Here is a 72,089-nt window from a genome sequence, read left to right as displayed (position 1 = left end):
ACCAATTGATTTTACTAAGAACTTGTTTTGTTTTTGCCAAAATTGATTTAAAACAAAGGAAAGTATATGTAAAACCCCGAGTTCTCGATTCGTATCTCCAGAAAAAATAAATAGTTAAATTTTAAGAAAATCTTGAAAGTGGGACTTAGGGGTAAAATTTTAGAATATTTTTGATCATTTTTAATAGAATCTAACCTTACCATTGGATTTAAAATGATCGAAAAACATACTTTAGCTTGTAAGCATGATCAAATGCGAGTCCGAATATAAAAGTTGCAAAACCTTGATTATCGAGTCGAACCAGGCTAAAATAGTGACATTTTGCTAGAGAAAGAATTATTAAAATTTTATTATACCATTGGGTTCGTAACGAAAAATTATTGATCATGGACTATTTATTTGTCATTTTTGGCGATCAGGAAGTCGAATTATCGTCAAAAACGAAAAACGACATCAATTTTAGGGGTCACCTCAGGCCAAAAATGTAAATTTTGTTAGACACAGAATTTGTAGAAATTGACTACACCATTAGATCTGGAACGAAAAATTAAGCGTAATAGAGTATTCATTCGTTATTTTTGGAGTCTGGACGGTTAAGTTATCGTCGATCGAAACAATACGCGAAATACCGATTTCGTCCCAAATTTTATATAAATAAAATTTTAAATTTTTTTTATATGAACTTTGTCCTCCTCAACCCATCAAAATATAGCCAACACAAATTAATCGAAAAATTCATTTTTTCTTCGAATTTCAACCGTAGATCTACGACAAATGGCTAACCGTCAACGACCGCGATAGAAAGGAAAAAGATCTGCAGCTTCGACATCTATAAAACCCACCCAAGATCCCTTCATTTCATCTTCTCTTTCACTCCATATCGTCAAAAATCAGTCGTATACATATACGGGGATTTCGAAACTTCGACCTTAGATTTCGTTTGTTTCCGGGTCAAACCGTCCTCCGTCGCAGAAGGGAGAAATGATGACGGCATCGAAATCTTCAAAATCACCGAGTCAAATTTAAAAATTAGCTGCTTTGAAGTTTGGTTCGTCTCGATTTCCCCGCTGATCGCCTCAATTTCCGTGCACGCGCTTCGATCCTTTCTCTTAGAGATTGTAAAGAACTTTCAATTTCTATTAGTAATCATAGATTGTGAAAATTGCATTTAGGATTTTATCGGAAAAATTTTGATGTATTTTCAAAATATAGAATTCTTTTGATATTTAAAAATTCACGCCAGAAATTTCATGTTTGATATGTTTAATTGTATTTTTTAATAAATTATACGTGGGTAGGATATTTTAACGGGTTATTTCCATCAATTAGGTCTTGTGCACTGCTCGGATCCCGTTTTGATATAAAATTTGTATTTTTTCAATATTATTGATAAAAATAAATTCTATAGTTGGAAAATGTGATTTAATATTCAATGAACTCATATTGAGTTGATGAATATCAAAAAATAGATATTTTATTAAAAAGATTGAAAACTGGAAAAAAATAAAAAAAAAGGGAAAAAGGGTATGAAAACAGTAAAATGTCAAAATCACACTCGACGGGTGATGTTTGCATTTCACATTGTTGTGTTGTGTGTAGGTTGGTGAACGGGTATCCAGGGATAATATTATTGGTTGCATATTTATTTACTTTCTGTTAGCGCGAGGCGCTGTTTACGTTTCCGTTTTGTTATTTATTTTAGACCGGGTAGCCATACTTGTATGGTAGGAAACTGGATATCCATTCTCAATCTTGTATTGTTAATTTCTCTTTTATTTTCAAATGAAAGTAATATATATATATATATGTAGCTATTATGTATCTGTTGCTTATTTTGATATATAAAATGAAATGCATGTTTAATGTTTCCATTTGATCAATTAGATTTGTATAAAAAGAGAATGTTACAGTGAGTAATGCTGATTGATGAAATGTCAGTTTTAAAATGTTTAGTTGCTCATCCCTGACTATATGTACCAGTTAATCGTAGTTTACTCTGTAAAACTTTGCATATGTTAAAATGATTCAGTATGCTTATTCGTTCATGCTAGAAGAGGTTATTGGCAGAAATTGTTTGTTTCTTTACTGGATAACCATTGTTACTCACCCGTTCCTTCCTATTTTTTTTAGCTTCAGAGCCTGCAGTTGGCGAGGCGGGCATAGAATCAACGAGTGAGGACCATCTGATGGGTTAGATAGATGACCAGAGTCTATTACCTGGTTAGTAGTGGGGTGTTACCCCTAGTGGTATCGATTTGTCTGAGAGTAATATAGATTTTGATTTTGAGTGTTAGGAATTTTGTTAGAGTGAGGAATTCTTGTATAATCATGTATATAAACTTCTTCTTTCACACTCTGATATATCTATGTTATTAGATGTATATAGGCTTCCGCTAATATTATATTTTGAATGTATATATGCAGGAATGTATGTCGTTTATCAGGTGCTGGTTGAACGCCTTGGAATGCTAACATAAACAGAGGAGACCTTGCCGAAATTTCGACGTGCCACCTAGTACCTCGAGTTTTGACATGGGGTTTTGTGTTGGTATTTGGCGGGGCGCCACAGATGGTATCAAAACATAGCATTAGATCCGTATGGGATACAGATCTACTGTGTTTTGGAGAATTGGCTGATACCACAGATATTAGATCAGTAATCATAAAGTATCTCTTGGAATTCGGTATCCGAGGTCATTAGTAATTCCGTATTGGAATTACGAGTTTTTCCGTAACTAGAAGTCTATAGAGCCTAGTAAGCCTAGGATAGGATTCTAGGTCTGTTCTGTTAGTAATGGAAATGGAGTCCATTACTAAGTTCCAAGCTATGGTAGCAATTCATAATTACGTAAAAGCGATTTTGGCCTTATGCTGATAAGTTTGTTATTACGGATAAACACAAGCGAGAGGAATGGACGAGGTAGAGGCCAAAATGCAACAGAGACGAGACATATTCTAGATCAGACCACTGACCCGATAACACAACTAATATCATTCATGGGACATATTGATGATTCTCATGTCAAGTTCAGAGAGGAAATATGAATAATACAACCACCACCACCTCGAAGCCAAATGGAAGAAAGACAATTAGTTTCTAATAAGAGACAAACAATTATGAAACTAGCTAGCAAATTCATATGAAAAATAATCATACGTGAATAATGAGATTATAAACATACCAACTTAATGGATGGAAGAGTTTTATAAGAAACAACAACATATACTACTAAATCAATTGAAAAAAAAAAGTTGTGATATAGTACGAATGTGGCAAATTGGGACATAAAGGAGAGCAATGATCGGATCGATGTCAACCTATTAAGGATGTGTAGCTCAAAAAGATGCTAGACGAACTAATTTAGGGAATAATAAGGCCACCAGATTTTAATAAAACTGATAACGTAGTCATGCCATCCCAAACAGATAAGATTAGCGATCGGAAGTGAGAAATGGTACAAGACTTACCACGATTGCAAGGCGCACCACTAAATCCAAGAAATGATGGAGCGTTAGACTTCTTCACAAGAGGCAAATACTATTCAACCTTAAGGACCACTATCACAGGTCGTGCCTTTGAAGAATGAGAGAATTTTCCAGCCCAAAGGACAGATAAATCTAGGGATGCAGTTGTAGAATTTACAATGATTACATTCACTGAGATTTGGGGATTTTTTCAATCTGGTTGAGGTCAATGAGTGGGTTTTGAAGACCTGAAAGATTTTGAGTGCCATGTAATGCCCAAGAGATCACTGAGTGACGGTGATTACATTCCAGTTGGACGAGGACGGCAATCATTAGTAATTATAACACCCCGAATTTTCAACTCATATCTCGAGAAAATTAAATGGTAAGATTTGGAGGAAAATATCGAAGGAGAGACTTAGAGTAAAATACTCGAATATTGTTATGATTAATTTCAAGAAAAATTGACTTCGCCATTAAATTCAAAAGGATCAAAATATATACATTAGCCTGTAAGCAAGTTCGAATTCGAGTTCGGATGAAAAAGTTATAAAATCCTCGAATTTCGTGTTAAATGGGATAAAAAGTAGGAGAATTTTGTTAGAGCGAGAATCGAAAAGATTTGATGACACCGTTAGGTCAGCAATGAAAAATTATTTGAAATGGTATACTCACTTGTCAAATTTCGATTCCAAATAGTTAAGTTACGATCGAAACTAGAACTGATGGGAAAATTACAAGTATGCCCTCAGCTTTGTTATAAAAGAAATTTGATTTTCTCTTATTTCATTCATTTCTCTTCTTCTCCAAAGAACCAAACGGTAGTCACTTCCCAACCAAAGGGTTTCAACCTATTTCCATCAAGTTCTAGCGCGATCGAGGCCGAGTTGAACCTCGACGAAGAACGTAAAGTTATCGGTCACGACGAGGGCTACAACTTCACCTTCTTGGGTTGTCCGTTCTCATTCGTTTTCCCTACCCTCCATCAATAACCAGCTGTATAGTGCGAATAAAACTCTACACCTTCTATCCAAAGGCTCCATCGAGTAGGAGTTAGAGTTACCCTTTATTGTAGAAGCGAAGAAGAGCATCGTCGTCAAATGCTTTACAAACCCTAGTCTATTTTGCATCCAAGTCAGCCCAACCTCGACTCTCGAGCCATCCAACCTTGATTTGTAGTACTAGCGTATATCCTTGGCGTCCACAACTGTAGGAGACTTTCAATTCCTATTGGTAACTTTAGATTTCTGAAAATTGCATTTAGGGATTTTGTTAAAAATGTGTTGTTTGTTTTAAATCGTAGAAATCTTTGTTTGAATCGAAATTCATGCTAGAAATAAGGATTTGATGTGTTTTATCTATGTTTTAAGTGTTGAATTCGTAGGTGGGTTGAAGGGTTTGAAGAACGGAACAAAGATCCAAAGAAGGGATCGAAAAACCCAAAAATCGTGAGAAAGTTCAGTGCTATCGGCAGGACCGTCGGTCCCATCGACACCCACCGATGACCATTCTGTCAGTTCCACCGACAGAATGAAGCTTCTATCGTCGATAATTTTCTTCTGTCGGCAGGAACCGTTGGTTCCACTGACAGAACAAGCTTCTGCCGCCGACAGTACCTTTCTGAGTCAGAAACAGACTCTGACTTTTGTTTTGCCCTCCTCATTGCCTATACTTGATTTCCCACCCTTCATTCCATTTTGTTGCTGCAGAATAAACCAATTTAAAAATGGGATAACATGCTCGATAAGGCATCAGTTCTAGTATCATAAGTGTTTCTTCGTAGGAACGCCCACGAATCTGATCAATTACTCTTCGCGCTTTGTGAGCAGACATACGTATATGCTGACCTAAAGCGTATACTTCTACATCCGGGTCCCTCTTTATCATAAGGTTCACCTCCCACCAATGAACGATGAGCACCTAGATTTACTTTAATTAAATTCACATTAACGACGAGATCTATTATCGATTTCTTCACCAATTTCTGATCTCTAGTGGACCTCTCAGTAGGATTCGAACCCAGATGAAGTTCTGACCATTTGTCAGAGAAAAAATGACGAATTGATCTTGTAGGATTCCCAAGAAATTCTTCGATTTCTTTCGGAAGAAGATGATTATTCATCTGCTTCTCACGTTCCGTGAATAGCCGGGACATTGAGGAATATCAGGAAAGGCATTTTGGGAATCGGTCTGATTCTATCTCTATTCGTTCCATTTGAAGAAAGGAAGGATGTCTTCTTTAATTTTTACTTTCCATTTAATTTAAGTTCTTTAATGAAATTAAGATTTTACCCCCCATTTCGGAACAATGAGAATAGTTTCAAGATCGAAATCTCAAAGGATCAAAATCTGAATTTTGGTTTCAAGAACAAAACGTAAATTTTGGCGTTTTCGGTAGCTTTTCAAAATGTAATAACTTTCGCGTTATTTTGAATTAGGTTATAAAATTTATATGATGTCAAATCTTGTGCTTGAGACTTTCATTTTCAAAAACCCGTTTTCAATTTCGAGAACTTTGAAATATTGAGTTTCCAATACTTAGTCAAATTTTCACCAGCTTTTACCATTTTGGACAGCTTAGGTACCGTGCATCATGGGACCTCGTTTTGAAGAAATCTTGATGATTTTCAATTGAAAACTCAAAAATGACTTTGAAAGATTGAAAATAAATGATTTGATTCGAAAAGATGAAAAGTGAAAGTGCTGAAAGAATGGGGAAAAGGATGAAATGGTAAAATGTCAGAATCATTCCCGATGGGTGATGTCTGCCTTTTACATTGTATGTTGTGTGTAGGTTGGTGAAAGGATATCCAGGTTATTAATGAAAGGATTGCATGTTTATTTAATATTATGTTAGGGCATGCGCTGAGTACTGTTATTTATTTTTAGGCCGGGTGGCCACAGTTGCATGGTAGGAACTGGATATCCATTCTCAACCCTGTTATGTTAATTTCTCTTTTGTTTTAAATGAAAAGCAAAATATATAAATAGCTACTTTGTGAGATGTTAAAGGGTTTGTGAATACCTGAAGGGATAGTGCATCACATCATTCAGAGGGGTGCACTATCCTGGGATGTACGGTAGGGACCACCAAGCTCATACGTGGTATGGGACGCGTATGAGAGTGGAGTCACAATTGGAATCCGGGTCCATTCCTTTCTTATCTTTACCAGTGAACGTGTATTGTAAAGGTGATCGTATACGAGTGGAGTGCTATTTTGGGAATCACATGCACGCCTGATAGGCATAGACGATGATGATTGGTCAGTGATCACTAACACTCTAGTAGTAGTCGAACATTCTGACATATCGAAAAGAGACCCATTGCTTACGGTCAAGTCAAATGGCCAGCCTGAACCGAATAAATGGTCTCGCAAGCGTGGTAGACACGACCAGCCACAAAATCAGGAACTAAAAGACAGATTTACGCTGTAACATCATGTCCTGACTGGGAGCGATCCAGTCGTGAATCCCAACGCTCAAATTTCATTACTTCATCACTTGTATTATGTATCTGTTGTTATATTTTGAATTATAAACTGCAAAGCATGTCTATTATTTCAATGTTGTCAACTGTATTTTCATAAAAGGACAAATGTATAATGAGTATGAATGATTGATGTTATATGTAACTTTTAAATTGTTTAGTTGCTTATCCCTAGTCGTATGTACCAGTTAATCGTAGTTTCAATTGTAAAACTTGCATGTTTCGAAACGATGCAGTATGATTATTTGATCACATTAGGTGAGGTTATTAGTAGGAATTATTTGTGGATCTACTGCGTAACCATTATTACTCACCCTTTCTTTCCATTTTTTTTAGTTGCAGAGCCGGTGCTTGGGGAGGCGAGTGTTGAGCCATCAGCCGAGGAACATCTGGTTGGTCAGATCGACGACCAGTATCTACTACCTGGTGAGCATTGGGATTACTTCCCTTAGGAGTTTGTTCGTTTGAGGAAGTGTACGTAGTGTTTTGGGTCGAGTACTAGGACTATGTTAGAGTGAGGTTAAATTTTTGTAATCATGTATATCGTTAAACTTCCGCATTCTGATCTATTTACATGTTAGATGTAATTGGTCTTCTGTTATTATTTTTTCGGTATCTACATTTTTATATACATGTTTTGTTATAAATTGGTTTATCAGGTTTGAGTTCCGTGAAACGCTAACATAAACAGAGGAGACCATGCCAAAATTCAAGGCGCCACTTAGTGCCTCGAGGTGGCCTTGAGATTTGTGTTAGCGTTTAGCGATGCGTCACAGTAATGTTTTGAGATGAATGTATTGAGAAATGGATCATTTGAGTGGGTAGACTTCGAGACGATGTTTCTCGATAGATTTATATTCGGGATTGCTCGAGAAATCAAACACTAGGAGTTTTTGAGATTAGTGCATGGTAATCTATCAATTATAAAGACTAAGATATGATGTTCATTAGGTTGTCACGATATGCGCCCGAGCTTATCCTGGCAGATTTGCAGAAGGCCCGTAGATTCTTTAGAAGACTATAACTCTACTTAAGGGCCAAGAGGTTGATGATTGAAACTACTAATTATAAAGATACGGTAAATCGAGCATAAAGGATAAAACGAGAGGAGATAGGGTTACAGACCTCCAGGGGGCAAATGAGTTGACCTTAGATTTCTTTTCTTCGCAGATCAGATTCGGACAAGAGACTGATTTATTCGAGGCCAATCTCCCTCGGATCAGTGTATCCACAATATAGAACTCCTCCATACCAAGTTGTAGAGTTTCCCAATCATTGAGTTATAGAGTAGTTGGAGTTCCAATGATGCCAACAGGGCCAAAGGAATCAACAAGGTAGGTTCAGAGCCTACAGACCCCAGTCTACCAACTACGAAGGCAAAATCGTTGATATGTTACGCATGTGATCAGGTGGGACATATCAAGAAAGAATGTTCTCTATCATAGGCGCGAGCAAGGGTTATGACCCAATAGAAAGTACCTATCTCCGACAAAATTTTGGAAAGTACGATTTCTAATTATAATGTTAGAAATTGGAGTTCTATTCAATACTGGTTCCTCTAGATCATATAGTTCTACTAAGATTTTGCACACTTACTAGAGTTGTTCTTCCCACTATTCATTATTCTAGTAAAATATTTGGAGCGGACTAAACAACCAACCTTTCTCCTACCGCTTTCCACTTTCTATGCTATCATCCCATCCTCATATTTAATCTCACCATTTTTCTAGCGATTTGATATTTATTATAATTTGAAATTGCGAAGCTTCTGGAAGTGGGCGAAGTAGAAACTACTCAACTAATAGTAAGGGGGTGAAGGAATGAAACTAATTCGAAACTAGAATGAAAAGGTGCAAGCTTATAAAAATAAATAAAAATAAAAAGCTAACTGTGAACCAATTAGACTACGTTTTGATAATTGATACGTATGTTTTAGGTGTAAGGATGGTTGTAAAGTGTGAGAAGGCGAATGCGATTTATAAGATTAGTAATGTGACTATATAGCAATTGAAGGTATGGGTAATAACTAATACTATATATGGTTGAGTTGAGGAACTAGTGAAATTTGAAAAAGGTATCGTACAATTTTGAAAGAGTATGTGGCATGTAAAATAAAAGAGATTTAGTAGAGTATAAGTTAGGAGGTGGGTCGATTTAAACGTGAGAAAGAATAATCTTGTGACAATGTTGCATTAATGATGACTTAATGGAATTGTAAGAAAATAGATGTAGGATTTATCCCCTCGAGTAAGATTTTAAATTATAAAGGTTATGATAGAGGTTTTGAGGAAATATCACATTAAGTAGAAAATGAAATATTGAATTGAATATAAAGATAGTGATGTGTTTGCGGTAAGACTATGCATTAAGGAGTAAAATTCATGCAAGTATGGGTAAAACATAATAGACGGTGTAATTGATGAGAGAAATAAAGATAAAGAATAGAGAAGATATGAAAGATTGTTGTTGATAGACATTGGTGGGGAAGTGATACAATGTGAATTGATTGTTATCTTAGGGTTATACAAATAATGGATTAGTTGGAGTATGAGTTTGAATTAGAGTGATTAGTTGATGAATGTATTGGGTTGACGGAATATGGGAGACATAAGTCTATGAGGTATAAATGAGATTTGTTTGGGACTAAGAATAGATGGTAATCGTAAATAGGTGTTGTTTGTTATACATGTCGTGTTAGTGGAATCGTGACAAAGCTCGATAAGAAATGATTTTAATTTTGAGGATGAAATTTTTATTAAGGGTGGGGGGAGAATGTAAAATCCCGAGTTCTCGATTCGTATCTCGAGGAAAAATAAATAGTTGAATTTTAAGAAAATCTTGAAAGTGGGACTTAGAGGTAAAATTTTAAAATATTTCTGATCATTTTAATAGAATCTAACCTCACCATTGGATTCAAAATGATTGAAAAACATACTTTAGTCTGTAAGCACGCTCAAATACGAGTCCGAATATAAAAGTTGCAAAATCCTTGATTATCGAGTCGGACCAGACTAAAATAGTGACGTTTTGCTAGAGAAAGAATTATTAAAATTTGATTATACCATTGGGTTCGTAATGAAAAATTATTGATCATGGACTATTTATTTGTCATTTTTGAAGATCAGGAAGTCGAATTATCGTTAAAAAAAAAAACGACATCAATTTTAGGGGTCACCTCAGGTCAAAAATGTAAATTTTTATTAGAAATAGAATTTGTATAAATTGACTACACCATTAGATCTGGTATGAAAAATTAGGCGAAATAGAGTATTCATTCGTCTTTTTGGAGTCTGGACGGTTAAGTTATTGTCGATCGAAACAATAAGCGAAATATCGATTTCGTCCCAAATTTTATATAAATAAAATTTTAAATTGTTTTTTATATACACTTTTTCTTCCTCAACCCATCAATATACAGTCAACGAAAATTAAACGAAAAATTCATTTTTTCTTCGAATTTCAACCGCAGATCTATGACAAACGGCTCACCGTCGACGACCGCCCAGAAGGGAAAAAGATCCGCAGCTTCGGCATCTATAAAACCCACCCGAGATCCCTTCGTTTCATCTTCTCTTTTACCCCATCTCGTCAAAAATCAATCGTATACATATACAGGGGTTTTGAAACTTCGACCTCAGATTTCGTCTGTTTCGAGGTCAAACCGTCCTCCGTCGCAGAAGGGAGAAAAGATGACGGCATCGAAATCTTCAAAATCACCGGGTCAAATTAAAAAATCAGTCGTTTTGAAGTTCGATCCATCTTGATTTTTGTACCGATTGCCTCGATTTCTGTGCACGCGCTTCAATCCTTTCGCCTAGAGATTGTAAGGAACTTTCAATTTCTATTAGTAATCGTAGATTGTGAAAATTATATTTAGGATTTTATCAGAAAAAATTTGATGTATTTCAAAAATATAGAATTCTTTTGTTATTTAAAAATTCACGTCAAAAGTTGCATGTTTGATATGTTTAATTGTATTTTTTAACAAATTGTACATGGGTAGAATATTTTTACGGGTTATTTCCATCAATTGGGTCTTGTGCACTACTAGGACCCCGTTTTGATATAAAAATTGTATTTTTTCAATATTATTGATAAAAATAAATTATATAGTTGGAAAATGTGATTTAATATTCAATGAACTCATATTGAGTTGATGAATATCAAAAATGGATATTTTATTGAAGAGATTGAAAACTATAAAAAATCGAAAAAGGGAAAAAAGGGTATGAAAATGGTAAAATATCAGAATCACACCCGAGGGGTGATGTTTGCATTTTACATTGTTGTGTTATGTGTAGCTTGGTGAACGGGTATCCGGGGATAATATTACTGGTTGCATGTTTATTTACTTTCTGTTAGCGCGAGGTGATGTTTACGTTTCCGTTTTGTTATTTATTTTAGGTTGGGTGGCCACACTTGCATGGTAGGAAACTGGATATCCATTCTCAACCTGTATTGTTAATTTCTCTTTTGTTTTCAAATGAAAGTAATATATATATGTAGCTATTTTGTGAGCTGTTAAAGAGTCTGTGAATACTTGAAGGGATAATGCGTCATATCATCTGGAGTGGTGTACTATCCTGGGATATACGGTAGGGACTACCAAGCTCATACGTGGTATGGGACGCATATGAGAGTGGAGTCACAACTGGAATCCGAGATATTTCTTTCTATCTTTACTAGTGAACTTATAATGTAAAGGTGGTCGTATACGAATGATTTGTATATTTGAGAATCACATGTACGCCTGATAGGCATAGACGAAGATGATTAGTTAGTGATTACTAACAATCTATAGTAATTGAACGTTCTGACACATCGAAAAAAGATCCATTACTTACAGTCATGTCAAACGGTCAGCCTAAACTGGTTAAATGGTCAACCATACGTGATAAATGCAGCGATCGGCTACAAAATCAGGAACTAAAAGTCAAAGAAGAATTGTAACATCATGTCCCTGAAATTACCGGCTTTGACAATATATAGACCTAGAGGGGGGGTGAATAGGACTATTTAAAAATTCTTCTAAATGTGAACACTTAAGTGTGATTGAATTTTTAATGAGTTTGTTCTATTGATACATTCACCAAATCATTCATGGAACAAGAGATTTATGCAAGCTATGATCAATCATGATAAACATTCAGATTTGCATGAAGATAAAGAAATTAGAGAAAAATACGAGACACGCAATTTATAGTGGTTCAGCAACTGTGCCTTCGTCCACTCCCAAGAGAACCCCAATTGATGGTTCTTTGGTGTTTACTAAAACTGAGATTTTTGATTCACCTTAAACGGCACATAGAATTTTCCGGGGTTGATTCTGCAACCTAAGATTAAGTGAATCACATCCACTCAAAATGTCTGAGTTTTGTACTTCGGGAACTCAGTAATCTTTATCACTCAACGTGAGTCTGCAACTCAATTAAGTGCTTGATTTTGAAGGAGAATTCAAGTAAACTATTACAAGAGTATTTTTGAAATTAAAACAAAACAATCAAACTCATAATTATGATGAATGAGGTGAGTTTGTAATTCTTTGGTTCTTTACTACTTCCTTCATCTTTGGCTCCTTGACTAGCTCAATGTTAGAATGTAAATGCTTGAAGGATGAAGTAAGTGAAGCTTGATCAACTCAGATGAAGTAGCTTGATGTGCATGGTTTCGACTTTACCTAACGATTTTTCTTACTTTGTTAAGCTTTTTGAAATGTACTTATTTGTTTGGGCCTAACTCAGAAGTTGTTGATAAAAGGAAAATGAAGCCTAGAGCTTTTCTTTTATAGAACCTGTTCTTAACGGTTTCATGTCGGTGGCACCTGAATCCTATCGGTGGCATCGACCACACATAACGGTTGAAAATCTTATTGTTGAACACTATTGGAAGCACTGTCGGTGGAACCTCCAAGAGTCATCGATGGGACCGATGAGCATTATAACGGTGGAACCGATAGAACTATGCTTCTGCCACCAAAGGATGATTTCTCAATTAGTTCTGGCAGTGGATGGCGGTGGGATCGACAAGTTGTTCATCAGGTGGAACCGATGGATATTCCGTCGGTGGGACCGACAAGTTAGAGCTTCTTCCACCGATTGAAAATTTTTCATTTTGATCTGTCGGTGGATGACGGTAGATCCGGTAGGGTATTCATCGGTGGAACCGACAGGTTAGAGCTTCTGCCACCGATAGAATTTTTCTCATTTTGTTCTGTTGGTGACGATGGATCCTTCACTCCTGCCGACAGCTTCTGTTTCCCTTGAGAAAGAGCTGATTTTCGGATGACCTTAGAACACTCGTAAGATGTTTCGATAATAACATGTTCTGATGCTCCATGGGTGAAGATGTCCCTTGTCCTTGATTGGTTTTGATACACTATGGATTTGTCGTTGATGTAATGCATACGAACAATGTCTTCTAGTAGTTACAACATGACAACATACGACTAATCTTGGAATTGACAAAACATGGTACTAACAGTCTCGACTGGGAGCGATCCAGTCGTGAATCCCAACTCTTTAATTCTAATACTCCACCATCGTGTATTATGTATCTATTGCTTATTTTGATATATAAAATGAAATGCATGTTTAATGTTTCTATTTGATCAATTAGATTTGTATAAAAAGAGAATGTTATAGTGAGTAATGTTGATTGATGAAATATCAGTTTTAAAATGTTTAGTTGCACATCCCTGGCTATATGTACCAGTTAATCGTAGTTTACTCTGTAAAACTTTGCATATGTTAAAATGATTCAGTATGTTTATTCGTTAATGCTAGAAGAGGTTATTGGCAGAAATTGTTTATTTCTTTACTGGGTAACCATTGTTACTCACCCGTTTCTTCCTATTTTTTTTAGCTTCAGAGCTTGCAGTTGGTGAGGCGGGCATAGAACCAACGAGTAAGGACCATCTGGTGGGTCAGATAGATGACCAGAGTCCATTACCTGGTGAGTATTGGGGTTATTACCCCTAGTGGTGTCGATTTGTCTGAAAATAATATAGATTTTGATTTTGAGCGTTAGGAATTTTGTTAGAATGAGGAATTCCTGTATAATCATGTATATAAACTTCTTCTTTCGCACTCTGATTTTTGTATGTTATTAGATGTATATAGGCTTCCGCTAGTATTATATTTTGAATGTATATATGCAGGAATGTATGTCGTTTATCAGGTGCTTGTTGAACACCTTGGAATGCTAACATAAACAGAGGAGACCTTGCCGAAATTTCGAGATGCCTCCTAGTATCTCGAGTTTTGACATGGGGTTTTGTGTTAGTGTTTGACGGGGCGCCACAGTATATGTATATATATATATTTTTAAAAAAATAACAATTTAAAATAGCCAAAAATCCAGCCTAAAAACCATTATTTTATTATACCAATAATCCAAGAAAGAAAAAAAAATGTTAAAACACCCAAATCGACTTTTGCGTGGAACTTCCTTAATTAAAATCAACAAAAGGTGTCGAAGATTCAATTCTAAACTTTGGCTGCAAAAATCTTTTTTTTTTCTTTTTTGTTCTAATTTTTGGTCGAATACGCATTCTAACCAACACCAATGATGGAACAGAGATTTCACGTGTTCAATGGGATTCGAAGTCTGCATATCAAGAACTCAGCGAAACACGCTCTTGATAATTTTATTGGACTCGATCTTGAGTTAAAAAAAAAAAACAAAAAAGAAGAATACACTAATGGGGGACTACAGAGGCATCCCAAAATTTAAATCCTGTCATTTAGAGTTGCATCTTGATTGGATGGTTCAAGTTTCGCAAACAGCACCTTTGGAATTCAAACCACACAATCAATGAAGTCTAGATCCTATAAACTTAAAAAGTATCAATGATCATTCAAAGATGTATAAAAATTCCAACAAGTTCAGTTTAGGGAAGAAAAATTCGTAGAAAACTCAAACTGAAACATCGATCACTGATTTAAATCAAACGCTGTTGTGATTCGGTCGAACAAACCAGATACAAACGAACACAGTGACTGGATCAACGCTCGAACTCCTCTAAGGCATGAAAAGGGACCAATCCGAAAAATCTTTATGTTCGATTTTTCGTTCTCTCTTCCTCTTCAACTCCCAAACACATAAAAATCGGCATTTCACTATTTTTATTTTATTTTAAAAATGTTATAAACCAAAATAGAAATCTTTAGTTGAAGCATCAACTGGTTTTAGAAAAAACAAAGATCTATTTCTTTTTCGATTTGAAACAACTCGCCGTTTTCTTCGACAGACAAGAACCGATTAAACTTGAATAGATATCCGAATGGGCTATCGATTAGAAGCTCCGTACCTCCTTATCGAAAGAAACTGGTAATTTCCTTAAGGCATAAATCGATCCAATGGAAATATCAACACTGATCGGATGGAGAGACCAAAGCCGATCGTTCTCCGTTGAGGACAATGATGTTGGGAAGAAGACAATGTGAACATTGAAACAAATGGGGGTTTTAAAGAAGAAATACCATTTCTATTACAGCCACACCACCCATTACATTAAACACCTTAAGGGTTTGATGATTAAAATTGACTTTTTACTAGGGGCACACCAATGCTTAACAGAACCTTAAAAACCAATTTGTTGGGTTTTCTTCTTGCTGCCAATGGACAACACGTTTTAAAAGTTTTTTTTTTTAATATAAATAATAAAAAAAATATCATCACACGTAAAAAATAAAATACAAAAAAAAAAAAAAATCCGTGGTCCAACCATCATTATCCCATCCTCAATTCAAATGTCAATTTAGATATTTTATTATTTAGGGTCATCCCAAATGACCCTAGATTGAATCATAAAAAATAAAAAAAAAATACCAGATCAAAGTATCAAAATCGAATCAAAGGATATCAATAGAGGATAATACAAATCAAAAAATAACCCAAAAAACGGGTCAACATCCATTTTTTCACTTCATTACCTTTTTGATGTCCTGCATTATTTAGGGCCATTCCGAATGACCCTTGATTGAATCATAGCAAATAATATTCCACAATAATACACTCAAAATTGATCCAAATAATGCCGAGAGAATATAATATAATCCCAAAAATAAATGAATCAAATAAACTAAAAAATAAATAAAAATAAAAACTAGGTATAAATGGCAATGTTCCCATACTTGGGACTTTTCAAGTTTAATCATCAATTGTCCCCAGCAGAGTCGCCATTGAAAGCGCCCTCGATTCGTAGGGTGTGCGGATCCACTTTTCACCTTTGAGGTTTGGGAGTCGCCACCTAGTTATTATGGTCTAGGAGCCGAATATTGACTCTAAAAAGCAAATAACACTAATCTACGAAAGAAAATACGGGTCTAGGGATCACGTTACGGGGTTGGAAGGTATTAGGCACCAACCCCACCCGGCAAACGCCGGTCTCTACTAATTCTCCAAATAAAACTACATTGCTAAAAGACCTAAATAAATAATAAAAAAAAAGAATGAAAAAATACCTAGATGATCACAACGATAGTTCCCTCAGAGTTGGCGGAGAGATTCCTTGCTTCGTCTCCGTTACTGGATCCGCTTCGGATCTCCAAAATAAAGTATCTTCTCCTTAGATCTAAGTGCGTCCTAATTTTTGATGGTTTTTTAAATTTTTTGAAAGGTTTTTAGGTGTTTTTTAAGCAAAAATTGGGGATTGGATGATAGATAAGGGGTTAGGACTTCAAAATTAGGATTTTGGGAAGGTTGGGGAGCCTCCTTGATCTACTTTTTCTAGGATTTTCTCTTGGATACGAAAATAGGTTGTAGAGACCCCTATTTATAGATTTTTTTAAGAACTTTTTAGAAAGTGTTAGAGTTAGATTATGTTCTTTTAGATAGTTTTAGAATTTAATTAGAATTCTATTAGATAGTTTTAGAGTTTAATTAGAATTTTATTAGGGTTAGGGTTTGACTTTGATCTTATTAGATTGATTAGGGTTTTGACTTAAGTCTTGCTTGATTGACTTGATTTTAGGATTTTGACTTAAGTCTTACTTAATTTACTAGATTTTAGGATTTTGACTTAAGTTTTACTTGATTGACTTGATTTTAGGATTTTGACTTAAGTCTTACTTGATTGACTTGACTTTAGGATTTTGACTTAAGTCTTACTTGATTGACTTTAATTTTAATTAGGATTTCATTTTACATTAATTAATATTTTAATTATTAAAATTATAAAATTATCGCTTTGTCCTCGGAGAGGAATTTTTACGTTTTAAGTCATTTTTCAATGTTCCAAGATGTTTTGGAATCGATTTTTCGTAAGGAATTCAATGAGAATATTGGTTTGTGCCATTTATGAAATTTTTTGTGTGAAATGGTCGTGAACTTTATGAGGGGTATTTTCGTAATTTTGTCAAATTTTGTGAAAATTGGTAAAATGGTTTATTTGGTTTCGATTTGTTGTTTTATGTGTTTGAAATGATTTTCTTAAGCGTAATGTAGGCTCTAGGGATGTTTTGAGGTTATGGGTATTTTGGTAATTAGGTCATTTTTTAGTGATTTTTATCGTGAAGCTTTTTTTTATCTGAAAAATGATGATTTTTAGGCTTTTGGGATTATATTTTCCTAACGTAGCACGGTTTTCGTAGTTTTGTTAGTTTGAGATACCTCATCCGAATTTCTGAAACACATCTGGTAACCAAATAGAGCATTGGAATGAACATCCATCATTAGGAACAATCGCGATCAGGTTGACGAGTTGATTAATCAGGCGAATTAAAAAATGGGGTGTCTACACTGACATCCTGGCCTTCAGGTAAGGTCGTAGTCTTCTAAAAACTCTACGGGCCTTCTACAAATCAGTCGGAATGAGCTCGGGTGCATATCGTGACAATCTGGTAAATCTCAGCTCGTAATTCGTAACGGATAGATTTCCTTGCACCAAACCTGAAAACTCCTGATGCTTAATTTCTCGGACCGTCTCAGATATGAATCGGTATAGGAACATCCTCTCAAAATTGATCCACTCGAAAGGTCCATCCCCTAAAACATTCCTCTCGAAACGTCACCAATGGCTAGCATCCTTGTCAAACTGAAATGCAGCTACATGTACCCATTGGTCTCTCAGGCACTGCATGGTACTCAGAATCTCTCGGGTCCTCAAAACCCACTCCTCGACCTCCGTCAGGTCAGAAGAACTTGCAAATCTCAATGGAAGTCGTCATTGGAAGTTCTGTAGCCACATCCCCAGATCTATCTATGTGTAGGGTGGGGGAGTTCCCCGCGCCCTCAATGGTACAACCAGTGGCTGTGGTTCCCGTGGTGGCTCTTAGGGTGGAATAGGGTCGACCTCTTGTGAAGAAGCCTGGTGCTCCCTCAACTCAGCTATCTCCTCTCTAAACTTTTTCTAGTACTCAGCTATTTGTCCCATAAACGACATTAGCTGTGCTATCGGATCATGAGTCTGATCCGATGCTTGTCCCATCTCTACTGTATCCCGGCCTCTCCCTCAGCGTCTGCCTCTACCTCTGCCTCCTCTGCTCATCTCGTTTCTGTTCATTAACAACAAGGCATTTATTATCATAAGGCTAGTTCATTCTCACGAAAGCATCAGTTACTATCCTTGGTAAGAGTTTAATAACAAACACCAATTTCATTACTAACAAAACGAACCTATAATCATATCTTAGACTTACTAGGCTCTATGGACTCTAGACATGGAAGAGCTCGTAATACCATCTGTGGTACCCCGCCAAACGCTAACACAAATCCCGAGGTCGAACCTCAAAGTTTGAATAGCTTCCTCTTCTTATGTTAGCATTTCACGGAACTCAAAAGCAAAGAAAAACTAATAAGCCAATAACTAATAAATACTGTACATAACAAGGTACCAAAATATATAAGATGCGGAAGATGGTAAACTGCGAATATCGTAGACTTTGATTAGAGTTGTGAAAAAAGATGAAAATGTATAGGATTACAAAAATTTCCTCACTTTAACATAGACCTAGCACTCAGCCCCCCAAGAAAACATATACCTTTCCTAGGACGAACAGAATCTTAGTAGAAGTAGTCATGATGCTCACCGGGTAACGAACTCTGGTCGTCGGTATGACCCACATAATAGTCTCCACTAGATGGCTGTACGAATGCCTCTCCAATTGTAGGCTCTGAAACTAAAAAAATATGAAGTAAAGGGTAACTAACAATAGTTACCCAGTAGGTCCACAAATAGGCCCTACTAATAACCTCACCTAACATGTACAAATAAACATACTGAAACATTTTAATATATACGAGGCATTATCAAGTAAAATATGATTAACTGGTACATATAGCTAGGGATGAGCAACTAAACAGTTTTAAAGATTCACATGACATCAATCATCAATACGCAATATACATTTTCATTTTTATACAAATAATTTGACAACACTGAAATGACAAGCATGTTTTTCAGTTTATAATTCAAAATATGAAAATAGATACATATTACACGATAATGGAGTAGTGGAATTAGAGAGTTGGGATTCACAACTAAATCGTTCCCAATCAGGACATGATGTTACAAATATAAATCTGACTTTTAGTTCCTGATTTTGTCGCCAGTCGCTGTTCTTACCACACTGGGGACCATTTAACCGGCTAAGGCTGGCAATTTGACGTGACCATAAGCAATGAGTCTCTTTTTCATGTGTCAGAACGTTCGACTACTACTAGATTGTTAGCGGTCACTGACCAATCATCTTCGTCTAAATCTATTAGGCATGCATGTGATTCCCAAAGTAAACAACTCCTTTCATATACGACCACGTTTTTATTTTCGACGAAATCCTGACCATTCGAACTCGGAAAATGACACATGAGTATTCCATTTTGAATAATTTTTCGTTGTGAACCTCATGGTACTATCAAATTTTTTTAATTCTTTTTTTATCAAAAATTTATTATTTTGGGTCCCACTCACCCCGAAATTCGAGGATTTTATAGTTTTCTCATCCGAACTCGAATTTGAATGTGCTTACAGGCTAAAGTATATATTTCGATCATTTTGAACCTAATGATGAAGTTGAAATTCATTAAAAGTAAATAATCTAAAATTCGAATATACTACCCTAAGTCTTTCTTTTAGAATTTTATCGAAATTCACAATTAGATTTTCTCAAGATACAAATTAAAAATTCAAGGTGTTACAGGTACAACGCTGATTCAAAAATTTTTTTGAAAAATTTTGATTTATAGTATTTTGTTGATCCCAAATAATCAAATCTCATTCTCTAAAGATTTCTCAAGGTTGAAGAAGAAAAAATGAGGGTTTTAGTTCAAACCCCAAATCTGTCGAGAGTTGGAACATGTAATTTTTATTTTTTTCCCTTTTCTCTGTATCAATTGGTTTTGAATGATTTTTTATTTTTATTTATCATTAAGGTACAATGCTAATTCGAATTTATTTTTTTTTTCAAAAAATTGGATTTACAGTATTTTGTTGATCCCAGATAACCAAATCTCTTAAAATTTCGTTGTATTACTCACTCTCTATATAATGTATGTAGTCACCCCTATTCTCAAACTCTTTCTTGTTCTATTTTTCATTTTTAATTTTTATATAATTATTTTTATTTTCTTCTGTTTGATCGCCTACTGTGAAAATGTACGAATTTTTGAGTTTTGAGTTTCCCTTTTCGTGTTGTTTTTGGCATAATTTGTATGGTAATTTGTGTTGTTTTTTTTTAAAAAATCGGAGGTGTTTGAATATAAAATATTATAGATGATATTTATATATGTAATGTACATTAAATATTGAATATATTTTTATCAAATCAAATAAATATCAAATTGGGACTGATAAAAAAATACTATTTTTTTATTGGATCAGATCTAAAAAGAATACATTATTTTGGAAATCTGTTTTTTTTTTTCATTTTTTGTTCTTGGGTATAATATTTTTCATTGCCACTATTAGAAATATGAAGTTGGAACAACAGATTTTTTTGTAGCTTTTTTGACTTAGATAAGAGAAAGGATTTCCAGTTTTTTCGTCCCATTGAATGCCTTTTTGTTCCCTATGTACTCAACCATCTCTTATACAGTGTTTGTGTAGTCATGCTAATTTTGGAAAGATCAACATATTTAATTTTTTCATCATTTAGCAGTTTAATAGAATGCCAATTTATACTGTTGTGGATCTGCCCTGTTGCTTTGAAAACTAATTAACATTACTAATCAAATCTCTTTTGCTTCAAATGTCCATGATCGTTGTCATGTGTGTATGATCTCTTATGTGCTCATTTCTCATCTCTTAGGTGTGTATATTAAAGATTAATTCTAGAGATTTTCAAGTAAAACATGTACATAAGGTAAGGTATATTAAAAGAACAATATATGAAAGCAATAACATTAACACAACAAAAATTCAATACAACATATAACATAACATGAACTTTTTCTACAATGAAAAACCCACATAAATCTTAAAATTTGAATTTAAAATTTTCTTATTTATGTTCTTGATTGAATCCAGCATAAATATTTCTTTCTTTCTTTATTTATTTGTTTTTTCCTTTTTCCTAATTAAGCGATCTCATATGTGACTGTCAAATTGCAAATTTGATCTGCTTAAAGATACTTTCCTTGTCGAGTATGATACCAATGATATATTATTGCTGTTGTTTGATATATCACTGCCTTTCTAGTAGCTATCACTAGTGTGTTGGCACCACTAGTAGAAGAAACTATGTTTCGAGGCTTTCTGATGGCGTCCTTTACTAAATGGTAAAATTCCTTACATGCCCCTCACCCTCCCAAAAAAAAAAAAACATTTGTGTCCATTAGAAATGATACCACCTTGACAAAAATGGCATTTACCTCTCGGCTTTGTTTTATCATGTTTATTCCATTATTTCAGTAGGTTCCCTACTCCGATTGTTGTTCTTTTAAGTGTTGCAGTATTTGCACTTGCCCATCTCACTCATGGAGAGTTTCCCCAACTCTTTGTATTAGGTAATGCCTTTTCATTTGTTTTGTACTCAATCTTAAACAACCGTCCCAACGGATGCGACATATTTTTTCTCATATAGTTAATTGATAGAGTTTAACATTCCCATGTAAAGACTACTTGTTGTTCATAGATGAGGTGGCCCGCCAAACTCTAACACAAATCTCGAGGTGAAACCTCAAAGTTTAAATAGTTTCCTCTTCTTATGTTAGCGTTTTACGGAACTCAAAAGCAAAGAAAACTGATAAGCCAATAACCAATAAATCGTGTATATAACAATGTTTCAAAATACACAAGATGTGGAAGACAATAAATTACGAATATCGTAGAATTTGATCAGAGTTGCACAAAAAAGTGGAAATACACAAGATTACAAAAATTTCCTCACTCTAACATAAACCTAGCACTCGGCCCCCAAAAAGAACATCCACCTCTCTTAGGACGAACAGACTCCTAATAGAAGTAGTCATGATGCTCACTGGATAACGGACTCTAGTTGTCGGTATGACCCACCAGATAATCCTCACTAAACGGCTCTACGACTGTCTCTTCCACTGTAGGCTCTGAAGCTAAAAAGAAAACAGGAAGCAAAGGGTGAGTAACTAGTAGGTCCACAAACAGCCCCTACTAATAACCTCACCTAACATGTACAAATAAGCATATTGAAACATTTTAATACATGCAAGTTTTACTATTAAAATTACTGTTAACTGGTACGTATAGCCAGGGATGAGCAACTAAACAGTTTTAAAAATTCACATGGCCTCAGTCATCAGTACTCACTATACATTTTCATTTTGTTGTACCACTATGATTTATCACATTGAAATAACAAGCATGCTTTGTAGTTTATAATTCAAAATATAGCAACAGATACATAATACAAAGTAGTGGAGTAGTGGAATTAGAGAGTTGGGATTCATGACTGGATCGCTCCCATTCGGGACATGATGTTACAACATAAATCTGACTTTTAGTTCCTGATTTTGTGGTCGGTCGCTACTCTTACCACACTGATGACCATTTATCCGGCTCAGGCGGGCCGTTTGACGTAACCATAAGCAAAGGGTCTCTTTTCGATGTGTCAGAACGTTCGACTACTACTAGATTGTTAGTGATCACTAACTAATCATCTTCGTCTATGCCTATCAGGCGTGCATGTGATTCCCAAAGTAAACACTCCATTCATATACGACCACCTTTACAATACACGTTCACTGGTAAAGATAGAAGGGAATGGACTCGGATTCCAGTTGTGACTCCACTCTCATACGCGTCCTATATCACGTATGAGCTTGGTGGTCCCTATCGTACATCCCAAGATAATACACTACTCCGGATGACATGATGCACTATCTCTTCAGGCATTCACAGACTCTTTAATAACTCACAAAATAGCTACGTATATATATCATTTTTATTTAAAAATAAAAGAGAAATTAACAGAACAGGATTGGGAGTGGATATCCAGTTTCCTACCATGCAACTGTGGTCGCCTAGCTTAAAATAAACAACAGTACTTAGAGCCTCTACGTCAACATAAATTTAAATAAACATGCAACACTTTCATTTATCCCTGGATATCCCTTCACCAACCTACACACAACATACAACGTAAAATGCAGACATCGCCCCTCGGTGTGATTATGACATTTTACCGATTCATCCCTTTTCCATTCTACCGTATTTTTACTTCTCTACTTTTCAAACCAAATATTTACTTTTCAAGCTTTCAAATTCACTTTGATCATTCGGTCGAAAAACTATCCAATTTTCATTAAAACGGGGTCCCAATAGGCATGCGAAGGCAAATTGCCAAAACTGGAAAAGTTGATGAAAGTTTGGTTAAGTGTCGGAAACTCGATTTTTCAAAATTGTCGAAATTGAAAACGAATTTTTGTAAATGAAGGCCCTTGAAAACATGAGAAGGGTCATGTAATTTTGTAACATAATTCAAAGTAATGCAAAGGATATCACGCGAATACTTGAAACATTCCCGTCGTGACGAAATTTTATTTATTTTTTTCCCGCTTCTTTTGTAGGAGTTACGTGGGCCATAAATAGTCATTTTGGCATGTTAAAGGCATGAGGAATCCAAAAACAATGTCAGAAATTTTTTGGGTGCTTTTTGGTTTTCACAGTGGCACAATGATTGGTGCACGGTGGCTCATGGTGGCACCGTGACTGGAGAACGGTGGCACAGTGACTGGAGTACGGTGGCACCATCAAAACACAGGAAATTCACGAATTTTTCCATTTTTTTCATCGTTTCTTCGAGTTTTTCACTCGTTTTCGATTCTAATAACTTACCCATGAATTAAATATTCAGACTACGATAAAACACATCAAACATAACAATTTCTATCATGATTTTAAAGTAATTTAAACGACATTCTATAAATTTAAAACATACACAAGTTTCGAAACATCCCTAAATGTAATTTTTCTAAATCTACGACTACTAATAAGAGTTGAGAGTCCCCTACTTGGTTCGTGGTTGTCAATGGTGATGAACCAACACCAAGGATCAATGTTTGGGGGCTCAAAGTTCCAAAAGTGATTGAACTCGGGTGCCAACGGTGTAGTTGGTCGTGAAACCCTCTTTGAAGGTGTTCTTCCCCTTTCTAATGACGATGGATGACTCTTATTTGATTTGGATGAGATTCTATAGTGGGTATAGATGAACCTACTTGCTGATTTTTGTGAGAGAACACGAGAAAGAAAGGAAAATGAAGGTTAAATGGGTTGAAGGTGTGAAGTTTGTCGATACCGACAATTTTCTCTCCTTCGCCGATGATCAACTCGGACTCGCTTGTGATAGATCTTGATGGGAAGCGTTGAAACCCTACGTTTGTAGAATGGGCTGATTCTTAGTGAGTTGGAGAGGAGAAAGTGAATAAAACAATGAGTTGGTTCTTTTTATAATAAAAGCTGGGGGCATTTTTGTATTTTTCCTTCGTTTCTATTTTCGATCAAATCTTGACCATTTGAACTCAAAAAATGACATATGAGTATTCAATTTCGAATAATTTTTCGTTGCTGACCTCATGGTGTGGTTAAATTTTTCTGATTCTTCTTCTATCAAAAATTCAATGTTTTGGGTACCACTTAAGACAAAATTCGAGGATTTTATAACTTTCTCATCCGAACTCGAATTTGAACACTCTTACAGGCTAAAGTATATATTTCAATCATTTTAAACCTAATGGCGAAGTCAAAATTCGTTAAAAATGAAAGGACTAAAATTCGAGTATTCTACCCTAAGTCTTTCTTTTAAGATTGTATCGAAATTCACAATTTGATTTCCTCGAGATATAAATTAAAAACTCGGGGTGTTACATTCACCCCCATAAAAAAAATTTCTTCCTCGAAATTGAAATCATAACTTATTCTCAAAATAGTTCTGGATACTTAGCCTGCATCTCAACCTCTTTTTCCCACGTGGCTTCTTCTACATTATGGTGCCTTCACAATACCTTGAATAGAGGGATAGATTTTGATTTGAGTTATTTTACTTTCTTGTCTAGTATCTATTCTGCACTTTCTTCGTAGGATACGTCTTCATCTACCTCTAAATTCTGCAAGTCGACTATGCGTGAAGGGTCTAGTAAGTACTTCTTCAGCATGGACACGTGGAACACATTGTGAACTTGTTCAAGCTGTGGGGGTAGAATCAATCGGTATACCACTGGACCTATCCGTTCAACTATCTCGAATGGTCCTACAAATTGTGGTTTTAATTTGCCCTTCACGCCAAATCTGGAGATCCCTCTTCGAGGCAATACGTTCAAGAACACTTGATCCCCAACTTGAAATTCTAAAGGTATGCGCCACTTGTCCGCATAGCTTTTCTATCTACTCTGAGCAGTTTTTAGTATGTCTCGAATAATGCATACTGTCTCAGTAGTTTTCTCAACAATCTCGGGCCCCAATAACGTAGCATCTCTAGTTTCTGCACAACCTATTGGTGATTGACACAGCCTACCGTATAAAGCCTCGAATGGTGCTACGCTGATACTAGCTTGGAAGTTGTTATTATAGGAGAATTCTACCAACGGTAAGTGACACTTCCAACTCCCTCTGAAATCCAAAACACATGCCCGCAACATGTCTGCTAAAATTTGAATTACTCGTTCGGACTGTCCATCAGACTGTGGGTGAAATGCTGTGCTGAAGTTCAGTTGAGTACCCATTGCTTTGTGCAGACTCTCCCAGAATCGGGAAGTAAATCTGGGATCCCTGTTTGACACGATAAAAACTAGCAATCCATGTAGTTGTACTATCGCAACTATGTATATCTGACTCAGTTTGGGATGAAATGCGTTGATTTCGTCAGTTGATCCATAATCACCCATATGGCATCCGACCCGTCACTAGTTCTCGGTAACCCTACTACAAAGTCCATGGTCACGTGTTCCCATTTTCATTCCGCTATGGGTAATGGTTGGAGCAAGCCTGCTGGGTTACGATGTTCTGCCTTGACTTGTTGGCAAGTTAGGCATCTACCTACATATTCTGCAATTACCTTTTTCATACCCGGAAACCAAAAATTCCTTTTCAGGTCTCTATACATCTTCGTACCTCTTGGGTGAATCGAATATAGGGAACGATGTGCCTCGCCTAATATGTCGGACCTCAATTGCAAGTCCTACGGTACCCACATCCTACCTCGAAACCTGATAACCTCATCTGATCCTTTCGACCAATCTAAGTCAATCAGGTCCCTAACTCTCAGCTCATATTTCCCCACATCTTCATCTACTTTCTGGGCTTTTTTAATTCGTGCTATCAACTCATTTTCAATTCTTAATGTACCAAGGTACATGTGCGGTCTAAAATTTTCCCTTAGAGTCTCAAATACTGTTTCTGCGACTTGTTCAAGTAATTGCCATTCTTTCAACATCATATGAGCCATGGTGTTTCTACTTAACGCGTCGACAACCACATTGGCTTTCCCCGGGCGGTACTTGAGGGTATAGTCATAGTCCTTGAGGTACTCCATCCAACATTGTTGTCACATATTTAATTCTCACTGCGAAAATATATACTTGAGGCTCTTATGATCAGAGAACACTTCAAACTTCTCCCCGTATAGATAGTGTCTCCAAATGCGTAGTGCGAACACTATAGCAGCTAACTCAAGATCATGTACTCGATAATTCTTCTCGTGATTCTTCAACTTCCTAAATGCGTATGCCACTACTTTCCCAAATTGCATCAATACGGCTCCCAAACCAATCCCAAAGCATCAATGAAGATCGTCAAGCCTTCACCAGGAATCGGAGATACTAAAATTGGAGCGGTCGTCAATCTTTTCTTCAATTCTTGAAATGCAATCTCGTACTTGTCATCCCACTCAAACCGGACATTTTTCTGCGTCAATCTTGTCAACGGTGCTGCAAGAGTGGAGAATCCCTTAATAAACCTTCTAAAGTAGCCGGCCATCCCAAGAAAACTTCTAATATCTGTCACTATCTTAGGCTGTTTCCACATTAATACGGCTTCAACCTTGGAGGGGTCTACTGCTATCCCTTCATTGGACACCACGTGTCCTAGGAATTTCACCCTCTGGAGCCAGAATTCACATTTGCTGAACTTGGCATATAACTTATACTCACGTAAAATTTGTAATGTGACTCTAAGGTTTCTCTCGTGATCCTCCCTCGACTTAGAGTAAATTAGGATGTCATCTATGAACACAATGACAAACTTGTCGAGGTACTCCCAAAATAACCGATGCATCAGATCCATGAATGCTATCGGTGCATTCGTCAGACCGAAAGGCATCACTAGATACTCAAAGTGTCCTAGCCTAGTCTGAAATGTAGTCTTCGAAATGTTCGCCTCCCGGATCCTCAACTGGTGGTATCCAGATTGCAAGTCGATTTTAGAGAAGTATTGGGCACCTTGCAGTTGGTCAAATAAATCATCGATGCGTGGAAGGGGGTATTTACTCTTGATAGTCACTTGATTTAACCTCTGATAGTTGATATATAATCCTTCTTCTTGATAAACAAAACTAGTGCTCCCCAGGGTGTGGAAATCGGTCGAATAAACCCCAAGTTAGTAAGCTCATCAATATGCGCTTTCAACTCTCGGGTTTCTACAGGGGCCATTCGGTATGGTGCGATGGAAATAGGCCCTGTGCTTCGTACAAAATTGATAGAAAACTCTATCTCATGACTTGGAGGCAAACCTGGTAATTCGTCTGGAAAAACATCCCCAAATTCCCTGACTACCTCTACCATATCCGGTGATGTCTCTAGCTCCACTGCACTCAAAGTTCCCAACTGGTTGTAGGGCCGTCTCTTCTATACCTGGATCCTCGAACCTTGACTTTCAGATATCCTGGCCTTCTAAAGACTACTGACCTAACGAAACAATCTACGTGGGCATGGTTCTGCACTTGCCAATCCATCCCCAATATCACATCAAAGTCACAATTATCTAATGTCATAAGGTCGGTACTCATCTCCTGGTCCTCTATCCTAGTTATACAACTTCAACACAATTTATGGGCTATCTGTCGATCTCCCAACGGTATGGATAGTTTTTGTAGACACCCCAATTTGAATGGGCCCCTACTCGAAAGGACCCAAAAATATAGATTTTTCAATAAAAATTGCCAACGGGGCCTCAAAAGTTCAAATCAATCGAAATATAGCATTTTGATCGAATCGAGCCCCCTGAGACCTTCTAATGGTTTAGCGGGCCCATCAAAGGGATTTAACCTACCCTACACCTTCCCAACCTTCACCGCTCTGCTCTTATATCCCGAAATACCCGATTTTCAATAAAATTCTCCGACGGGCCTAAAAAGCCCGATTTACCAACACGTGGCATTTTGATCAAACTAATGATCTCAAAAATCTTAAAAAATAAATAAAATTAAAAAACAAGACTTTGGACGCCTACCACCTCCTATACCCTCCACCTCTCCAATTCCAAATCCGAAAAAACCCATACCAATTCATATCTAACCCACAACCCTAACTCATAAACCACAATCCACATCAACCAATCACTCTTTTATTTTCAAAAGGTGACATATATCATCACCCCCTCTTACCTCCCTCATCAAACCACCCATCCTATCACTTTTCTCTAAAAAATTAACTACCCACATCACCTTTTCTCTAAAAAATCACATCAACCCACACCCTCCCCTAACCTACCCACATTATTCCCTATAAACATCTATTCTCTCAAATCAAACACCATCAACCCATACCCCCCTAACCTACCCTCATAATTCCCTAATCCCTATTCTCTCAATCAAACACCTCCAACCCACACCTCCCCCTAACCTACCATCGTCATACCTCTCCCTAATCTACTATCATCATTTCCTATAAATCCATCTTTATAACCTAAACCTATACCCATCATCTCAAATCAAACACTCAATCTCTTCCATCAATTAAATCTAAACCCCTAACCTCCACACATCTTGCCACATGTCACCATCTCCTTCACCCATCAACCACCCTCTTATATCCTCCATTCTCTTAAACCAAATACCACTCAATCAATAAATCACCCTCTTAAACACCCATCATCTCATCTCACCAAACACTTCACCTAAATGGTTTGGGTAAGATCCAAACCATTTGGATCAAAGCATAACCCATTTATCTCCATTACATAAAAACCCCTCTCCCAACTCCTAATTTCATACCCCCACCTTTAAAACATATGCCATTCTCTACTCTCCCATTCTTCACCCCATTATACCCTTAAAATACCCTCCCAACATCTATAAAAACCCCCCTCCTCTTCCCAAGAATGGTTACCAACTCTTACTAAAAAAATCTTACCAAGTCTCACATAAAAAATCACTCTACTCTCTACTCATCACTTCACTTCTCTCTAACACTAATCTCAAAAAAGTTATATTTTCATAACTCATTAAGGACTCAACTCAAGAAGACATAGAAGAATAAGAAGGAAGGAAAGAAAAGAAAAGAAAACCTTGAAGCTTCAAGGTAGGTCAAAAGAACACCCCCCTCTCTCTCTCGACCTTCTCCATATCCCTTTTCTACTACTCTCCTTTCACCTCTCTTTAATTTTTATTTTAGATATCCCTTAAGATGTAATGTTTCCCCTCCCTTATCTTCGGTAGATCAAACTTCGATTTGGTCGAAAGTATAAGGGTTGTAACTATCTTCATAAAAAAACATAACCGATTTAACCCATCAAATCGATTTGAGGCAACCGATTTTTGGGTCCTTCTCAACTCATGAGAATGGGTCCATAACCATTGCCAACACTTTTAAAAATGTGTTATTTCCAAGTCTAAGGATCTATAAGGATCATCTGCTTCAATGGGATGATCCTATAATCAAGCCAAAAATAAATCCCGACTTAGGGTACACATTATCAACACGTGGCCCTTTATTTTTATTTTTGTATTTTTAATCAAAATGATTGAGTTAAGTTGAGGTTACCGCCACTTAGCGGGGAGAAAATGGTGCTTCACACCTTTTCTTTTCTCCAACCGAGCCGCTTACTCCAAATCTTAAGGATTGATTTGTACCTTATCCATCGCGTGTCACTACATGCGAAAAATGTGCATCGGATGACCATTCACACCCACTTACTAGTACTACGTTGGCATCCCATGAGGGGACTGACCACGTACTAGTACTACGTTGGCAATCGGGACATGTGACTGTGTGGCTCACAATAGGTCAAAGGCTCAGGTCGCTCCAGCCTGGGTGCATCAATATACCTCTCAGAATCACCTGATCAGATGGTGTTGATGCCCCCAGTTTGATATACCCTAAGGTACGTGACTGGAGTTGTGGGTTTCATGAATGACGTCGCATCTCCGAAGAGACCGGGCCACGCACTAGTGCCACGTTGGCTTAAATAGGACGTGTAAGTGCTCAAAACAGTAAACGTGCATGTGGTGTGTGCGAAGCAGGGTGGGGTGTGCCCGGGGCTTTTTTCAAACAAATGGGCCCACGGGTCCAATCAAATCACTATAACATTGATATCACATTGAATATTAAATACCAATCCAATCACATTGCATCATATCAACATTATGATCAATCATCAAACACGAATCTCAAGCAAGATTGTGGCATGTTAGATAGGCAATTATCATAAAGACTAATAATACAGTCCAATCAAGGCTATCTTGGGGTGACCCTAACCAAATCCAATATTGAGACATGCACACAGCAAAACACTTTATTTCTTTATCAAATGGATTTGCTCCCTTTTTTTTTTATATACGGTCCAATCGGAATTATTTTGGGTGATCCTAAAATAATTCAAGATTTCAAGAGATATCAAATTGAGGATATAACAATCATTGATGAGATAAAGAAATTTTTTTTTTTAAAAACCTCTTTTTTTTTTTATTAAAATAAATAAAAAGAGGGAAAGAAGAAAAGAGAGAGAGAGAGAAGAAAAAAAAAACCATTAAAAAAAACCAAGATTACAACCTTTAAATAAATCCTATTGGCACACCCAACCAAGTCTATAGAAATTAGGCAATTAATTTCTCATAACTTGGTGCATTCTGACTCTGGATAAAAACACAGGCTTATGTGGAAATAAAAGTGAAGGTGGGGGACGAGTTAACTGTTGCGTGAGTCAGACCTGGTCAAAGCTTGTAGCCCAAGCTTTTAGATTAAACAACAAAATCAGAAACATTAGGCTTGGCCCCCCATAGTTTCTAGATTTTAAATCACAGACGCGATAATGCTGTAGCGCATGCATGCATGCCTCAGATACGTATCATCGACTTACTCGTTACCCATCACACGTGAGACTTTCATGACATGGTAATAAATTAATCCCTCTCATTCACTGTAAAAACCAGCGAAGACCCATCTCGAAGATCTGGTCTGACAGGACCTAATTTTCAAGGACGATAATCGAACTACTATTTGTGGGGCAGTCCAGATTGCAAACGTCATGGGAGACAAATGCTCAAACAGCAATCTTTGACCTGGAGATCTCTTCACTGGCGTTGCTAATGGACCATGACAAACTAAACAAAAAAAACAGCCAGGAATGCTGAACTCAAAGTCCTTGTCAGCCCAATTGAAAGTTCGGTAATCATCCTTCTCTTCACCTCAAGACTTACCAACACTCGGCAACTGTAGTATGGAATTTTAGATGAATGTCGTTGTAAAGCACAGACTCAGAAAATAACCAGTTGATTAATGTATTTCAGACACCATGGATGCTTAAAAGAAAGCTTATACAACTCTTCATCACCAAAAGACTGCTTGTATATCGTGTTTGCCCTCCAAAAGGGTAGTCTAATGGGAAACTTAGTGTATAATAGAAGCAGAAACTACATTTATGCACCAAATCTGAGATCAAAGACAGAAATTTTGGAAACCATAACATCAAAAATCAGATTGACGAACCAAAGGGTTACAACATTGTCATCAGTCGTTAGAGAAGAAGGAGGATTGATCTCAAAGAGGGCTGATTTAATGATCAAAAGGAAACTAGATCAATATCAGATCAATTGGAAATCAGGGAGAAAGACGAAAAGAGAAGATGAGGGCGTGGGTGAAGAGAGAAGATGGAAGTGTGAAAAAAAAATTCCTTGAAAACACACTCTTTATAAAATTTGATTTTAACACCCACGTACACTGCTAACAGCACCCCAAAGTTTTGTTTTTTTTTCACTCTTTTTGCTTGCTGTCATATGACCACAGAACGTTTGAATTTTTTTTTTTTTTTAATAAGTAAAAATACACTACTATTAAAGGACAGATCCATACATGTTTTTCTTTTTTTTTTCTTTAAATCTTTTATTAGCCAAAACGGATACACTTAAAAACATAAAAAACAATGATTATAATAGCTTAGTGAAAAAAAAATCCTTTGTTCTTTTTTTTTTTTTAATTCCCCAGGTTCAATAATTATTATTCCATCCCCAATAAAATTATTCCTTTGAAATTTAACGTTTATTTAGAATCACCCAAAGTGACTCACGATTGAACCAAAAAATTAAAAAAATAATAATAATAGTAATATGCAAAAGTAGAATATCTACGATCCAAACACGCGATCAGTAATTGAACAAAGAGATTGACACAAACAAAAACAAAATTAAAAGAAACAAAAAATAATAATAATAATAAAAACAATCTAGATCGTTTTAGCAATACTCCCATACTTGGGATTTTTCAAGTTTGATCCTCAATGTCCCCAGTGGAGTCGCCACTGAAAGAGCTCTTGATCCGCAGGGTGCGCGGATCCGCTTTTGACCCTTGAGGTTTGGGAGTCGCCACCTAGTTATTACGATCTAGGAACCAAATTGACCCTACAATGGATAAAAAGAACTAATCTACTATAGAAATCTTAATCCGGGGATCATGTTACGAGGTTGGAAGGTGTTAGGCACCAATCCCGCCCGGCCAATGCCGGTCTCTACTTATCCCAAATAGATCTTCATTGCTAATGATAAACCTAGATTAAAAAAAAAAAAATTTACCTTTGATCTGCAAAAGTGTTATTCCCTCAGATCTGGTTAGAATGGCTCCTTGTACCGTATTCCTTACTTCGTTCTATCTTCGGATCTGATTCCTGATCTCCGAGGTAAGGTATCTCCTTCTTGGATCTGAGTGTTTCAAATTTGTTGTGGATTTTTGTGATGTTTTTGAGAGGTTTTTGGGTGTTTTTGAGGCTAAAATCGGAGTAGGGGTGTTAGGGAAGGAGTTGGGGCTCCAAAATTAGGGTTTTGGGGAGGCTATGGAGGCTTCTTTACCTACTTTTCCTAGGGTTTTTTCTTTGATACGAAAATAGGGTGTGGAGGTTCCTATTTATAAAGTTTTTAGAAGCATTAGGGTTTGATTAGGGTTTCTTTTAGGGTTTCAATTAGGGTTTTGACTTAGTCTTTAGGGTTTTAAGGTTTTGACTTTAGTCTTATGAGATTGACTTGATTAGTTTAGATTAGGGTTTTGATTTAGGGTTTTGACCTTAGTCTTATGAGATTGACTTGATTAGTTTAGATTAGGGTTTTGATTTAGGGTTTTGACTTTAGTCTTATGAGATTGACTCGATTAGTTTAGATTAGGGTTTTGATTTAGGATTTTGACTTTAGTCTTATGAGATTGACTTTAATACTTGACTCTAGTCTTACTTAATTGACTTTAATTTTGACTTTAGTCTTATTTGATTGACTTAATATCTTGACCTTAGTTTTGCTTGATTGACTTTAAATTTTGGAGAAACCCCCTCTATTATATCTTTAATTCTTTGAACCCCCAAATGGAGGGGTCCTAAAGAAATATCTTGCGAACCCTTAACAATTTTGCTTGAAAACCTGATTAATAAATTTTTTGGTTTAAATTTTAATAATTAATTTCATTAATGTTTCACTTTACATTATTTAATGATTTATTTATCAATTTCAAAATTTTTAATTATTAAAATTGTGAAATTACCATTTTGCCCTCGGAGAGGATTTTTTACGTTTTAAGTCGTTTTTCAATGTTCCAGGATGTTTTGAAATCAATTTTTCGTAAGGAATTCAATGGGAATGTTGGTTTTTGTCATTTATGAAATTTTTTGCGTGAAATGATCATGAATTTTATGAGGGGTATTTTCGTAATTTTGTCAAATTTTGTGAAAATTGGCGAAATGATTTATTTGGTTTCGATTTGTCGTTTTATGTATTTGAACAGATTTTCCTAAGCGTAATGTAGGCTCTAAGGTTATTTTGATGTTAGGGGTATTTTGGTAATTTGGTCATTTTTAGTGATTTTTATCGTGAAGCTTCTTTTTTGGCTTGCAGGATGATGATTTCTATGTTTCTGGGGTAGTATTTTCCTAGCGTAGCGTGGTTTCTAAGTTTTGTTAGCTCGAGATACCTCATCCGTATTTCTAAAACATATCTGGTAACAAAATAAAGCATTGGAATAGACATCCATCATTGGGAACCTTTGCGATCGGGTTGACGACTTGATTAATCAGGCGGATGCAAAAATGGGGTGTCTACACCATGGTACTCGGACATCAAAGCATATCTTTAAGTTCGAATCCTCCCATTAGATGCAACGTCAAACGATCGAAGGACTATTCAGAAATTGGCAGGATAATTTTTATCAGTAATGGCATTCTGTACAAGAAATCACACCACGAGGTCATACTTCGATGTGTAGTAAAAGTAGAAGCAAAACGACTAATTGAGACTGTACATAGTGGAGTCTGTGGACCCCACATGAATTGTCACATGCTGACCAAGAAGATCATGAGGATGGGATACTATTGGTCGACAATGGAGAGTGACTACTATCAGCATGTTCGCAAATGCCATCTATGTCAGATTTATGCCAACAAGATCAATGCTCCACCATCAGAATTGCATAATATGACTACTTCTTGGCCTTTCTCGCTCTGGGGCATGGACGTCATCGGGCAAATCTCACCAAAAGCAGCAAATAGGCATTGTTTCATCCTAGTTGCCATCGACTACTTCACTAAATGGGTAGAAGAAGCATCTTATGCCAATGTCACCAAAAGCAACGTCCTGAAGTTTGTCAAAAACAACATTATCTACAGATACGGATTTCTCAACGGACTAGTGACTGACAATGCCAAGAACTTCAAGAACAAGGATATGATTAAGATGTGCGAAGAATTCTAGATCACTCATCACAACTCTGTACCGTACAGACCCAAGATGAATGGAGCAGTCGAGGAAGCCAACAAGAATATCAAGAAAATAATCGAGAAGATGGCAGTTACATACAAAGATTGGCACGACATGTTGCCTTTTGCACTCCATGCCTATCGAACCTCGACTGGGGCAACTCCATACTCACTGGTATATGGAATGGAAGCAGTCTTATCCATAGAGGTTGCGATTTCCTCCCTCCAGATCTTAAAAGAAGCAAAGTTGGATGAAGCTGAATGGATTCAAGCTTAGTTTGACCAGTTAAATCTAATCGAAGAGAAGCGCCTCGCAGCCATTTGCCATAGACAGATCTATCAGCGACAGATAACTCGTGCCTACAATAAGAAAGTCAAACTTAGGGTTTTCTCACCAGGAGACCTTGTTTTGAAGAAGATTTTGCCAATTCAAGAAGACACCAAGGGAAAGTTTCGAACAAACTATGAGGGACCATTCATCGTACAAAAGGTAATGATAGGAGGAGCTTTGATACTTACGGAGATGGACGGACAAGTCTTCTCGCAACCGATCAATGCTGACACTATTAAGAAATACTACGCCTAAGAACTAATCCTGAAATGACGAAAGGCCATCCTTGATATCCTGAACAAACTATCTACCTTAGTCAATCCTTTTGAGCCATCACGTTCATTTCTTAACCTAAGATTGGGGCAAGTCAACAACTACAAAACGATACAAAAAAAATAAAAAGAAAAAAAAAGAAAAAAAGAAGAGACAATCAGAAAATCAAATCAAAAGCATCAAAAGTACTCCTGGCCCCCATGAGGTTAAACTGTGAACGGCTAAAAATATAAAAAAATCAAAACAGTCAAAACTCGAACACTTGATCTAAGCTCGACCCAAATCTCTAGCCTAAACAAGTTCGAGAGACGTTGGGATGAGACATAGATCACTTTTTTCGAAATAAAAATAGACGAGCCCCATGTCTAAACCACTCTAAATACATCCAAACCTTAACTTTTTTTGTATCCTTCCACTACCATAAGCCTAAGCCAACGTTTCGTCCCACTAAAAGTCATTTCTGATCAGAGAATGTTCGAGGGCAACACAATGACAATGACAGCACCAATGATCTCGCAACTTGGTCCGGACCTCAAAGTCTTGTTAGTCGTTGGAAGACTCGAGAGGGGAATCCAGGTCGGATATTAAAAAAAAAAGAGTACTCGAAGTGTAGAGTAGCCAATGCCGTGGCTCAACTTGAGTTGCCGAACCACGAATAGTCATTCGCAAACTTGAGAGGGGAATCTAGATCTATTACTCAAGAAAGAGTGCCACTACAAGAGTAGAGTCGCCGATTTCGCAGCTCAACTTGGGTCACCAAGCCACAAAGACACAAAGACTCCGAGCAAGAACCACAATGTAAAAATCCAAAAATACAACCATAATCTGAAAGGGCACAGTGAAAATCCGAAAGGGCGCTATGAGTAAAAAAATCAAACTATGGCAAGATCAAAGCCACCGACACGATGAAAATCTCAAAAAGGACATCGATGCGTAAAAACGTGGAAACCGGGTCTGGTGAAAATCGTAATTGGCACCAGGGGCAATAAGGGTAAAAAAAAAACAACTCTTGGCCTGCAAGAGTATAAACTGTGAACGGTGAAATCTTTCCAAAATTCCAAGACCCAAACAGATAATAGTTTTCCAATACCAGGGCACTGGGGATGACTCTAAAGGAACCAAAAGAGCAATTGATGTTTATATCCTCTATATTTGGCAAAAATATTAAACACAACCAAAGATTTTAGAAACTCTGAATTTATCGTACGCATTTGATAAAGACATTTCCTTAAATTTTAAAAAACTACTATTTTGGTCAATGACGACAAATCTAGGTCTCATTCAACAAAACTTCATGTTTCCAAGAATAATAGATATACCTGAGGCCAAGTAAGTACAAAACCTATTTTCTTTGCATTAATCTTTCAATATTTTGCATACATTCAGATAATGACAAGAAAATACAAAAAGTGGTAAACAACGCAATCGATCAAGCATCAGTGTAAAAAATGAAAAATGAGTCAAGACGTTCCTTCAAAGCACGGATCTGGGTAACCTGGCTCATCACCACCTCAGTGTCCAAAGCATCACGACTCAGTAGGCATCACAGATGGAGCCCTTCAAGTGATGACAACAGAATTTCAAGTCCTTTTACCTCTGGTTCTGACTTGAAAGAGTTTCTTTGTTAGGTATTGTAAACAACATGCCGAGGGGATTTGGGTGGTGGTCGATATTTTCTTACATCATTTGTGTCCTAGCCCGATATTGAGATATCGAAGGAGGCCATTAAGCTGTTTAATCCAAGAAAAGCCAAATGGTTACTCCAAGTTTATATGGATCGAACATGTAGAAGTGGATGACAAAGCAGTTCACAGTATATATAGAACACTGGTTAACTTTAACCTTGGATTTGGAACAAAGTGATGGGTTGCTACCTTAGATCGATAATGCGAACGCCTTGCAAGTGTTATGGCTAGTGACATGCCAACTGGAAATATTGGTGTGATGATGAATCAAGAAGTGCGAAAAAGTATGTTGATATTGCAAAAGAGTAGTACCGATGCAACAGGCTTGTTCGTAGTCTATGCTCCTGTTGATATTGTTGCAATGAATGTGACTCTAAATGGGGGTAACTCAGACTATGTAACCCTCCTGCCTTCAGATCTTGGTTGATTCGACTCCAACAGCAAAATTCTCTCTTGGATCTGTGGCAACTGTTAACAACCATATTGCTTGCACCATTGAAAAGATCAAAGACACCACTACAAGGGACAATACATGAATTGAGAAGAGTAACTTGTGGCCCAACAACAAAACTCTCTCTTGGATCTGTGGCAACTATTAACAACCATATTACTTGCACCGTTGCAAAGATCAAAGACATCATTACAAGGGACAATGCATGAATTGAGAGGGTTAACTTATGGTAGAAATAGACTAAGATAAAAAAAAGGGCAATGAAGAGTGGATTAAAATAATAATAATAATAAAAAAATTCAAAAGAATTTAAAAAATCCTTTCGAGTTGTACTCAATTCCGATTTGTTAAAACGTGACTGAAGAAATATTTGAATTTCTAAGCTCATCAAAATTTCATCAAATCCAAGATCTCACACGAGCTCCGCGCCATCGAGATCAAGGAATTAATAAGGTAAAACTCTATCAGACCTCGTGCTTGAGTAACCATTTTCTACAAAAATCTTCAATACAATCGATAATTCAAAATCGCACTTTTACATAATTTTTCTGGCCTGTACAAATAGGGGTTTAGTCTATTCTTTGCAGTTCTTTGCACGCAATTCCTACAAAGAAAGACAGCTATAAACACCCTAATTTGAACGGGCCCCTACTCTAAAGGGCCCAAAAATACAGATTTTTCAATAAAAATTGCCAACGGGCCTCAAAAGCCCAAATCAATCGAAATATGGCATTTTGATCGAATCGAGGCCCTTGAGACCTTCTAATGCTTTAGTGGGCCCATCAAAGGGATTTAACCTACTTTACACCTTCCCAATCTTCACCGCTCCTCTCTTATATCCTAAAATACTCGATTTTCAATAAAATTCTCCGACGGACTTAAAAGCCCGATTTGCCAACATGTGGCATTTTGATCAAACCAATGATCTCAAAAAATAAAAAAAATTAAAAAACAAGACTTGGGATGCCTACCACCTCCTATACCCTCCTCCACCTCTCCACTTCCAAATCTGAAAAACCCAAGCCCAATGCCCCTAAGCCCAAACCCATATCCAATTCATATCGAACCCACAACCCTAACTCATAAACCACAATCCACATCAACCAATTACTCTTTTATCTTCAAAATGTGACAGATGTCATCACCCCCTCTCACCTCCCTCATCAAACCACCCACCCTATCACTTTTCTCTAAAAGATTAACTACCCACATCACCTTTTCTCTAAAAAATCACATCAACCCACACCTTCCCCTAACTTACCCTCATTACTCCCTATAAACCTTCATTCTCTCAAATCAAACACCATCAACCCATACCCCCCTACCCTATCCTCATAATTTCCTAATCCCTATTCTCTCAATCAAATACCTCCAACCTACACCTCCCCCTAACCTACCATCATCATACCTCTCCCTAATCTACCATCATCATTTTCTATAAACTCATCTCTACAACTTAAACCAACACCCATCCTTTCAAATTAAACACTCAATCTCTCCCATTAATTAAATCTAAACCCCTAACATCCACACATCTTGCCACATGTCACCATCTCCCTCACCCACCAATCACCCTCTTACACCCTCCATTCTCTTAATCCAAACACCACTCAATTAATCAACCACTCTCTTAAACACCATCATCTCACCTCACCAAACATTTCACTCAAATGGTTTGGGTAAGATCCAAACCATTTGGATTAAAACATAACCCATTTACCTCCATTACATAACTACCCCTCTCCCAACTCCTAATTTCATACCCCCACTTTTAAAACATATGTCATTTTCTACTCTCCCACACTTCACCCCATTATACCCCTAAAATACCTTCCCAACATCTATAGAAACCCCCCTCCTCTTCCCAAAAATGGTTACCAATTCTCACTAAAAAAATCTTACAAAGTCTCACATAAAAAATCACTCTACTCTCTACTCTCAACTCTCTACTCATCACTTCACTACTCTCTCACACTAATCTCAAAAGAGTTATATTCTCATAACTCATTAAGGACTCAACTCAAGAAGACATAGAAGAAGAAGAAGGAAGGAAAGAAAAGAAAAGAAAACCTTGAAGCTTCAAGGTGGGTCAAAAGAACACCCCCTCTCTCTCTCTCTACCTTCTCCATATCCCTCTTCTACTGCTCCCTTTCACTTCTCTTTAATTTTTATTTTAGATAGCCCCTAAGATGTAATGTTTCCCCTCCCTTATCTCTGGTAGATCAAACTTTGATTTGGTCGAAAGTATAAGGGTTGTAACCACCGTCATAAAAAAATAAAACCGATTTAACCCATCAAATCGTTTTGAGGCAACCGATTTTTAGGTCCTTCTCAACACTTTTAAAAATGTATTATTCCCAAGGCTAAGGATCTATAAGGATCATTTCCTTCAATGAGATGATCCTATAATCAAGCCAAAAATAAATCCTGACTTAGGATACACATTATCAACACGTGGCACTTTTTTTTTATTTTTGTATTTTTAATCAAAATGATCGAGTTGAGTTGAGGTTATCGCAACTTGGCAGGGAGAAAAGGGTGTCTAAAACCTTCTCTTTTCTCCAACCGAGCCGCTTATTTTGAATCTCAAGGATTGATTAGTACCTTATCCATCGTGAGTCACTACGTGCCAAAAATGTCATTTTTTCGAAAAATGTGCATCGGGTGACCATTCACACCCACTTACAAAGTGAATGGTGGCGACTCCAAACCTTGGTAGATGTGGCCATCGTAATCGTGAAACCACCTATCTATAGTTTCATTACTCGACCCGTGTCAAAAATCTTAAAGTCTAACAACCGTGCAATCTCGGTAGAAATATATGATCAAGAAGAACCGGTATCAAACAATACCGAATCTTAACATTGGAAATCAAAATTGTACCTTCTAGCACCTCATCTGAAATTGGTATCTCCTCCTGAGTCAGATGATACACCCTGTCCTAGGGTCTAGGAATCACCCCTAACTGTGGTTGTGATGAAGGACAGTTCCTCCTGATATGTTCCGCCTGCCCGCACCCAAAGCATGTTAAAGGTCCCTTCTGTATAGGTCTATGTGGAGCAGGTGGTTTCAGAATCTGTTTGGTTGGTCCCCTTGGCCCTACTGGCCTTATTGGAACTCCAACTGATCCATAACTTGACGGCGTAGGAGCCCGATACTGCGAATATGTAGGTCTAGAAGCACTCGGTCTCGAAAGCATTGGCCTCTTAGTCAGAACGGCTCTAGGAAGAAAATAAGTATGGGGTCAACTGGCCTGCCCCCTTGAAATCTATAGCTCCATCTCCTCTTGCTCAACCCTCTAAGCTCGGCTCACTGTGTCTCGATAGCTAGTGGTCTTAATCACTGACATCCTGGCCCTTAAGTAGGGTCGTAGTCCTCTGAAAAATCTACGAGCCTTCTGTAGATCGGTAGAAATGAGCTCGGGTGCATATTGTGATAATCTAGTAAATCTCAACTCGTAATCCGTAACGGATAGATTTCCTTGCACCAAACCTAAAAATTCCTGATGTTTGATCTCTCGGGCCATCTCAGATATGAATCTATCCAGGAACATCCTTTCAAAATTGGCCCACTCGAAGGGTCCCTCTCGTAAAACATTCATCTCGGAACACCACCGATAGCTGGCATCCCCGTCAAGCTGAAAGGCAGCCACCGGTACCCACTGGTCTCTCGGGCACTGCATGGTGCTCAAAATCTCTCGGGTCCTCAAAACCCACTCATCGACCTCAGCTTAGTCGGAAGAACCTCCAAACCTGGGTGGGCATAGTCGCTGGAAGTTCTGTAGCCACATCGTCAGATCTGTCTGAGTTTGGGGTGGGATAGTCCTCGTGGCTCTCAGCGGCACAACCTGTGGCCGTGGCTCTTATGGTGACTCTTGAGGTGGAATAGGGTCGGCTTCTTGTGAAGAAACCTAGCGTTCCCTCAACTCAGCCACCTCATCGACTAGTTTAGCTTAAGACTCAAGCATCTCCTCCCTAAACTTGTTCTGTGACTCAACCATCTGTCTCATAAAAGATATTAGTTGTGCTATCGGATCGGGGTCTGATCCGATGCCTATTCCATCTCTACTGTGTCTTGGCCTCTCCCTCGGCCTCTACCTCTACCTCTGTCTCGCCCACTCATCTCGTTTCTATTCATCAATAACAAGGCATTTATTATCATCAGGCTAAAGTCGTTCTTATGAAAGAATTAATGAATATCTTGAATAGGAATTTAGTAATGAACACCATTTTCATTACTAATAGAACGAACCTAGAATCCTATCTTGGTCTTACTAGGCTCTATGGACTCTAGACACGGAAGAGCTTGTAATCCCAATACGGAACTACTAATGAGCTCTGATACCATTTGAGGCATCCCGTCAAATGCTAACACAAATCCCAAGGTCAAACCTCGAAGTTTAAATAATTTTCTCTTCTTATGTTAGCGTTTCACGGAAATCAAAAGCAAAGAAAACTGATAAGCCAATAATCAATAAATCCTGTATATAGCAATGTTTCAAAATACACAAGATGTGGAAGACAATAAATTACGAATATCGTAGAATTTGATCAGATTTGCACAAAAAGATGGAAATATATAGGATTACAAAAATTTCTTCACTCTAACATAGACATAGCACTTGGCCCCCAAAAAGAACCTCCACCTCTCCTAGGACAAACAGACTCTTAGTAGAATTAGTCATGATGCTCACAAGGTAACGGACTTTGATCGTCGGTATGACCCACAAGATAATCCTCACAAACGGCTCTACTACTTCCTCTTCGACTGCAGGCTCTGAAGCTAAAAAAATAGGAAGAAAATGGTGAGTAACAATAGTTATCCAGTAGGTCCACAAACAACCCCTACTAATAACCTCACCTAACATGTACGAATAAGCATACTGAAACATTTTAATACATGTAAGTTTTACTATTAAAATTACGGTTAACTGGTACGTATAGCCAGGGATGAGCAACTAAATAGTTTTAAAGATTCACATGGCATCAATCATCAGTACTCATTATACATTTTCATTTTGTTGTACAACTATGATTTATCACATTGACATAACAAGCATGCTTTGTAGTTTATAATTCACAATATAGTAACAGATAAATAATACAAAGTGGTGGAGTAGTAAAATTTTGGAGTTGGGATTCACGACTGGATCGCTCCCAGTCGGAACGTGATGTTACAACATAAATCCGACTTTTAGTTTCTGATTTTGTGGTCGATGCTACTCTTACCACACTGGTGACCATTTATCCGGCTCAGGCGGGCCATTTGACATGACCGTAAGCAATGGGTCTCTTTTCGATGTATCAGAACGTTCGACTACTACTAGATTGTTAGTGATCACTGACTAAGCATCTTCATCTATGCCTATCAGGCGTGCATGTGATTCCCAAAGTAAACACTCTATTCATATACGACTACCTTTACAATACACGTTCACTGGTAAAAGATAGAAGGGAATTGACCCGGATTTCAGTTGTGACTCCACTCTCATACGCGTCCCATACCACGTATGAGCTTGGTGGTCCCTACCGTACATCCCAAGATAGTACACCATTCGGGATGACATGATGTACTATTTCTTCAAGCATTCATAGACTCTTTAACGGCTCACAAAATAACTACGTATATATATATATATTATTTTTATTTAAAAATAAAAGAGAAATTAACAGAACAGGGTTGGGAGTAGATATCCAGTTTCCTACCATGCAACTGTGGCTACCCAGCCTAAAATAAACAACAGTACTTGGAGCCTCTACGTCAACATAAATTTAAATAAACATGCAACCCTTTCATTTATCCCTGGATATCCTTTCACCAACCTACACACAACATACAACGTAAAATGCAGACATCACCATTCGGTGTGATTCTGACATTTTACCGATTCATCCCTTTCATATTCTACCGTGTTTTTACTTCTCGACTTTTCAAATCAAATATTTATTTTTCAAGCTTTCAAATTTACTTTGATCATTCGATCGAAAAACTATCCAATTTTCATTAAAATGGGGTCCCAATAGGTATTCGAAAGCAAACTGCTAAAACTGAAAAAGTTGATGAAAGTTTGGCTAAGTGTTGGAAACTCAATTTTTTAAAGTTGTCGAAATTGAAAATGAATTTTTATAAATGAAGGCCCTTGACAACATGAAAAGGGTCATGTAATTTTGTAACATAATTTAAAGTAATGCAAAGGATATCAGGTGCATACTTGAAACATTCCGTCGTGACGAAATTTTATTTATTTTTTTCCTACTTCGTTTGAAGGAGTTACGTGGATCATAAATAGTCGTTTTGGCATGTTAAAAGCATGAGGAATCCAAAAAAAATTTAAAAAAACTTTTCGGACACTTTTTGGTTTTCACTGTGGCACCGTCAGAACATTGAAAATTCACCAATTTTTCCATTTTATTTCATCGTTTCTTTGAGTTTTTCACTCGTTTTCGATTCTAATTACCCACCTATGAATTAAATATTCAAAGTATGATAAAACAAATCAAACATAATAATTTGTATCATGAATTTAAAGTAATTTAAACGACATTCTATAAATTTAAAACATACACAAGTTTCGAAACATCTCTAAATGTAATTTTTTGAAATCTACGACTACTAATAAGAATTGAGAGTCCCCTACTTGGTTCGTGGTTGTCCATGGTAATGAACCAACACCAAGGATCAATGTTTGGTGGCTCGAAGTTTCGAAAGTGGTTGAACTCGGGTGCCAACGGTGTGGTTAGTCGTGAAACCCTCTTTGAAGGTGTTCTTCCCCTTTCTAATGACGATGGACGACTCTTCTTTGATTTGGATGAGACTCTATAGTGGGTATAGATGAACCTACTTGCTGATTTTTGTGAGTGAACACGAGAAAGAAAGAAAAATGAAGGTTAAACGGGTTGTAGGTGTGAAATTTGTCAATGACGACAATTTTCTCTCCTTCGCCGATGATCAACTTGGACTCGCTTGTGATAGATCTTGATGGGAAGCGTTGAAACCCTACGTTTGTAGAATGGGCGGATTCTTAGTGAGTTGGAGAGGAGAAAGTGAATAAAAGAATGAATTGGTACTTTTTATAATAAAAGTTGATGGCATTTTTATATTTTTCCTTCGTTTCTATTTTTGACCAAATCTTGACCATTCGAACTCAAAAAATGACATATGAGTATTCCATTTCGAATAATTTTTTGTTACAGACCTCATGGTGTGGTTAAATATTTTTTATTCTTCCTCTATCAAAAATTCACTATTTTGGGTCCCACTTAACACAAAATTCAAGAATTTTATAACTTTCTCATCCAAACTCGAATTTGAACACTCTTACAGGCTAAAGTATATATTTCGATCATTTTAAACCTGATAGCTAAGTCAAAATTCATTAAAAATGAATGAACTAAAATTTGAGTATTCTACCTTAAGTCTTTCTTTTAGGATTTTATCGAAATTCACAATTTGATTTCCTCGAGATATAAATTTAAAACTCGGGGTGTTACAATAGATGATGATGATTGTATTAATTATTTTCTTTGAAACTGGTCCTTGAAAGCTATATGAATTCTTTTGTTGGTTTGAGAATTTTCTCATTCTTACATTGAGACTTTCATAAGTTTCTAATTAGTTCCTCTTGTGAAATACTACTCTCAAGGACATAGTGATGGTTTTAGTTACCTTAATAATTTTTAGATTAAAGCTTATCCAAAAGCAATGGTAGTGCTCGTTATTGTCTTTTACCTCCATGTTCACAAAACAACCAATTTTTATACAATCATTTTAAATAAAAATATATCAGTTGTCACTACCTCTGTTTTGGGATGCTCACTATTTAATAGAGATATTCACACCCGTTCATTTTTCATCATTTGTGCCTTGATCTAAATATTAGTGTCTCTAACATGAATCCTATTTTTCCATTCACATATACCTTCTGTCGATCCAATTTTTTAAATTAGATGAACTTATCTTATTGTTTGAAAGAAATAAAAATGCATTTGGTCAATTTTTTCATTTACCGAAACTTTCAATTAATAGGATATTTTAAACCATAATCATGACTATGATGATACATCTTTACCTTGTGACCAACTAACCTTGATGTTGAATTACAATCTCAAGTTTCTTATATACACCTTTAGAAATTTGATGGAAGTTTTAAACTCATCAATATTTTTTTTTTCATGTTTATCGAATATGGTAGTTTTTCTTTGGTAGTAGTAAAGTGGCAATTGCACCAAAAATAGTGTAAAGGAGATGAGATGGGGCATACAAGTCTTTCTCATCTCATTGTTTTTTAGTAAGTGTTTTCTAAGATATGCCCATTGGGATTCAGCCTTTTTCTCAATTGGTTGAAGTGCTCATGTACTACATCAGAACCATGGGGTTATGAATTTTCTACTCTTGCTTACCATTAGAAGAAAAGAAAATGCTCTTAATATACCATGGTTGCAATTTTTACCACGTCATCATCATCATCATTCAAATTTTTACGAAGGCTAATCTGTCACATTTTTCACTCTATATGTTCATTGAACTTTGATTACTAATAAAGGTGCATGACTATGTTATTTGGCTCTTACAACTTATGTTGTAACAACTGTTGCTGGGTTCATATGGTGGTTTGTATACACTGAAAGTAGTCCCAAGCTACCATACCATGAATTGGTAAGTTGTTATATATCATTAGTTTGTGTAATTTGGCTCTTTAATTATTGAGAATGGACTAAAACTATGTTTTTAATTAGTCGGGTTTGTATTGTAAGCTAACTTGTCTTAGAAACATGTTTTGTTCTAATACATGGTTCCAAATCATGGGTGACTTTGGAAAATCTTGAATTGGCCAAAGTATTCCTATCACCTTCAGGTGAGGTCATGTACCAGGTTTGCTCTCCCAAGTCCCTCAGTAAATTGTTGGTGAAAGTTGGAGTGACCCAACTTACGGTAAATGCTTCTTGAGTTACCTACCGCATTTCAATGCATTCTGATTTCAAGACATGTTTGGGACTATCTTTTATGTTTTCTTGGAAGGTCTATTGGTGGAAATGGTCTATTATTGAGATATATGATGGATTTTCATATATTTTTCTATTGAATCAGTCTAGTACTTTTATACAATTTGCTCATAATATTAATAATCTTTTTCTTCCCAGTTAAGATAGATCAATGGGTATTTTCATCCTATCATGTTGACCTTTAGACAACTACTTTGAACTTCCTTCTTTGCAGGGGATTGAGTATATCCTTTTGCCTAAAGAATCCCTTAATGGAAAGTGGGGATAAGTCTGATGTTATCATAAGCAAGGATCCTTGTTTAATCTTATACATTAATAGGTCCAATTTTATAGTCAAATCTAATGGAAATCTTATGGGTTTAAGTTAGGTGGTACATCAATCATAAATATCAGATCAAATGGTCCACTTCCCTTTGATCCTGACCAACTAAGTTCAAGAAAATTTTTAATTGGAAAGTATTGACCCAGACACATTGGTCCTAGTTGGTGGTGGAAACTGAGGAGATAAAATTGATGAATGTTTTGGATATGGGTATTGCATAGTGTTGGTGGTGGCAACTGAGGAGATAAAATTGATGAATGTTTTGGATATGGGTATTGCATAGTGTTGGTGGTGGCAAAGATATAAATCAGATTTGTGGGACTTAGACGTGGGCAATGTATATCATAACCAATTTGTCTAAAAATATTGTGTGGGTGGTTAGGTTCTTTCACAATAAAATCTGACAAGATTTCGAGTAAATTTTACAATCATGGATGGGACAACAAAATCTTCTTTTCAAAAAAATGACCCTAGAGAATTTTGTAACATCGATAAGGACTTGAAACCAATTTGTTTTTCTTAATACCTTCAATTTTATCTGTATGTTCTTATTCTTCTCTTCATTTGATTAGTTCTTTTCTTCTTCAAAATTCTTCAAACTAATATTTTTTCCAATCAAAATGACATATGGGACTTGGTGCAAGGATTAAGTGACTAACTCTTTACTGTGATTGCCTTCCTGCCTGCCTACCTTTGGAAGGTCAACTGGAAACCCTACAAACATTCCTTAATTTCTTATCCTTGTGCAACTAGTACAATCTATGCATATTTTTTTTTGTTGGTTTTCCCATGCATTACTTTTCTTGGTTTGAGTTTTGGTTCAGTTTTTTTTTTCTTTGTTCTTGATCCATGGTGATGATATATATATATAGATATATAGATTTTTTTTGCATTTTTGTGAGTGTGATTTTTGGCATGTACTAGGAATTTTGCAACTTGAGCATCAACTTGAGATGTCTTTGAATCAAGTCAAATCCCCAAAGGTAATCAAACTTTTCTTTTACATTGTCAAAAAATGTACATCTATCTTTTGCATTTGCTCTTAGTTATGTATTTCTTCTGTTATAAGTAAATATAATACTGTTTGTTTATCATAATAGAGTTACAAGATTATCCTCAATGGGTTTCTTTGGATTTCCTTGCTATTTCCTTGCACTTTGACATAGTTCTTGGGTAGTACTAATCTCATAAAACGATCGCTAAGTATAGGAAGCGTGGCTAAACACTTGTACTAGTTGGTTTGATGTCTTTTGAATTAACAAAAGACGTAGCTTAGATGGAATTCAATGGAGGAACAAGATTCATTATGTGGACTAGAGAGTTTTGTAATAAGGCTCTAGTTCTGTTGATAGTTGACTTTGTGGAATTGATAGGTTTTAGTTTGAATAACAAAACCTCGTCATGGCGAGATTCCTTGTTTATAATTCTTCTTTTGTTTATGTTTTTCTGTCTGGTGTTCATCTTAAAAATTGGAGATTTGGTAGCCCACTCTGGTGGCCATGCCATCTTCATTATGCTTCACAAACACACATACACACAAACAAGGTTCATTGTGTCAACTATCCAAATTTGGTATGTGTTATCATTACAAGATCAACTTTATTAATGACCAAGGAACGTTAGAAAGTGATATGGGCTATTTATGGTAAATTGTTATAGATGTATTTGATGATTAGCAAATAGGATTGAATTGGTATATATATATATATATAGGGTCGGGTTCCGTAGACACATAAAGCTACTCATAAAGCTACAATGTTTTTTTCTTATATGGTTAAAAAGGTTCAGAATGAGCTGATTTTTTGTGAGGATGATCTCTATGGTAAGGGGATCATCCTTGCAAAAAATCATTCCATTCCAAAACTTCTAACCCCATCAAAAGTGATTTACAAAAATTGGATGGTCTAAAAATTTTCGACTTGTAAACATGGGGTTAAAATTTTCATAATTGACTGATTTTTGGCAAGGATGATCTCCTCACCATAGAGATCATCCTCACAAAAAATCAGCCCATTCCAAGCATTTTTGCCCATGTAAGACAAAACACGATGTAGCTTTATGAGCAGTTTTATGTGTATACGGATCATAATCCATATATATGTGTGTGTGTGTGTGTGTGTGTGTGTGTGTGTGTGTGTGTGTTGCAAATAAATGGGTTTAAACAGTGTGGAATAGAAGGATGGATGAGTTGGTTGACACCCCCAAGGCCATCCATATGAGCACTGTAATTCTTGATAGATGGGAGGAGAGATTTCTAGATATCTTTAATGGACGCCCTTACGATATACTCAATACTACACTAACTGATATTATCTATCAATTCCCCATAGACATCAAGGTACTAAGAAAATTAATTTAATATGTTTTTTCATTGTATAAAGATTACTCTAAACTGAACAAGAAATTAATTTAATATCTTAATGTAGACACCCCATTTTTGCACTCGCCTGATTAATCAACTCGTCAACCCGATTGCGACGGTTCCTAATAATGGATGAATATTCAATGTTTTTATTTGTTACTAGATACGTTTCAGAAAATTTAGATGAGATATCTCAAGCAAACAAAAATTTAGAAGTCACGCTACACTAGGAAAATATAACCCAAAAACATACAAATTATCATTTTGGGATAAAAAGAAGTTTTACGAGAAAAATCACTAAAAAATGACCAAATTTTCAAAATACCCCTAACATCAAAGCATCTCTAAAACCTATATTACGCTTAGGAAATTTTTTTCAAATACATAAAATAACAAACTAAAATAGAATAAACTGTTTTACCAATTTTCACCAAATTTGATCAAATTACGAAAATACCCCTCGTAAGGTCTACTATCATTTCACGCCAAAAACCCATAAGTGACACAAACTAATACTTCCATTGAATTTCTTATGAAAAAATGATTTTAAAACATCCCAAAACATCGAAAAACGACATCGGAACTCAAATGCCTTCTTTTTAAGGGCAAAACGATAATTTTCCAACTCAAAAATTTAAAATTTTGAAATTAATAATTAAAATATTAATGAATGTAAAGTGAAATCTTAATAAATTAAATTTAAAATTTTAAACAAATAAAATTAATTAATTAAGCCCATGAGACAAATTTTAAGTTGTGGCCCACTTATTCAAGTGGGACCCACCTATTCAAGTGGGGCCCACCTGATATTTATTAGAAGGCCTCTCTAGTTGGGGGCCCAAAGAATTAAAGATATAATCAGGGGGGTTCTCCAAAAACTAAAAAATATTCTTTTAATGTACGTAAGAATGAAAATCCTAATTCAAAACATTAATGAACCTTATATTAAAAAGACTTAATCAAACTGAAAGACTTCCAAAAAAATCTATAGACAGGAGCCTTCACAACCTAATCTCGTAGGTCAAGAGAAAACCTATGAAAGAGAGGCCAAAAACTCTCCCCAACCTTTCGAAAATCCTAAATCTGAAGCCCTAAGTCCCAACCTAACACCCAAATCCCCTTTTCTATTAAAAAAACACCCAAAAACCTTTAAAAAAATACCCAGAAACCCTCAAAACACCTAGAACACCCAACAAATACTCAGATTTAGGAGGAAAATACCTCATCTCAAATATCTGAAGCTGATCCAGTGACGGAGACAAAGGCAGGTGGATTCTCATTAAAGTGCTCCTTATTTCCATTAAGCTCATAAACCTCATACAGATTCTTAGCCATGCAACCTTTTGCTCCTTTGCCCTTTGATCGTTAAGGTGGTCTTTTGTTGACTTAGAGATATATTCTTGTACTTTTACCTTGCTCATTTTCTTGTTCATATCCATTGTAAAGACCGCCAAAATCTTATGAATTTCTACGAGTTCAGATTCAAAAGCCATTTCTGACAGTTCTCTTGGTGTTGATGTTCTCCCCAAATGACCTGACTCTCGACTCCAACTAGGTGGCAGATGCTTAAGTTTGGGAACAATAATATCCTGAAACCCCATCAAAGGTGAATTAAGAATTGGTAGAAGGTAAATGATCATTCTTGATAGCATTTGCTTTTATTATTTTATTATAATTGATGACTTGCGCTGGTCAAGCTTATGTTTGATGAGGTGATTTATTGTTAATTAGGTGATGGGACTATCGTTGTTCTTCTCATCGGAATTAATATTAATCTTACTTTTACCTTACTTGTGGGACAAGTAGGGGATCGAACCCAAGAGAAAGGAGGAGTAGAGTTAAGCTAAGAGGATAAAATTCAAATATGTTTTTCTTCGTATTTTTGAACTTATAAGAGGATTTAAAATTACTAGAAAATGAACAAAAGTAAATGATGTTAAAAGCAAGTAAACTTATGAAATTAAAGCATCATTTGAGGTGGATTTACCTAGAACATGTTGATGAGCAATTCCTAGTCTCTAACTTTTTTATAATTCAATCATAAGGGCTTGGTGTTAGCTCTTTAGATCAGAAAGTTTTGCAAATGAAATCAAATGAGGGAACATAAACAAAGTAGAACTCTTTGAAAACATCCTACTACCAATTAACTAGTTAAGCATACTTTATCTTAATCTAATCTTAAGCATAAAGTATCTATATTAAGAATAAAAGGTGAAAGAAATCTTAAAGAGAACTCATAAGCATTTTAAATAAAAGAAAGACATGAAATTAGAAACAATACAAGAACTTACTCTAAGCTTTTCCATTCTCCAATGCAGGGTAGCTTAGCCTAATGTCATTGCAAGAAATGGAAGATAAGTGATGAAAGAACTTTTCTTTATTTCATGGAGAAACTTACAAATTCTTTTTCTTCTACTTCTTACAAGACTATTTAGCTAAAAGAAAATAACAAGAAGATGAAAATATAAAAAAGAAGAGAATAGGCCAAAAGCTTTAGATTAAAGGAGTCTTGGATAAGAGAACAAAGATGAGACCCTTTCTATAGAGATTGAGGCTCTATTTATAGACAAAAATGTGTATAGAAGAGTCTAAAAGTAGCCTCCACTTTTCTTTGCACAAAAAGACAAAAGAGGAGAACATGAGTTAAGAATTAAAGCATTCCAAAGTGGGCCCAAATGCTTTTGCCTTGAGATTTTGATTCCAAATGTTGATTTTCTGCACAAGAAACACACATAATTAGATTTATCTAGTAAATGAATTTATTTATGTATAATTAAGCCTAATTAACATGCAACATGGTGTTTCAAGGCTTATCATGATTATTACCTTAATACGGATAAATAGGGCCAAAAATCAAGATAAATGTCTGAAAATGTGATATAATTGAGTGTTTCGAGACACTCATCATTAGGGTCTTATTAAAAGAAACTTCTCATTAAAAATTGTACAAATGAAACAAATGCGAACATAAAAGAAATGAGGAGACTCTCCTCTTAAAGTAGATTACATTGCTAAAAAAATCCTAAAATAAGTAAATAAAACAAATAAAAAAGATAAAAAGTAAATATACCTGTACGATTGTTGATAATAAATTTCAATAGATCTACCTCGAGATTCGTGAAATATGATTGCAAATGATTTTATTGATTTTTGATGAAAATGAGATACAGATCTCAATATTTCCTCTGCTTAACAGTCAAATACAAAAAGATGATGGTAACGTATGTAGCTTTTCTTCTCTCCGAGTTTCGCGCTTTATCAACTGAGAAAGTTGTTTGGGTGAGAGTTTTGCTTTATGCTTGATCTTCTGTAGAGGCTTCTGTAGATTTTCTTTTCTCCGGGCTTCACGTTTTATCGGTTGAGAATGTTTTCTTGACTTCTGGGGAAGGGCTTTATGCTTGATCTTCTCTTTAGTCGGAGACCGGATCTTTGAAGAACCTTGCTTTGTCTCTAGAGGAGGGCTTGAGAGCTTCTTTTTCTCTAGAGGTAGAGTTTCTGTCTTCTGAGAGAAAGTGATCCAGATTCCCTCTCCATGAGAGGGGCTCTTGTATTTATAGACTTAAAGATAATTTAGCATTCCAACTATACCCCAACTGAAAAAGGTTTAATTGATTTGTTTTAAAAGGCTAAATTTGTCAAAATCTAATTTTAAGGATTTTATGGATTATTATTGGGCCAAACTTATTTATTTGGGTATAAGACCCAATATTTAATGTGTGGATCACTTGAATTTACTAGATCATTGGCTTTATCTGCGAAAACCCAAACCCAAACCATATGAGGCCCGTTTCGATTAACAGACCCCCATTTTAGATTTGTGGGCCCAATTTTGATTCGGTGGGCTTTTTGTTAACTTAGAAAGCTGCAAGGGCCCGTTTAAATTTTGATGCTCACAAATGCCCCCTCAAGGATGCATTATTAGAGGCGAAACTGATGATGGTGCATCATTGATCACCTCGATCAATTTGTGATATGCTTTGAGTTATGATAAGAGTCATTAGAAGTATGTGCAGGATACATTAATGGTTGGATTAGGTTTAAGAATAAATGAACCCAAACATAATATTTGATTGGTCTCTAAGTGCTTAAGCTTAGGTGTTGGTGAAATAGAAGGAATCAAATCCATTTTTCTTCACATAACAATAAGCTCACTTTTTAAATCTTTTTAAGATTTAAAGGAGATTGTGACGGGCCTATATTACCAATTTTCTTTTGCTATGTGGCATAGAGTTGGTATTGACTTTAGGTAGTTATAATACATCTACTGCAAGGTGTGATTTTTACAAGACACGTGGCACTACAAAATTTTCTCTTGACATTTTCTCTCTACCATCCAATCAGTGTTGCTCATTCCATATACATGGAATTTTGCCATTGAATCATTAGCTATGCACATAAGTTTTCCAACAGCAAGTCTTTTTCTATATATTTTATTTAATCCAACTCATGTTCTATTGGAGTATGGTGTACCCAAGATGTATGGAATTAAAACCCCATTCTTCTCCCTCTTTTTTTTTAACTTTAGCAAACCGAAGACTTACCAAAAACGTCTGTTCAGTCATATTCAACTCATGTTTACCTATGGCAAAGATGTCGCGTTGAGTTGTCCAAAAATCTGAGTTGAGTCATAAAATGTTATCCATGGGTTATGACCGAGTTGCTTCGATTTTAACTGAGCCAAGTTAAATCGACTCACAATGGGCTTCAAATTGGTTGAATATCAGCCTGATTTTTAAAAAAATATTCGAAGAATTTTGCTTTCTGCAGCCTTATTGGATCGGATCATGTACTTGGATGTCGTTAGGCGAGCTCAACAATCTTAGTAAGATAAGGAATCTTACAAGTTGGTAAGGCTAGTCTTTACCCATGAAGAGTCCGAATGAGATTGATTTCAGCATCTTCCTTTTTGAGTAGTACTGGGGTGACACAGAATTAACTGTAATTCTCACAATTATGACGTGGACATACATATACCGTTGAATGTTTTTACTCGTATCACGAGGAAGCACATCTATGGTTATGTGCACATCCCACATTTTAATGAAACTCATTTTAGCATTTTCCCTTTTTTAACATACATGGAAGCTTTTTCATTCCGTCTTAAACACCAACAACGGTTTTAAGAAGGATTCTTCTTCTAACAAACAGAATGCACGGCTGCTGTTGATGGTCAGTCCGATTGAAACAAATCTACCTTCGACAGTAAATTCAACTCATTTAAAACTCTATTTTAAAGAGAGTTCAACTTGTTTAAGGCCCTGTTTTAATGGAATTGCAGTTGAGATCGCCATTGTTTACGTCGTCGAAAGATTGGATTTTAAATTTAGAAAATTATCTACTTGAAGAATCCAAATTTCCCTTGCTTTCCAACGTATCAAAGAGTCCGACTTTGATTAGTTCTTCTACTTCAACCTAAACACTAACATAGAGTTGCAGAACTCCACGTATCTTTTCTTTATAAACGATCCAAAATGGCTGCAGCAGATTCACCTTCGGCAAGTTTCAGATTTTGAGGAAAGAACATCAGCAGGTATGTCCTCTGTCCTCCTCATCTTCTTTCAAACTAGAGTTTTTGTTGCACCCGAACTCGACAACGAGTTTAAAGAGGAGTTGGCCTCTAACCTTATATAAATAAATCGTAGAAACTGGATGGGTTTGTTTATGTGTTGAAGGCTTCTCTCCTTCGTTCAATCTCTTCTTTTTGCCGTTCTATTCTCGAACAGAGTCATTCCCAACAGCCGACGTTGGGACCTTCGTTCAATCTCTTTCTCCTTCTTCTTTTCTAAATTTTTTATTTACCAAAACAGAGTCTGCACCTTGTATTCACAATGCAACATATACATGTACGCATAACCCACATCACACCCACTGATACGTAGATGTATATGTACATGATGTACATTCTCACAGGTCCTCTCTCTTTTTCTTTTTTAAGAAAAAAAAAGAAGAGAAAAAAAATATTTTTATCATTAAAAGTGAGTCGTCTGCACGTTTTGGATTATAGATATAATCACTGTGTGTAAGGATTCAAGGAATTTTAATTTTGGCGAATTTTTTCACGCAAAGAATCTTGATATTTACAAGATATACAAAGGGGTCTTCTTTTTTCTGCTTTTTTTTTACTGAAAAGAATTGGAAGTAGCCAGTGTCCTTTCTCTGCTTTTCTTTTTTTCTGGGTTGTAGAGCTATCAGCGTATCCATGCATTGGTTGGAGTTCAGATTTATGTAAATCAAGGGTCTGTCTTATCAGACATTTAATTAGAACCAAACTCTTGGTTTCACTTTTCAAGCTCTTCAGATTTTGCTTCCACACCTCATAAAACTCATCCTTTCTGTTCTTCAAGTACAGAGAAAGAAGAACTCGTCCTGAATAAGAATTTAAGAAAGAAATAAGTTTTTTTTAAAGAGCTTCAATAGCTCAAACAACGTCATCTTCTGTCGATTACGATGATCCATGATTTTCTTCCATTTTTATCGGAGTGATCGATTGAAGAAGATGAAAAGTGAACTCTACAAACCCCTCAATAGAGGTTTTTTTTTTTATTATTTAGAATTTCTATTAACGCATCGACCTTTATTTGTAACACCTCAAAAAGGGTGGATTTTTGTACACCAACTTTTACTTGTAACAAATCAGAGATCTTTTTTTTTTATACTTAGGTTGATATTTTTTTTGGCTTGATTCAGGTTCTCTCTTGATTTTCGGAACGTAGGAGGCAACTGAGAGCTTTAATCCTTGTTATTACTTATCAGTCACTTAGAATTTCTCGACAACTTAAAGTTTCAGTCTCTGTCATTACCAAAATAAAGTAATTTCCCAAACTTGAAATTTTTAATACCTGTCGTTCTTGTATACAATTATTTGCAATAGGGTGCATTGATAAAGAAATTAAGAACGATTCTTGCCCGTTAAATTTTATAATAACTATATGTGTTAATCATGCTTGGGACGAACAATACTGACTTATCAAAAGAATTGCATGATGAAAGATGTATCCGTAGAAAAACCATGCGACGATCTATTTGTCCAGCTAGTTGACCAAATCTCTAAAGTAGTTGTTCATCAGTAACACTTAGAAGTGGGCAACGTCAACTGGTTGACAAAAGTCAATTGGCTTGTAGAATCACGAGACTCAAGATTTGCATACGTAGAAGAACCATGCGACGACCTATTTGTCTAGCTAGTTGGCCAATCTTTAAAACAATTGTTTATCAGTAATGCTTAGGAGTGGACAACGTCAACTTGTTAGCAAACTTCAATTGACTTTCAGAATCATGAGATTCAAGATTTGTATACGTAGAAGAACCATGGGACTAATTATTTGTACAGTCGGTTGGCCAATCTCTAAAGCAATTGTTTATCAGCAGTGCTTAGGAGTGGACCATGTTAACTAGTTGACAAACGTCAATTGGCTAAAAGAATGACTTGACGTAAGATTTGTTCAAACAAAATAACCATGCGATGAGTCATTTGTCTAGTCGGTTGGCCAATCTCTAAAGCAACTATTCATCAGTAATGCTTAGGAGTGGACAACGTCAGCTGGCTGACAAACGTCAATTGGCTTGCAAAATCCCGATACTCAAGATTTGTATACGCAAAAGAACCATGCGACGATCTATTTGTCTAGCTAGTTGGCCAACCTCTAAAGTAACTGTTCATCAGTAGTGCTTAAGAGTGGACAACGTCAACTGGCTGACAAATGTCAATTGGCTAAAAGAATGACTTGACGTAATATTTTTTAACACAAAATAACCATCTGACGAGCCATTTGTATAGTCGGTTGGTCAATCCCTAAAACAACTTTTCATCAGTAATACTTAGGAATGGACAATGTCAACTGCCTGACAAATGTCAATTGGCTAGAAGAATGACTTGACGCAAGATTTATTCACACAAAAGAACCATGCGACGAGCTATTTGTTCAGTTGGTTGGCTAGTCTCTAGTGCCATAGCATTATTGAATATGATGGATTTTTTATTCATATTCTTATATACTTTTAGTCAATGTGACACTAGTACTTAGTGAGACATTATATTTTTTTTGAATAAATGTGTTTATTTTTTTTTTTTTGTTGAAATTTCGCAGAGATGGCTAGGGACATTCTTTCCAAAAGTTCAAGGAATAAAAATCATTTCAAGTGAAGCTTACCGCGTGAAGGTTGGGTAGATGACCATACAGATCCTTCTCAGAAGGGAAAATGGCTTTGTTTTTCCCATGTTATGATAACTGGTCATTCAAGAGGAGGAAACATTTCATATGTGGAGTTGAAACTTGTCGTGCACACACCGATGACCGGTCCTTTGAAGGCACAAGATACAGAAATGGACACTTCACTTGATATGGTAGCTTTGAGTGAATATCCCTAGATAGCTAACCTACTCCCTGGAGATGAGATTGATACGGAGCGTCTGCCATCTTTATGTCATCCTTCACATCATGATCAAACTCACAACTATCCACAGGCTGTTTTGACATAGAAAATCATGCAACATTTTACTCAATGGGATTCAGATATTGAACCTCGAGGTGACATTCGATATCTTAGTGGTTTTTGAGATTGGAGCTTGGATGTGAGCCATAAACTACAGAGCAGAAAGTCAACAACTTCCCTTAGTAAAGTTATATTTGCAGCTAGTAAGAAGTACAGTCGTCCTAATGGTATGTATCGAGTTTTGTGTGAGTTTTGGTGTTCCGAGACCAATACTTTTGTGGCAGGTTGTGGGAAAATTAGTATTTCTTTATAGGAAATGCAGAAGATTTTTGGGCTTTCTATCACAAGTGAGTATTATGAAGAAGTGGTGTCTAGTTTCAATAAACTCATGGATTGCAATGGTGTTTCAGGACTTCCTCTTTCTTGTCAGTATCTGTTGAAGGCTTATGCTTTACTGATTCTTGAAAAGAAGAGTGATTGTGTTAGCCACAGTGAGTGGCTTGATTCTGGTACACTAAAGCAGAACGAATTTCTAATCCTCGTTTGACGGTAAAGTATAAAGAAATGGCAAATCATTCTACATTAATTTTAATGGTCATCAGTATCCTCGAACAAAATTATGAAGACCCTTTTCTTCTCGAGTTACTTTGGCTAAGGGGGGTCGTAAAGAGGGAGAGAATCCATTTATCAGACTCAATTTTCCTACAAATCAGAATGTTGAAGATGAAGCTATGATAGCTGCATATCTCTCATTGTGATTGTGTCGTTTTGTTTTCCCTTGTGAGGATAGTGATGTTCTTCGTCCAGGCACTTTCAAAGTAGCAGTGTTGATGGCCCGATGTACTACATTCAGTTTGATACCTCCACTTCTGTGTTATTTGTACAAAGGTCTAACTCAGACTTACTGGGGTATGAAAACACAAAAAGTTGTAGGTGCTTCCACTAGTTCTTACCACCTTCATTATTTGTTTGGGTGGGTTGGACTTCATTTTCCTCGGAGAGTATTTGGTGACCTTGATACTGACTTTGGGCCTCCGTATTTGATTCGCAAAGCTGGTGTTTCCAACTCATACTTTTATTGGGAAGATAGTGCTAATGATACAAGGGATCTAATCATCACTATGAATTCTAATGATTTTAAATGGCATCCTGAGGAAGTCTGGCCGTCAAAAAGTCATAGAAGGCTATGGACTGATAATGATGATGATCCTTCTGAGATTCAAGCTTTCATGATAAGCTATTGTCCTGGATTTGTGGTGTTTCGATATATAGTAATATTTGCAAGGTGGAAATGTATAGTCCTCACAGTTTTGCTCGTCAACAAGGCTTTCGTCAACGTATACCTAAAACTCCAATTCCTTTTACAAGATCTGTGGATATGATAGAGCTATACAGTTTGTGGCAATCTTTAACCCAGACCAAGAGTCGAGTCAATTTTTTTATTCCTCCTAAAGTGCAAGACATGAGTCGGTAATTTGATAAGAGTTATAGATATTGGTGGGTTCAAGATGTAGTGTCTCATTTGGATGCCCTTGATTTTCGTCTTCTTGAAGATAGTGTCTTCGTTCCAAATTTTAATTTTGATCAAAGGAAAGGAATTGAAGATCGTGAGGCGCATCATATTTTGCTTGCCATGCAAAAATCTTCTCGAAAAAGAAGAATAGAACATACGTGTGTTGATGAAACGCAACAAGTCATTACGGAGCCTAGATTGAAATTGCATTTCAAAAAAATACATTCGACTCCAATGACCACTCAAACGAAGCAGGTCACCATTCTTGGGGTAAATGTAGAGTAGACTGTTCAAAAATCAAGTCCTTTAGATTCTTTGAAGCCTATTGTTTTGACTGAGCCTAATGATACGGGTGTAACTCTAGATAGGCAAGAAGTTGAAGCGGAGAATGGTGTCTCTTAGACGCGGTAATTTTACACACTATTCTTTGTTAGAAATTTCACGTTTCTTATGTATTTGTATATATATATATATATACATAATTTTTTGTGATTTAATTGTTCTCGCAAAATATATTGATATACAATCTGTTGCTGATTTTTTTGGCCTAGAGGATTTTGTAGTCCTCCCTGCCTTCTCGAGTATGGGAGATGTTTGGAATGTCAGTCATCTTAGCAGAGGGATTTCAAAATTGGTTGGTACTGAAGACCCTTCAAAAAGTGATGGGGACGAGGTTTCTTCCTGTTCTCGTCAAGGTTCTGGTAGTACTCTATGACTTTCAACTACACATACGGATCCTATCGCAATGGCATTACCTACTTCTAATAAATTGGTTGATTCATCTTTGACTGCCCTAAAATTACATGGAATGCTTACAGTTTCTACCCAAACTTGAAAAGTTTCCTTGCATGATAGTGACATCGATTTATGCGTTCAACAAGCATTACATAGAGTTCGAGATGAAATCCTTTGATCTAGAGTTGAGTTGATGCTTAATATTGGTTTTTCCAACTTAAGAGAATGGTAATCTCTTCATATGCCTGTCATCGTCTCTTCTCTTAAGGATGCTTTCAGAACTGATCCTATGAGTTTTGTAAATTTTTTTGAGTCATTTATAGTTGGAGTCGAGGCATATCGTTCAAGACGAGAGAGGGTTTTATCATATTTGTTAGTAGATGATAGAGATCTTCAGCTATCCGTCCTAGACCAGGAAGCTCAACTAAAATTTCAATCAGTGGATAGTTTATGTACACAACTGACTGAAGCTAAGGAGAAAAGGGTTGAACTGACAAAACGAAAGGCTGAGTTAGAAATCGAGTTGACTCAGATCAGAGAAATGCTACGACAAGTCGCTGCTTCTGAAGAGCTTCTTAGTACCCAAGTTCAGGAAGAGGGGGAGGCTCTACTTACTATCGAAGCAGAGTGTACTCGCCTATCTAATGCTCCAATCATTGATGATGATGAAGTAGCTGCTTGCGAAGCAGAGAGAGAATCTTTGAAGAAGAAGTTTTGGAACCTTACTTCTTTATATTAAGCTTTTTTTTTTTCACTGTATAGGACTTAGGAAATTATAACATTGTTTATTTCATTTGAAATTAATAATAATTTCATTATTTCCTTATACAAGTATATATTTTTTTTTTGATGTGGTTGAACCTGAAGTAACTTTACAAGCTGCCTACGTACCCAAAATGGGATCAAACCATAACGTAGTTCAAATGGAAAATACTCTAAGTTTTGCCTAGACTGCCCTCTTGGATTTTCAATCTAGCGAGCTCAATTTTTTTTATCTTTTATTTTTTCTGGTGATCATTCACAGTTTTAACTTATGCAGGTCAGGAGTATCATGTAGTTTAAGCTCGTACGATAATGAGCATTGCTAAACAGTTTAGGCTCGTGCTAAGGAGCATTGTCAAACAATTTAGGCTCATACCGATGAGTATTATCAAACAGTTTAGGCTCGTGCTGAAGAGCATTATCAAACAATTTAGGCTTGTGCCGAGGAGCATCATTCTTTTAAGCATAGTATCGTTTGAGGAAGTTGTCGTTGATTGGATTAAGACGTACTCCTTCCAGTGTAACAAGAAGGTACGCACCATTGGTGTATATTTCTTTCACTACATGAGGCCCATCTCATTTTGGATCAAACTTCTTTCCAGAACGGTGTGAGAGGATGATTGGTCGTTGTACGATGAGAACTAAATCGTCAACTTGAAAAGAATGTGATCAAACTTTCTTATTGAATGCACGTGACAGACGGGCTTGGTAACTCTCTAGTCGTTGTTGTGTGTCTAATATATTTTCATCCAATGCTTCAAGTTCAGTCAGACATAACTTGGCATTCTCATCGTAGGTTAGACCTTCTTGGATCGTAATTCTTAGGGAAGGTATCTGACATTCCAAAGGGAGAACAACTTCAACTCCATAAACCAATGAGTAAGGTGTGGCTTGTGTGGGGGTGCTGTATGAGGTTCTGTATGCCCATAGTGCTTCCCCAATTCGTAATGCCAATCTTTTTTCAATTTTGAAACAACCTTCTCAAAAAGCTTACAAAGAGTTTTGTTGAAGGCTTCGACGAGTCCATTTGTTGCAGCGTTGTACATGTAGAACATCTTTGCTATAAGATTTCCCATTATCTGTCATGATATATCATGGAATGCCATAACGGAAGATGATATTATTTTTGATGAAGTCGACTACCGTTTCTTTCTTGACTTCTCGAAGGGGAACTGTTTCAGCCCACTTAGAAAAATAATCTGTTACGGCAAGGATATAAAGATGTTATCTTGAAGATTTCGAGAGTGGTCTAACGACATCAAGTCCCCACCCATCAAAGGGCCAAGATGCGATTGTAGGATGTAATAGCTCCGGTGGTTGACGAATGTAATCCCCATGAAATTGGCAAGATTTCGATTGCGTTTCCTTCGTGAGACTTACAATTTTCATCTATCAAAGCAGGTAGTACCCACCTATGGTAGACAGGGATACTCATTGTCTCTTCTTCTGGCATAGCCAAACTTGCAGCAAGACTAGCTAAAGCGCCAGCCTACTTGTTTTCGACTCTTAGTATATGCTTGATGATGAGGTCTTCAAATTGACTTAGAAGTTGTGTAGCATATTGGTGATAAGGCAATAACTTATGCTTTCAAACGTCATACTTTATTGAGAGTTGGTTAATGACAAGTTGTGAGTCCCCATACACATAAAGTTGGTGTAACTTCATCTCTAGCCCGAGTTCTAAACCAGTGATCAGAGATTGGTATTTTGCGACATTGTTTGAACATAGTTTCGTCAAGAAAAACGAGAATGGCCATACTTCATTTTGTTGATAAAAATTACACCTTCCCCCGCTCTATCTTTTCTAGCTACACCATCAAAGAACATTCTCCAAGCTGGAAGCACATCAATAGGGAATACTTCTTCGTCAGGCAAGTTATGAGATAATTCCCATTTAGTTAGAATAGGATGATCAGTAAGAAAGTCAGCTAATACTTCTCCTTTTACAGTCTTTTGAGGGATGTAAATAATCTCGAATTCTGATAAGAGAAGGACCCATTTGGCTAGTCTTCCTGACAAGGCTAGTCTTCCTGACAAGACTAGTCTTGTCATGATGTACTTGAGTGAATCGACTCAAAGAACTTTTCTTCATTTCATAGAGAAACTTACAATTTCTTCTTCTTTTTCTACTTCTTACAAAACTTTTAGCCAAAAGAAAATAAGTAGAAGATAAAAATACAAAAAATAAGAGAAGAAGCTAAGAGCCTTAGATTAAAGGAGTCTTGGATAAGATAATCAAGATGGGACCCTTTCCCTAGAGATGGAGGCTCTATTTATAGAGAAAAATATATGTAAAAGAGTTTAAAAGTAGCCTCCACTTTTCTTTGCACAAAAAGATAAAAGAGGAGAATATGAGTTAAGGATTAGGGCATTACAAAGTGGGCCCAAATGCTTTTGTCGTAAGATTTTGATTCTAAAATATTGATTTCCTGCACAAGAAACACACGTAATTATATTTATCTAGTAAATGAATTTATTTATATATAATTAAGCCTAATTAACATGCAACATGGTGTTTTGAGGCTTATCATGATTAATACCTTAATATAGAGAAATAAGTACAAAAATTAATATAAATATCCAGAAAATGTGCGTATAATTGAGTGTTTGGAGACACTCATCATGCTTCTTGAATGATGTCACCTCCAAAATAAAATTTTACATTTGTAAAATACGTTTCTGCCTTGTCAAACAGTTGATCTTCGGCTACTACACGTTTCTGCACACCATCTTGGTAATACTTGAAGCATTGATGTAACGTGGATGGTACTACTCTAGTTTCATGTAGTTACGATCGACTGAGAAGCAAGTGATATAAAGTTTTACAATTACTCACGTGGAAGAGCGCTATTGACTCCAAATCTATGATAGAAAGCTTGACTCTTTTCATGCCAATAGCTCTCTGACCACCCAAGTTGAAGCCTTGGGTCATCAACTTACTGCGAGCAAGTTGATCCGACGAGATCCCAACTTGTTTCATAGTACAAATTGGTATGATGTTGACTACAGAACCATAATCCAAGAGAATTCTTTGAACTTTATTCTCCCTCACATAACCTGTGACGTAAATAGGCCTATTGTGAAGTCAAGACCCCAATTGGAGATCCTCATCAGTGAGGGTAATTGTGGCCATGCACATACTATCTTGTTGTGGATCTATGTCAGGTTGAACTTTTTATTTTGATTCAGTTGAACTTTGCTTTGAAGTAAGCTGAACTTTTTGGAATTCACTGGAGAAATCCAAGTCGACCCACGAATTTTGTATTTTCGAGGTGTTATTGTCTTTCTCAAGCCGTTGATTTCCATCACTAGAAGTAATAGGATGTTCTCTGGACCTATCATCAATTACATCTTCTAACACTTCCGCTTTCACTTGATGACATAAAACCGTGTAGACTTTCTTCAAGAGCTTCTTTGGTAAGAATTCTAAAAGAGTAACCGACAAACGAGGAGATTGTTGAAGGATGTCTTCGAGGTCTGCGGGTAAAACTCGGAAAGCCTTCTTTTTTGTTACTCTCTTTCATTTATTTGACCCTGTACTTGGTTTTGACTTTCTTCTCTTTCTCATTGACTTTGAAATTGAAGGAGATTGTTGTCCTTGTTGAGGTGGAATGGGAAATGTGATGATTCTTCTTCGATTTGGCCTTGCCCCCAACGTGGGATGGGCCTTTTTAACGTCCGAATGTATGGACATGAGTTGTGGTAGTTTAAGTAAAACTTTGGTGATCTGAGGAGATAGAGTTTGCGTTGCATAATGACTGTAGACATCCCAATTTGCACGAACCCGTTAGGAAAATCCAAATTTCCTTGAATTGATTGCGAGTTAGACTTAAGCCTCTCAATGGACCCGCATCGCCACTTAGCATCATTATTCATGCATACATGCATACTTATTGCATTTCATATCATTGCATGCATATACCTTGTCCCTAATCCACTTCAAACCCAAGTCCATATCCTAAAACCAAAATCAAGTCCATCCTAAACCCAAACCCAAGTCCACATCATAAAACCAAAACCAAGTCCATTCTAAACCCAAACCCAAGTCCATATCCTAAAACCAAGCCCAAGTCCATATTCTAACCCAAACCCAAGCGCAACACCAAGCCTACTACAAACCAATTCTCTCATACCCCTTCACAAGATGAAACATGTTGATACCTTATAAGCCCTCAATATCCAATGCATCATCTAATCGGAAAGTCAACTCCCCTTTGTGAAAATTCAATAATGCCCTTCTCAAAAGGTGTGGTCAAACCAAAAGATACTTTGGTCTTTGGTAATAATCCATAAAGGTGAGAGAACTTCCCATTATGCTCTCAAAAGGTGGGAATCTTCAAGTACATACATGGAGTTCTCCCATTGGTCCATTTCAAAAATATACTTCCACCCTTGCTTTATGAGTTATTTACAAATGAACCAAGGTCTATTTTTCACCTACCACTTCCTTTTTACACATGTCATTCTCCTATTCACCCTCCCAAAAGTACCTTTGTTTTCCCATTGGTCTATTTCAAAAATACACTTCCACCCTTGCTTTATGAGTTATTTACAAATGAACCAAGATCTACTTTTTACCTACCACTCCACCTTTACACATGTCACTCCCCTATTCATCCTCTCAAAAGTACTTTTATTTTCTCATCTCTATTTATCAAAAAACTGAAGATCAAAGAATACTTTTAGGATTTCTTCACAAATGTCATATTTATTCTCATACAAATGAAAAATCCAAAAAGAAATAACCTAAACCCTATGTACATTTTCTTTATTTTTAGGGTTGGACTACTTTATCTCAAAAAATTCTCCAAAAACTCTATAAATACCCTCATTTTCTATGAACAACTCATGCTCTCAAGCCCCCATCTTTCAACTTAAAACTCCACCAAAATTTCTACTCATCTCTCAACCTTCAACTCTCTCAACCCTCAACTACATCATTCAACTCTCTCAACCCTCAACTACATCCTTCAACTCTCAAGTTTATTTCTCAAGCTCAAGTTCGTTTAAGACCTCCAAGGGGACAAGGTGGGTATAGTAGTTGTTATTTATTTTTTTTAACTTGCATCTTCTTTTTCTATCCCTCTCTTTTTCTTTTTAGAAACCTTTAGGATATGATGGAAAACCCTCCTTCATTTCAAGGAGATTAAACCTCAACCTTGGGCATAGAATGCTTGAGGCGGTTTGGTCGAAAGGATGGAGGTTGAAGCCCTTCTTTACCCACTTTTATCTCATGCATCATAATATACACCATTCACACACACCACACATGCTTGGCAATGATGAAGAATTGTGTAGCTCTCTTGATGGGGCTAAAACACTAATTTTCTAGCTAAGCATGCATGCATTAAGGTTGTAGACCTAAAGGGAACTCCATTCATGGAACTTCTCTAACATCCTAAACCAACATCCCAATTCATGTAAAAATGTGATGACTTTATGGGATATCCTTTCCTATAAGATATTCCTCATGTCTACACAAACATTAAATCCTCTTTCAAAGGGGTACATACACACTATGTGCACCCACTCATTTCATGCATCTCATGCATTTTACTTGTTATGTTAATTTTTTCAAAAATGACCAAATCTAAAGGTAACCATTATAGGTGGAAATAATGGGATGCTTAACACCTTCCCCATTTTCTAACTGAATCCCCTTACCTATATCTTAGGTAGACCATACATTTTCCATGATTGAGAGTCACTACAAATGCCATGAAAAAATGGTTTTCAAAAGAATTGATTCGGGTGTCTATTCACACCCATTTCCAAAAAAGAATGGTGGCGACTCCAAACAATGTAGCAGAGGTTCAAAGTTGAACATTTTCATGTCTACAACTTGGTGACTCCACTAAGGAGTTTGCGGGTTCAAACCATGACCATTTGGCCATTTTTACAACAAATTTTTTTTTATGTGTTTACTAACATTGTTGTTGTTTGTGTTTTGTTTGGTACTTTACTTTTTTTTTTCTTGGGGAATGGTTGTAATATTTTCTTTGACTCTTTTGTGGGTTAAATGCTTGTTAAGGGGGTTGATACTTCTTTTTAAAATGCACTTGTGCACTTACGCTTGCATAGCCCGTTACAGAAACCTCCTCTACCTATAAAAGTTAAAACCCAGATGCTTAGTAGTTTCACGATTCGAGATTGCTTATTTTGGGAACGGGGACGAACACATCTAACCCAATCACCAACCTAAGACATGTGTACTTCGGTATGCATTGAGGTTTGAAGAATGGGTAACCATGAAGCCACCTATAGCCGCATGCATTAAATACGATTAGAGGCTTAGGACACAATTTTGAAAAAATAATTTATCAACCCTCTCATTATTGTAATTTTTCCAATCCAAGGAGATGACTTTGTAAATTTTTTTTAGCCCACGAAGGCAAGTTGTATAGATTTTAGGCTTGTTTTTGTTTTATTTCTTTACATGTCCCCTTAGATAAAGGGGGAAATCTTTGTTTATGCTTTGCATTATAAAAAAAAAAAATTTATGTACCCCAAGCCAAAAAACAGAGGCTATGTGCCTCAAAATCTAAAAAAAATAAAAAATAAAAAATTTCGACAAAAATTAAGGTTCTGGTCCATTTTTAAAGAGCGGGCCAGTATAAAAGCACTTCGGTCAGCTCATTAATCCGCTTCAAAATGGATCGTTTACCCATATCCATTTCAAGTAGGTCCACGACCCACATCCGCTTCAAGATCCATTCTCAAATGGGTCCACGACCCATATCCGTTTCCAAATGGGTTTACGACCCATACCCACTTCCAACTGGGTCTACGACCCATATCCACTTCCAATGGGTCCACGACCCACATCCGCTTCAAATTTCATTTTCAAATGGGTCCACGACCCATATCCATTTTCAAATAGGTCTACGACCCATACCCACTTCCAACTGGGTTTACGACCCATATCCACTTTCAAATGGGTCAACGACCCACATCCGCTTCAAGATCCATTCTCAAATGGGTCTACGACCCATATCTGTTTCCAAATGGGTCTACGATCCATACCCACTTCCAACTGGGTCTAAGAACCATATCCACTTTCAAATGGGTCCACGACCCATATCCATTTCCAAATGGGTCTACAACCCATATCTAAACCAAAATGAGTCCACGACCCGTATCTATTTCAAACGGGGTCTACGACCCATATCCACTTCAAAATGGGTTCACGACCCATATCCATTTCGAGTCGGGTCCACAACCCGTACCCAACTCAAACCAGATCTCTCATTCAATCTCAACCATGTCTATAACCTATGTGTGAACCATCAAGATCAATAATTGGTCGATCAATTCAAATAAATCCAATCATTTTCCAACAAACTAGATTTGAAAAATAAAAATAAAAAAATTTAAGCACCAATTGCAATTCTTGATCAAAGTCGGTGCCTAAGAACGATCTTACCCTATTGATACGAGGGGGATAGACTATGTCTATTTAAGGAAATAAGGTGATTTAAGAGTGCCATTATGCGCCACCTTTTCCTTGGGGATTTGACTGGCCGATCTTGATTTCAGATAATTGAATTGAGGGACTAACAAAATGGTTTTTTAAACTCAATATTTCTACAGTAATCCATTTTTACAAAATGTGTTTCATGGCTCCGCGCCGATAAACCTCCAACTCCGTGCTGACAAACCTCCGACTCCGTGTTGATGAACCTTCGGCTCTGTGCTGATAAACCTCTAGCTCCATGCTGATAAACCTATAGCTCCTTACTGATAAACCTTCGGCTCCGTGCCTACAAACCTCTAGCTCCATGCTGATGAACCTTCGGCTCTGTGCCGATAAACTTCCAGCTCCGTGCTGACAAACCTTCGGTTCCGTGTCGATAAACCTTCGGCTTTGTGTCGATAAACCTCCAGTTCCGTGCTGACAAACCTCCAGCTCGTGCTGATGAACCTTCGGCTCCGTGCCGATTACCCTCCAGCCCTGTGCTGATAAACCTTTGGCTCTTCATGCCGACAAACCTCCAGCTCTGTGTTGACAAACCTCCGGTTCCGTACCGATGAACCTCCTGCTCCTTGCTGACAAACCTTTGGCTCCGCGTCAATAAACCTTCAGCTCCGTGCTAACAAACCCCAGCTCCGTGCTGATCAATATCTAGCTCCGTGTGAAAGCGCCCTCGATCCGCGGGGTGCGCGGATCCGCTTTTGACCCTTGAGGTTTGGGAGTCGCCACCTAGTTATTGTGGTCTAGGAACCAAACTGACCCTACAATGGATAAAAACTACTAATCTACTATAGAAATCTGAATCCGGGGATCATGTTACGGGGTTGGAAGGTATTAGGCACCAACCCCGCCCGGCCAATGCTGGTCTCTACTTATCCCGAATAGATCTACATTGCTAATGATAAACCTAGATTAAAAAAAAATAGAAAAAAAATTTACCTTTGATCTACAAAAGTGTTATTCCCTCAGATCTGGTTAGAATGGCTCCTTGTACCGTATTCCTTACTTCGTTCTATCTCCGGATCTGATTCCTGATCTCCGAGGTAAGGTATCTCCTTCTTGGATCTGAGTGCTTCAAATTTGTTGTGGATTTCTGGAATGTTTTTGAGAGGTTTTTGGGTGTTTTTTAGGCTAAAATCGGAGTAGGGGTGTTAGGGAAGGAGTTGGGGCTCCAAAATTAGGGTTTTGGGGAGGCTATGGAGGCTTCTTCACCTACTTTTTCTAGGGTTTTTTCTTTGATACGAAAATAGGGTGTGGATGCTCCTATTTATAAAGTTTTTAGAAGCATTAGGGTTTGATTAGGGTTTCTTTTAGGGTTTCAATTAGGGTTTTGACTTAGTCTTTAGGGTTTTAATTTAAGGTTTTGACTTTAGTCTTATGAGATTGATTTGATTAGTTTAGATTAGGGTTTTGATTTAGGGTTTTGACCTTGGTCTTATGAGATTGACTTGATTAGATTAGGGTTTTGATTTAGGGTTTTGACCTTAGTCTTATGAGATTGACTCGATTAGTTTAGATTAGGATTTTGATTTAGGGTTTTGACTTTAGTCTTATGAGATTGACTTTAATACTTGACTCTAGTCCTACTTAATTGACTTTAATTTTGACTTTAGTTTTATTTGATTGACTTTAATATCTTGACCTTAGTCTTGCTTGATTGACTTTAAATTTTGGAGAACCCCCCTCTATTATATCTTTAATTCTTTGGACCCCTAAATGGAGGGGTCCTTAAAGAAATATCTTGCGAACCCTCAACAATTTTGCTTGAAAACCTGATTGATAAATTTTTTGGTTTAAATTTTAATAATTAATTTCATTAATATTTCACTTTACATTATTTAATGATTTATTTATTAATTTCGAAAATTTTAATTATTAAAATTGTGAAATTACCATTTTGCCCTCGGAGAGGATTTTTTACGTTTTAAGTCGTTTTTCAATGTTCCAGGATGTTTTGAAATCAGTATTTTGTAAGGAATTCAATCGAAATGTTGGTTTTTGTCATTTATGAAATTTTTTGCGTGAAATAATCGTGAATTTTATGAGGGGTATTTTTGTAATTTTGTCAAATTTTGTGAAAATTGGCGAAATGATTTATTTGGTTTCGATTTGTCATTTTATGTATTTGAACAGATTTTCCTAAGCGTAATGTAGGCTCTAGGTTGTTTTGATGTTAGGGGTATTTTGGTAATTTGGTCATTTTTAGTGATTTTTATCGTGAAGCTTCTTTTTTGGCTGCAGGATGATGATTTCTATGTTTCTGGGGTAGTATTTTCCTAGCGTAGCGTGGTTTCTAAGTTTTGTCAGTTCGAGATACCTCATCCGGATTTCTGAAACATATCTGGTAACAAAATAAAGCATTGGAATAGACATCCATCATTGGGAACCTTTGCGATCGGGTTGACGACTTGGTTAATCAGGCGGCTGCAAAAATGGGGTGTCTACAGATGCCCCTCTTTGGCAAAGGGTTGAAGCAAACTAGATAGCAAATCTATTTTGGTAGAGAGTGCGATATCCGAATGCCAAAGCTAGTGACAGTTCATTTTGCAGCCTGATTTAACAATTCGTCGGGGCATTCGGATCATTGAGCGTAAACTCTCCCCGAACTAGAAAAATATCAGGTCCTTGAGCGCGAGCTCTCACTAGCAGTGTCAGATCCTTGAATTTTTTAAAAAATTCTCCTTGACTGATGTAACAACTGTGCAAGTGTGTGGACTCAAAATCTGAAATAGATTTCAAAGAGTTTGAGTTGGAAATGAGTCAAATCTGAGCATGAAGTAAATATAAACTGAGCATAATTACAAGAAAACCCTTGGTGGCATCTGAGCATAATTCCGAGAAAACCCTCGGCGGTAACTGAGCATAGTTTCGAGAAAACCCTCGGCGGCATCTGAGCATAATTCCAAGAAAACCCTTGGCGGCATCTGAGCATAGTTCCGAGAAAACCCTCGGCGGCATCTGAGCATAATTCCAAGAAAACCCTCGGCGGCATCTGAGCATAATTCAAGAAAACCCTGTGGCGGCATCTGAGCATAGTTCCGAGAAAAACCTCGGTGGCATCTGAGCATAATTCCAAGAAAACCCTTGGCGGTTATCTGAGCATAATTCTTAGAAAACCCTCGGCGGCATCTGAGCATAATTCCAAGAAAACCCTTGGTGGCATCTGAGCATAATTCCAAGAAAACCCTTGGCGGCATCTGAGCATAGTTCCGAGAAAATCCTTGGCGGTA

The 72,089-nt window shown here is 36.6% G+C and overlaps 2 protein-coding genes across 2 annotated transcripts; both read right to left on the bottom strand.

Moving 5' to 3' along the window:
* Positions 1-41,200: 41,200 nt before the first annotated feature.
* On the bottom strand, positions 41,201-41,941 carry LOC147381556 (uncharacterized). Its single transcript, XM_086430271.1, has 2 exons — positions 41,573-41,941; positions 41,201-41,416 (listed from the first exon to the last, which is right to left on the bottom strand). Exons 1-2 carry the CDS (start codon positions 41,939-41,941, stop codon positions 41,201-41,203), a joined length of 585 nt encoding a protein of 194 aa, XP_086286397.1.
* Positions 41,942-62,057: 20,116 nt separating this feature from the next.
* LOC147381555 (uncharacterized) lies at positions 62,058-63,440 on the bottom strand. Its single transcript, XM_086430272.1, has 3 exons — positions 63,171-63,440; positions 62,366-62,467; positions 62,058-62,222 (listed from the first exon to the last, which is right to left on the bottom strand). Exons 1-3 carry the CDS (start codon positions 63,438-63,440, stop codon positions 62,058-62,060), a joined length of 537 nt encoding a protein of 178 aa, XP_086286398.1.
* Positions 63,441-72,089: the final 8,649 nt, after the last annotated feature.

Source organism: Akebia trifoliata, unplaced genomic scaffold (genome assembly GCF_017979445.1).
Source record: "Akebia trifoliata isolate Shusen 1 unplaced genomic scaffold, ASM1797944v1 Contig00356, whole genome shotgun sequence".
Taxonomy (NCBI): Eukaryota; Viridiplantae; Streptophyta; class Magnoliopsida; order Ranunculales; family Lardizabalaceae; genus Akebia; species Akebia trifoliata.
This window is presented reverse-complemented; position numbering and strand designations above follow the sequence as displayed.

What these genes read in the sequence shown, in the direction of transcription:
- LOC147381556 (XM_086430271.1), bottom strand. Translation starts at nt 41,941, where the DNA reads ATGCAGTGCCCGAGAGACCAGTGGGTACCGGTGGCTGCCTTTCAGCTT. An exon ending in CCACTAGCTATCGAGACACA is followed by an intron (nt 41,417 to 41,572) that starts GTGAGCCGAGCT and finishes ACATATTCGCAG; the next exon opens with TATCGGGCTCCTACGCCGTC.
- LOC147381555 (XM_086430272.1), bottom strand. Translation starts at nt 63,440, where the DNA reads ATGACAAGACTAGTCTTGTCAGGAAGACTAGCCTTGTCAGGAAGACTA. An exon ending in AAGATAGAGCGGGGGAAGGT is followed by an intron (nt 62,468 to 63,170) that starts GTAATTTTTATC and finishes ATATCATGACAG; the next exon opens with ATAATGGGAAATCTTATAGC. An exon ending in TTTGTAAGCTTTTTGAGAAG is followed by an intron (nt 62,223 to 62,365) that starts GTTGTTTCAAAA and finishes TTGGAATGTCAG; the next exon opens with ATACCTTCCCTAAGAATTAC.